This window comes from Gossypium hirsutum, chromosome D06 (assembly GCF_007990345.1).
Source record: "Gossypium hirsutum isolate 1008001.06 chromosome D06, Gossypium_hirsutum_v2.1, whole genome shotgun sequence".
NCBI lineage: Eukaryota > Viridiplantae > Streptophyta > Magnoliopsida > Malvales > Malvaceae > Gossypium > Gossypium hirsutum.
The window spans coordinates 56,865,616-56,926,563 of NC_053442.1; the positions used below are offsets into that span (position 1 = coordinate 56,865,616).

The following is a 60,948-nucleotide window of genomic DNA, read 5'->3' on the forward strand; positions in this document are numbered from 1 at the left end:
TGATAAATTAATCGTCCCTTATCGAATAATTGAAACCTCTGCTTTAGACTTTGAGTCTCCTTGATTCAGACAAAGCTTACGACATCAAGAAACACTTGTCCATGATTCTGGCAAATTCCATCAAGAGGAATATTCCTCAATTTGAAACCGTCTCCTTTAAGTTGCAATTCTTCAAACCCCCAGTTAGAGGTGCCACAAACCGACAGAAGTAGTTTCAACCATTGTTGGCAATCGAGATTGCTCACCACACCCATAGCTTAACAATGTGAGCATCAATGGTGACGTTTTAGGCATTGGACGTGGCCACTGCATGAGAAACAAAAGCCAGCTGGGAAAAGAAAAAAAAGAAAGCTTGCGTAGCCACCCCCACACACGTTATCGGCTTATTGTTGATTGTTGAAATCATCACTCGATCGGTTAGTGTGAACATTGGCATGTTCTTACATATATGAAACTGTCCATGTTTTAGTGTTTGAAGAAAGAAATCAACAAAAGCATATATTTTAGATATATTTTTTTGTAAAGTGATGATGGCCGGAATAAAGGGAACTATCCTGTTTTGAGGAATGAGGGAGGATTGAACATGTTTCTTCTAGGAACTGCAAATCAGCAAAATGCTTAGGTCATTACATGTCAATGGCTCCATGTTTTACTTTGGGCTATTTTTAACGTTTGTCTCTGTTTGTTTTGTAGTGAAAGTGTGAAACCATTTTTTTTTTTGTTATAACGTTTACCTTTGCTAATTTTTTTTCTTTGCAACTTTTAACTGTAAATTTTGCAGATACTCCTACAACAATTAATGAAAAATAGTCAAGATTATTTCTAAGAATTTGGCTAATAAATGAAGTCAACAGCTGCATTTATGTTCTTCAACTGGAAATAAAAAGGAAAAAGAAAAATGAAGAAGAATGAATGTCAGGAAATACATGACCCAAAAGAATAACTTCAATTTCAAAGTTCAAACCATGATATCATCAGGAACTTTGGGTAGAAAAGTTTTCATCTTTTCATCATTTTGGGTTCTTGTTTTTCACCCAATCAATCAATTTTCTTTTTGGCCTGAATCAATCAATCAAGTTTCATGAACCAAATTGCGAAGTTTTTTTTTATTTCTTTTTTTTCTATTTTTTCTAAATTTTGATGAAGAAAGTGAGTCTGAAATTCCGTGTCCAAATTTCCTTTTTCTAATCGAACCTCCAATAGACTAAAACTGGCCTCTTAAAGAGTGTAAGAAAAGCTGCGGAAGAAGACAAAATCCATGCAACAGAGTCTTCACTAGTATTTATTCTCTTTTTTGTTTCAACTTTCACTAAAACACCCACCTCTCTTTTTTTCTCTCTCGTCTCTTTCTCGTTGTTTATATTGTCTGATAATCTTAGGCACAATATGAAGAGAGTTGATGTTGATAGTTGTTGGCTTAAAGGGTGTTGTTCTTCATCTTCTTCCCTCGACGACAGTGGTGGAATCAGCGTTTATTCACCGTCACCATCGATGATGAGAGTTATGAGGCGATGCCACCATAAGGACGATAATCTGCAGCTGCCTGAAATAAGCTTGAAATCGCCAATCGTAAGGCCTTATGTTAGATCAAAAATGCCTCGTTTAAGATGGACACCTGATCTTCACCAATGCTTTGTGCATGCAGTTGAACGCTTAGGTGGAGAAGACAGTAAGCTACCTTGTAATATTTTATTAACCCTTTTTCCAACACCTTTCAGTTTTTCCTTATGGTTTTCAACTATATAGGGGCTACCCCAAAGATGGTTTTACAGATAATGGATGTGAAAGGACTAACAATCTCCCATGTTAAGAGCCATCTCCAGGTTTTGATCAAATACTACAAATATCTATATTGTTTGAAAAGAATTCTGGGTTTGTATTTTTCAATTTTTGGTTTGCCATGTATGAACAGATGTATAGGAGCACCAAGCATGAACAGATGATACAAGGTATACATGAGAAAACTAATATGTTACTAGTGCATGCTCTTTAATTTACTTCTATCCAACTTAAAGTGCATGGAATATAAAACTTTTCTAATACCAGTTGCCAATATCTTGAATTATTATGAAATATGCGTATGTATGGTTATGTAAGTTACAGAAGCAGCTACTGCATCAAGGAGAAACGAGAAGGTATCAGAACTGATGAACTGCCCACAAAATCAACAGTTTAAGGATCAAGTGAGACCCTATAACCTAGGCCTCGGAATTGAAGGGATGCCTTCATGTACCATCTTTCGGCAGCCACAATGGTATATATATCTATATGTATATGTATATGTATATCTATATCTATATCCAGTGTTGCTATATTTGCACTTAATTCTTAGAAGCCAAAAAAAAAGGGTGTCTTTGAATCTTTCCTCTGAAAATGTTTATATTGAGACCTTCCTCCATATATGCAGGAATGGAAACAAAGTGCGTAACCAGTTATCATACAGGGAATTAACAAATAAAGGATCCGAGAAAAGATCAAGTACTTCATATATAATCTTCAAGGATTTACTCAAAAGTTGCACCATCCCAGTAATGATCTCTCTCTCTTTCTCTTTCCTGCCTTTTGTTCATATATAGATTGATCTAATTGAAGGGTTTCGGTCCTACAGGAGAATCGTGAAAAGCTAAACGTGGGACAACATGGTGGTGCAGATTGGAAATGCAATCATCAAAGATTGGTTCACTTAGGGGATCATAGTCAAGCATCTGATTGTTCAATTCTTCGGTCGCTTAACTCAAAACTTTCCCAGAAAATGTCGAGGCATGGCAAAACTGAGGGCCTCAATGATGTCTCTTTAGAACTCACTCTTGCTTGAAACTATGCATATAAAAGAACGTAACATAACCAGTGTGGAATATCAAAAAGCTTCTGTCTTGTTACGCTGTTTTGTTGGCTAAATTTCTTAAGTCTACAATTCTACGTACTTATCCTTACCTGCGATAAGATCATTTGACTCCGATATTTATTCACTCGAATACTAACCATTGCACGAGACAAAGGCTTAACAGTGTAGCTACCTCCAATTATGACGAAGGTGACCAAAGGCCTAAATGCATAGGGTGATAAGCCAAGCTTGATTCACGTGTGCCAGTTGCACTGTGGGCTGTGGCTCGACCACACTGTAGAATCTTTTTTCTGTTTGTGGGTTAGGTTGATGATTGAAATTTCAAGTCTTTCTTGAGTCAATAGAAAGTTTGGTAGACAAAGCACTCGCAAAGTAATCACTGTCGGCTTTAACAAAGGAAATTTGTGCAATGTTACACTTTAAGAAAAGAATTTAGGTTAGAATTTTGAAGATAATATTATTAAAAAGTATGGTTAAGAATTTTAAAATAATTAATTAATCATTAATGATGTCATAATCATAAAAATAAGTCATGTTAAAATTAAGTGTCTCGAATCTTTATTTAAATAAAATACAGTGGTAAAATAAAATAAAAATATAATCCATATAGAACTACACTTTTTTTATTTTATTTTAGAATAATGTTTTTTAAACCTTTGATATTGATTAGAATGAGATGTTTCAATCTTATTACACTCCTATTAGAATATTACTTTACAAGCCTATAAATAGACATAGTCTACTCCTCTTGTAATGATTCGAATTCAGCATAGTAAATTTTCTTTTCCTCTTCCTTTGATTTTTTCTCAAAAGGGTTTCCACGTAAAAATCTGTGTGTTTTTTACAAGCCATTTCAAGTATCGGCAAATAACACATTTTTAAGATATAATGATAAATTTAGTCCAAACGTTTACTTATTTGTTAATTTTGACACATGTTCTTCTTTCGGGTCCTTTTGGTCCTCAACTTCTAAAATTTAATCAATTTTCTTTCTTTTGAATGGAAAAATTAACTAAACTGTTAAAATTTTACTCGCGTTGACGTGACAGCTCACATGCTATTTATCCATGTTAAAAAAATAAACTGTTAAAAAAGTTAATAAAAACCTTTAGAAAATTTATCTATGTTAGTAGTGAAGTATACATAAAATACCAAGTGAGCTGACATGTCAATATCATTAAATTTTTAGCATTTTGGTCAGTTTTTTTTATAAAAAAGAAACAATTTGACTAAATTTTAAAGGTTGAGCGCTACAATGACTCAAAAAAAGAATAAAGATCAAAATGACAAAATGAATAAATATTAGGAGCTAAATTTATTTTTATGTTTTTTTAAACAACCAAATGGGTGAATCACTCGTTGTCATAAAGAGATAACCATACAAGCAAGTGCGTTCTATCTTATACAAGCAAGTAAATTACAATATGGAATGGTCCTCGAAAGTGCCCGAAGGCTAAGAAAGGTCTCAAAGTAGACTGAGACTGATGTCAATAAACCTTGAACATCAACAAGGTAAAGACAGTGGTCTGAAAAATGAAAGATACAAAACAAAACACAAAAATTAGGGCTTATTGTTGTAGCCAATAGAGAGCAAATATATTACAATTACGAGTCTGTTTGATTGCCAGTAAAATGTTTTCCGTAAAATGATTTCTGGAAAATGTTTTACTTTTATGTAAAATGATTTACTGGAAAATATTTTCTGGTGTTTGATTGAATCTGTGTAAAATATTTTCTGCTGTTTGGCAGATTTTCTGAAAATATTTTTCGAAAAAGTTGTTTTTACATATTAATATATATTAATAATTTTTTATGTTTTAAATTATTTTTACATATATTGCAATGATTTATTTATAATAATACTCAATTATTAAGCTACAATATTAATCGTTATAAATTGAAAAAAACTAATATCAAATAAATTATTTGTAATTGTGTTAAAAAAACAAGTATTGAATAATTAAAAAAACAAGTTACTGAAAAATCGATAAACAGAAGCAGTTTTCTACCGGAAATGAAGGAAGGAATGAAGGAGGCGATAGAGAGGAGAGCACGAAAAATGTCTTATGGAAATTGAAAGGGTAAGACATTTTCCCTAAAATGTAACACATTTTCCCTTGTTTTGGAGTTCATTTTCCAAATAGAAAATGTTTTCCGTCAATCAAAAGGTGGAAAAGTTGGAAATGATTTTCCGGAAAATCAATTCCGTCAATCAAACAGACCCTACCTTTTGTATTAAGAACTAAGAACTAAAGTCATCAAAACTTGAGGCTTGTTGAACTGATAAGATTGCTAAAAAATACTTTGCCATTTTTTTGAAATAAAATTTTTGGGATTTTATTCAAATAGAAGCCTATAAAGACAAGCCCAACAAAACAAAACAGAAATTACAACCCAAAATAAATAAGACCAACCCAATGAACAGGCTAAACATAAGGGAAATTAGTTCTGATAGAAGAAAAGAAAACCGACAAAGCATTAAAAGAAACATAAATGATCTCAACCATCCAGGCAGATTGTTCAATTCCAAAGCATCTGAAAAGCAAAACCCTTCAGCAGCCTGTTAGAGTATTATCCCATCAATCTGCTTCAATAATATATTGGAATGTGTTCTTTCAAAAACCATTGCGCCTCTTCAGAATCTTGACACTCCTTTATCTAAAAAGACCTAAAAATTCCTCTTCCAACTATTTCCTTCCCATATTCCAGAATGGGGAACCAATATCAGATGTGGCTTGTACGATGTGGTTATCGTCGATTTACTTCAACAACATCGAGTGCATAGGCAAGAACATCACCCACAAGATAAGTTGTTTCATTTCTTTTAAGACCCTCTGCAGCCAAAGTATAAGCAGCACCGTTTATATGATTTTGTACATGGTGGAAAACACAGTTTTGGAAAATCACACATGACGCATCATTCCTCTCTATTTCTTTCTGATTATGAATCACGAACAAGCAATCTCCTTCGACTTATACATTTAGAAAACCCATTTGAGCTCCTGTCAAAACTGCCTAGAAGCAAGCCATCGTCTCTACTGCAAATGGTGAAGGTATGTTGGCATGCAAAATAGTTTTTGAACAAAAAATATTACCTATGTCGTTTCTAATAATAATCCCTGAACAGGATCTATTATCTTGCTTCCAAAATCCTGCATCAAAATTTATTTTGACAAAAGGGTTCTGAAGCACCTTCCACACACCAGCGGGTACGATTTGCTCTGTAATTTTGCTCTTTTCCCCTATATTTTCACCCAAATACTTTTCGATGAAATATATTGTCTCCCTTGCAGTCGCACTTTGCCCTTCATGTAGCAATTTGTTTCATGTAGTCTAGATTGCCCACAACCCATAGCAAAACAATCGACAAAGGTACATGAAACTATTTTCAAAAAAACTGTTTACCCATTCTGCCATTTGAGTCATATGCATCTACGTACATTGTGTGAACCTTAATTGTTGCCAGATCTCTTTCTTGTGCAAACACTCTTGAAAAACATGTTCAACTGTTTCCACACCATTGTGACAACGGTGACAGTTCGCAGAGTTCATCAACCTCCTGTAGTATAGGTTTGTATAAGTAGGCACATAGTTGTTCATAATCCTCCATGTTGTAATTTTTATTTTGGAGGGTAGATCAATATTCCAGAGCTTTTTGTATAAGTTAGAGTAGGGGTAGAAATTCCCATCAGTAGAAATTCCATAATAGTTATGTATCAACCATTTGTAAGTACTTCGAACCGTATATTCCCCCGTAGCTTCACCACTCCAAGCGCGAACATCCTTCTGTGGAACAAGGGGTAAATAAATGGCTAAAATCTGTCGAGTATCATCAACAACAAAGGTAGAATTGATTAAATCCTCCTTCCAATTATTTGTTTGCTAGTCTATTAAATCTGCCACTCTTTGAATAGAAAAATCTAGTATGGGATTTTGAATTCGTTGATTTTAATTTCCAGGTATCCATGCATCCGCCCTCACCGAGACCTCAATACTTGAAACAATTCTCCAGCATATTCCAGCCTCCAAAATGCCCTTGGCGGCCCATATGCTTCTCCAGGTATAAGAAGGTAGTTGTCTTAAACTTGACTCCATAAAGCTAGTATTTGGAAAATATTTTACTTTTAAAGTACGTGCTAATAATGAATCTGGATAACTAAGCAACCTCCATCCTTGTTTTGTAACACCCCTTACCCGAGACCGTCGCTGAAATCGAGTACGAGATGTCATCCAATTTAACTTACCAATTCGGAGCATAAAAATTTGCTTTTAAAATTAAATTCACTGTTCACAACAAAACTATCGACCTGCATGACTGTCACTAATTTAATTATAAATAGAGTTACGAGACTCAAAATTTAAATCCGTAAATTTTATCTAAAACTAGACTCATATTCCTACTTACCATAAAATTTTCAGAATTTTTTACTTAGCCAATTAGTACAGTTTATTCATTAAATTATCCCCTGTTTCACAGCTCGACAGGTCTGACCTCTTGGCACTAAAAATAAATTATCTAATTTCACAGAATTCATATAAGGTTATCGTTTGTTTATTTTGAAAATAGACTCAGTAAGAAATCTATAAATAAAAATTATGACCCATAATTCTTTCTGTACAATTTATAATGATTTTCCAAAGTCAGAACAGGGGACTTCAAAAACCATTCTGACCCTGTCTCACTAAAATTCAAATATCTCAAAATACAGAATTCCTTTGCCTACACCGTTTCTTTTATATAAAAAAAGACTTGATAATATTTAATTACATATATAATTCACTCTCTAATTCTATTTCTACTATTTATGGTGATTTTTCACATTCACATCACTGCTGCTGTCAAAGAAACTGCTTCTTTGTATTAGCTACCATTTACACATACATAACACCCAAAACATAATTTTTACTAACTATTTCAATAGCTAATCTTAGCCAAATCATTTGAACATGCCCAAAATGATTAAGACTCTATACATACCATAGTTTAAACATTTTGAAAAGCACATAATACCGAGATGATTATGATAGTGTGATACGAGCTCCGACGATCCCCAATTCGACCAAGTTCAAATCACTATAAAACAAAGGAAAATAAGAAAGGTGTAAGCTGCTAATAGCTTAGTAAGTTACATGTAAACAATAATTACTCATTTAATAATTAACACTTTTAACATATAACTAATCAAAACATTTCCTAGCAATTTCAATCACTTACACATGCACAATCTTACCAATTCACTTGCATATACATTTTCACACTTAACCTTTATCACTTATGCTCATTCTTTTCAAATGTACCTGCATACACACTTCATTTCATATTCACTTTAACTCATTATTAATCCCGCTGAACACTCGGAATATACACAGGTACGTAGAGATTTAGCACATAACTGCAACACTGATATGTAGCCGAAGCTACCACTGAAATGTAGCCTAAGCTACCACTGTTATGTAGCCGAAGCTACCACTGAAACGTAGCCGAAGCTACCACTGATCAATAACACTGGAAATGTCCACGGGCCTGCTCACACAAGCTGTCAGGTGTCTGCAACACATGCTAGATCACCCAGCACCCGGGACTCACTGTAACACTGTAACACTGATCTCTAGTGACATGTCACTTGTATCCACTTCTATTTCTAAGTTCAACCGGGAATTTACACAACACTTTATTTTCAACACTTTAACACTTGAATAATTCATGAATAATTTTCCTTCCACATTGAATATTAATTCACATATCAAATATAATTCACAATTTATAAAAATATAACTATTATTTACACGTAACTTACCTCGGATGCGAAACGACTATTTTTGTAATTTAGTCGATAACTTTCTCTTTTCCCCGATCACTTCCACTATTTCTTCTTTCTTGATCTATATTAACACAATTTAATACATTTTATCAATATTCCATTCAAATACAATTCATACACAACATTTTGGTAAATTTACATTTTTCCCCATAACTTTTCAAAAATTCCACTTTTGTCTCAAAGCTCGTAAAAATAAAATTCACTAAATTTTTAAATTTCAAACTTCACTAAATCATATTTCATGCTCATAACAGCCCTCAATTTCACAAAATCACAATTTTATGCACACTTTACCATCTTTCACAATTTAGCCCTTTTTCAACATTTTCATCAAAATTCATCTAGTAAAACTTGTAATTAACACTTCAAACATTCATTATCTAACATCACTAATCAATTTACAATTATATCATGAATGGGTCAATTTTTAAACTTTAATTTCATTTAAATTAAATAGTAGAAACATGAAATTCAAGCATCAATAAGCATAAAAATTCGAAAATAATTAAAAACGGGGCAAGAAATCACTTACAATTGAGCTTAGAAAAATCAAGAACCCTAGCTATGGTAACATGAAACTTTCGGCAGCAAGCTTCTGATTTTTAAGAAGATGGAATTTTGTCTTTTTCTCAATTTGGACAAAAATGCCCTTGACCCATTACTTAGATATTTTTCTAGAATTACCCTTTTGTGTCCATAACACTAATTTATGGTCTAATTGCCACATAAAAACTTCCAATTTCATGCAATAATTCAATGAAGTCATTTAATCACTAATTAGACACACTTTGCATTTTTCTCGATTTAGTCCTAAAAATTCAATTAGGCACTAAATCATTAAAATTTTCTATCCATATTTTCACACAATATTTCAATCAATCAGTAACTAATAAAAAATTATAAAATAAAACTATTTCACTTTGGATTTGTGGTTACGAAACCACTATTCCGATTAGGCCCTATTTCGGGCTATCACATGTTTAGCAAGTAGGGCTGAATTAAATTGAGATAAAGAGCAAAAACCTAGGCCACCATAACTTTTCAATTCACATAATCGATTCCATGTACACCAATGAGTACCAAGCTTATTACTACTTCAACGCCACCGTAGCTTGGAGGACTGATTTTATAAATACCTACTTGCCTCCTTGTGAGAGATATCGAATACTCGATCCAAAAATTTTTGCTCACATCCCGTCCTTAAGACTCTGTAAGCTTTTCTTTTACCACCACTGACAATGTTTGGTAGGCCTAGGTACTTCTCTAGTACTGTAGAAATCCGTATGTTCATCATTTGGGAAACCACTTTCTTACTCACGTTTGTAGTGTTTGAGCTAAAAAACGCTGTGGATTTCTCAAAATTGATGCACTGCCCAGAAATGTCTTCATACTCCCTTAGGATTCCTTTTAGAGCATTAGCACCATTATACGTAGCTCTCTCAAAGAGTAAGTAATCATCTACAAACATTAAGTGAGTAATCTGTGGCCTCCTTTTATAAACATTCGCACCCCTTATCAATCCTTCCTGATTTACAAGTTTCATTAGCGTCGAAAGCTCTTCTCCGCAAAATAAGAATAAATAGGGACTCAAAGGGTCACCTTATCTCAATCCCCTTTCCAGTTTAAAAATTCCACTAGCCTGCCCATTTAGAATAACAGAATAGGATATTAAGTTAATACATCTTATTATGAAATTTACCCAAGAATTCGCAAAACCCACTGATCTCATCATTAGCTCAATGAAAGGCCATTCTACTCGATCGTAGGCTTTACTCATATCAAGCTTCAAAGACATCTGCCATTTCTTTCCAATTCTTTCATTTTTAAACGCGTGAAATACCTCATAGGCTAGAAGAACATTATCCGTAATGAGGCGTCCTGGTACAAAGGCACTTTGTGCCTCATCCATACACAATTCCAACATCTTTTGAAAACGGTTTACTACTATTTTTGCAATAATCTTGTAAAGCATTGTACAAAGGCTAATTGGCCTAAAATCTTTCAATTTGGTGGGGTTGCAATCTTCTGAATCAAAACAGTATTCTTCTTACTAATGAATTCCATCTATGATCCTTTATTGAAACTATCCAAGTAAAAATTGTTGACATCTCCCCCAATAATGTGCCAGTGTTTCTGATAAAAGAGCACAGGGAAACCATCCTCCCCCGAAGCCTTTGTTGGGCCTATAAACTTAAGAGCCTCTTGCATCTCCTCCAATTTGAACTCTGCTGTCAACACGTTATTCATTTTAGCGGTAACATACTTATTAACACCAGATAGTAAATGGTTGTGTCATCAATACCCTTAGAGGAGAATAAACCATTAAAATAATTCCTGGTCACTCTCTTGATATCAGCAGAATCAGAAACAGTGTGCCCATCAGCATCTTGTAAGCTTCTAATTTTATTGAAACGGCACTTATTAGAAGCAAATTTATGGGAAAGAAATAAGTGTTTTTGTCACCTGATTTTAACCAATTGGCCCTAGCTTTATGCTCCCAAAAGCGTTCTTATTTTTTTGCTTCAAAGTTAAAATGCATTTTGACATTGATAATCTCAGCCAACACCTCATCAGTTCGATCCTCTTGATTTAATTCCTCAAGACGTTGACTCAACCTCTTTGTTAAGGCACATCATTTATACCAAATTGTATTTTCCCACTTTTGAAGGCCCATCATAACAAACCTTAATTTTTCTGGTAAAGGCCCAACATGCAATGTCCACAATCTTTGAATTTCGGCCTCACATGATTCCTCCATACACCACCAAGATTTAAACTTACAAGACTTTTGGCAACACATCGACTCTTTCTGATCAGTTCTAATTAGCAACAAGCAATGGTCGGAGAATGAGTGAGAAAGATGCCATAAGGAAAATTTTGGGAAAAGTTCCTCCCATTCAGTCGTAGCAACCCCTCTATCGAGTCGCTCTTTTATATTAGTTTCACGCCAGTTTCCATGTTCCCAAGTAAACCAAGGACCAATATACCCGATATCCTCTAAAGTACAATTCTCCAACACATTACGAAATTCTTCTATTCTTCGATCATCCTTTGGGATACCCCCTTTCTCTCATGAAAAAAGAATATCTCATTAAAATCTCCATTCACAAGCCAATAGAGTGTACAAAATCTACTTAGATTTTTCAGCTTATTCCACGTTCCTTTTCTACTGTGATTATATAAGGACCCATAAAAATCAGTCCATCTCCGTTTTGGGCTATCTAAATGTTCTTGAATCTCCACATCAATATAATTATTTGAGTAGCTTCGAAGTGTGACCGAACAACCCTCCCTCCATCCTAGACTTAAGCCATCCCTTGATCCATCAGCCTCTACATCGATTCCACATAAAAAACCACATTTCATACGCACATTCTTCATTCTAGTATCTGAGAGTTTTGTCTCCATAAAGAAGCTGAGGTGGGGAGGGTATAACTTCAACATGTGTTGAAGCCTTTGAACATTTTGTGGATTCCTCAAACCGTGAATATTCCAACATAACAGCTTCATTGTATTCGGTCGGCATGCCTCTAGGCAGCCGCCGATATCTATAAGGCTTGTAGTTTCTCACCATTAGTAGAATTATTGGATGTTGAATCTGATTTTTTTTAAAAAGAAATATGTAAATCTAGGTCGTTTCTTCCCTTCCCCAACTTGAATAGTGTCATCCTCCAAGACATGACTCATTGTTTGTAAACCCAACCCAATATTCAAATCTTCTTTCGGCAACTCATCCTTTAAGGAAAGTCCTTCTAAATCAAATCCCAAGATAAGATTAATTTGTTAATAGCTGTCTTTCCACCTTCTCTCCTAGAATCACTCCAAAGCTTTCTCCTTTCCTTATTTGCGCCAAACAATCTATCATCCCCATCTTCCCGAAACCAGATGCTACTATCCACTAACGCTCTCCTTGGTGGCATCTAGAGAGACATCCTATCCTACCGACATCTCTTCTCTCCCATTATTAAGCCGAACTGAGCAAAAGTTGTCTCCATGCCTTAAAATGCCATAAATAAAACAAAATAGGGATAGTTTCTCATACTTAAAGATGGCATAAGTAGAGTGATTAGGAGAGATTATTAGCTTCTTATTTCTTTTTAGCAACTTACGAATATTAATCTGGACTCTAATTCGCATAAATTTTCTCCCCAAACCAAAACTTTTCTTTGTATCATATTCAACAAATGAACCAATAAAATCCCCGAATTGCTTTGCCATTCTTTCAGAAAAAATCTCGAGTTTAAATCATGTACTTGAACCTAAAAATTATAGAAAATTAATGGGATTAACAAGGGATCTTCATCATCTCATAATCAGTGGAAAATTAGTAAATGGTTATTGAAAGACTATGGTGACCCATTTTCCACCCATTCAATATCCATTTTGTTGAAAAATTTTAAAAAAATTGCATTTATCCCCTAAGTCTGAGATTTGGAGCCCTTAAGAGGATGCCATAGATTCACCATTGTCATCCTCAGGGCCGAGAAATAAACCACGCTAGCAGTTAAACAACATCTCACCAGACAGAACTCATAGACAGATCCTTACTCACTCTACTCCCTATTATTATCCCATCTCACTTCTTCGTCATCTTCGATCCGTAGATTCTCCATACCCCTTTCCATAGAAGCCATTCACTCACACTAAGTCACGGTGAAAACTGTAACACTCTAAAACCAGAACAAGATAAAAAGTGAATCTAAAAAATTTTGAAAATAAAAAATAGAACAAAAAGCACATGTTAGAGAGACAGGCCAGAACGTGTCAATAGATAGACTTGTTTAGGTTTGGGAAAGATTTTAGACTTAAACTAAAACAGATTGCTAAAATAAAGTTAAGTTAACACTTAATATGGATAATTGTTTCAAAAACAATTAAAGTGTCATCCATATTTATTTTACGATATATGAAGATTAAATTTTTTAAAATTTGTGGTTTTTCCTCCCAATAATGTTACCTCCATGGTTCAAATTAGAGTTTTCTCCTTAAGAGTGCAATGTGCCGTATTATTACATCTAACATTTGTTGATTATTCATGATAAATTTTAGGGTAAACTACACCTTTAGCCACTAAACTATGTGTAAGTTTTCATTTTGTTCACTTAACTAAAAAAATTACAATTTGATCATTGAACTATTTAAAAGTTTTCATTTAAGTCATTGAACTATTCAAAAGTTTTTTTTATTTAAGTCACTAGGTTGTTAAGGTTTTTTTTTTTAGTTTCACTAGCGAGCTCCAAGTGACGATTCAACGACCAGTACAGTGGATTAATACCCATTAATAAGTAAAAGAACACACCATAAATCCAAGTTAATCTAACAGTCAATGTCAAAGATCAAAGAAAAAAGTTATTTGAATTTTGGTTCATAAATTCGTAATATCCAAAGTTATTTTATGAAGAAAAAAACTTAATTGTAAAAGAGAAAGGGAAAGAGAACTTTTAATTAATGCAAGCAATGTGAACAAAGAAAGTTATATAGCATCGGCTTTAACAATGTGATGACTTAAATAAAAACTTTTGAATAATTTAGAGATCGAATTATAAATTTTTTAGTTAAGTGATCAAAAGGAAAACTTACCCATATAGCCATATAGTATGTTGTTGGGAGTGTTGAAGTCCCGTGTTAGTAGTTTTGCCCCATTTTTCAATGTGATATTGAATATGTTTGTTGACTTATTTTTCTTCCATTAAATGAATCAATGTGTACTGAATTGTGCTTCAATATGTATATTGTTTGCTGCCTTATGCTAATTAAAAATTGTTTAATTTGTTCAATGTGCTAAAATGTCTCAATGTTTGCTACTTAATGTTGATTACAAATTGTTTAATTTTAACACATGTCTCAATGTTTGTTGCATTGTGTTGATTAGGAAATTTTTTTGTCTATTCAATGTGTTAAAATGAGTTTATGGTTGTTTGGTTTTTTGCCTTGTGCTGCTTACAAATTGTTTAACTTGTTGAATGTGTTCAAATGGCTCAATGTTTGATACCTTGTGTTGATTAGAAATTATTTAATTTGTTTAATGTGTTAAAAAATGTTAAATGAATCAATGTCTACACTGATTTGATGTTTAAAATGTCTAAACTAAAAAGAAGTTTTATTTTTCAAGAAATCAATTAAAAATAAAAACACATAATGAAAATAGTACTTACTATCATGTTAGCTTGAATGGAGAAGAGGGGTATGAGGTGGAGCAAAATGGGATACTTTTGTAGTTGATGTCAAGGGTTGGAAATGTACTTATAGATCATGTATCTTACAAGTCTTCCATGCCCACATGGTCTATGTGTTGTTTTGCATGGAAAGGAGAGGATTAAAGACTATGTATTTAAGGCTTACAATGAGTTATATAGTTATGCTCTCCTTACCATACCAAGTGTCAAGTTTTGGATAGACATCAAAATGGGCCCTGTTAACCATTAATTAAGAGAGAACTACTTGGTAGATCAAAGCTAAATAGGAGAAAAGAGGAAGGTGAAGGAAAGGGTGGTAGCAAGCTGTTGAAGAGGAATTAAGATGACATGCTCATTATACGGCCTCTCAACACACAATGCTAGATCCTGCCCTACTAGAAAACAACATATAAGTAATACCCCACTTATGTTGCTTCTTAACAACAATTACTTGCTTAAATTCAATTATGTTAACTATTCTTATCTTAACATATTTTCCATGATATGAGCCAAAACTACAATAGTAAATTTTGAAGCTACTCAATCCACACACCATGAAGAATTTGAGGTATTTCATTTATAAGGTTGTTTTGTAATAGTAATATATTGTTTATATAACTAATATCTCACTTATTTTAATTTTAGGACTATGTAGCTCATTTGCAAACATCTCATGCCCTTGCCTCTCACAATTTAACACCCTCTATAATAAACATAAGGAAAAGGTCAACTACTAAACCATCTAAACAAGCCACAACCGCTCAACACTCAGTTTCAACAACATAATCCTTACACAACTTTGTACCCCCTGTTGCAAACACAAGGAAGAAGGTAGCTACTAAGTCATCAAAACAAGCCACAACCTTTCAAAGTTTAGCCTCAATCTCAATATGTTGGATTTGGTGCCCTAAGTGTAGTATTTTCTAACAGATTGGTTAATAAAATTATTCATGAATTACATTAATACTTTGTATTATTGTCCTCACATGGTTTTTTTTGTACACAAAGCAAAATAGAAGCAAATGTTGCTCATTGGTTGTCCAAATGTTTAACTAATACTAAGTTGTATTATGTGGTCGGATTATAGTATAGAAAGACAACTTGTATTAGTAGACGAACCTAAACATGTCCTTAGTTTAATAAAAAATGAGAAAACCGATTGAAAGACTAATATTTCGTCTATCAAGTCCAATTGGGGAGAGTCTTGTCTTGGGCATCGAAGCAGATGACTCCTAGAAGATAGAGACATAGATGTCATTGATTGGACTGACAGTACATCGGACAAGACTTAAGTAAAATAAATATTGAATCTGTTTATGGATTTCTTCACTTGTAAAATTTATAGTATGACATATCTAAATCTTGAGTGGATGACAGACTATGTATGCGTGACTCATATACACTTTGATGTAAGTAAAAGCCTGAATTTAAATAGATACAGAAGCGAAAGCTGGTGCGTTAGGTGTATGAATTCTATAGTATGTAGCATCATTCTCAATAGTGAAATTCATAGCCCAAAACATGGGTAAATGATATCCTCTCATTGGCATTACATGGTTAATGAAAAGTAAACGTGGCCACGGGTCGTCCGTCTTTGTGAAGGATGACTTGATCACTATTTGATAGTGATTGACTTTTCATGAAAGAAGATGTAATGATTACCATAAGATAAAATAGGATCCTATTGGGAGAACAGATATTATCTCAAAGAAATCAAAGATATCCTATAAGGGTAACACACTAATGACAATGTCATTGGACAAACACTAAGTAGTTATTTTCGTAATGGTATATCATTAGGGAGAGCTCAATCACGATGCTATAGTGGAATGACTTCGTGACTAAATGAGTTTATAATTAATAGGTAAAAAGTTGAAACTTAGTTATAAATCATTTGAGCCTCAACTACATATGTCTAATCGGTCCCTCCGCTAACTTGTTGAAACCAGAAATGAATTGCATGTTTGAATAGAAATGAACGAAATGAATAGAAAAAGAGAATGGGAAACATTCAGGAATGATTATGGTTATCTCCGAAATGGAGAAATAGAATCATTTGGAAATGAATGTAAGTTTCCACAAATGGAAATGAAAATGGAAATGAAAATGAAAATGAAAATGAAAATGGAAAATTGCAATCCTATATGGATTACTTAAAAATGATCGAAAGAATAAGTTTATGTTTTTGGGTTGTTTTGAAGCCTAGAAAGGAAAATAAACCATTCGTTCATAGTTAAAATGTTAAGTCATGAAATATTGAACATATTTTCTCAAAATTTTACTAAGGGCAAAATCGTTAAAATTTTGCTAGAGGTAAAATAGGGATAAGAAAATTGTTTTACATTTAAATATTAAAGTTATTTTGGGAAATAGAAAATTTTAATTGGGTTGGATCACATTACAAAGTATTGGGTCAAAAATGCCTAAGAAGTACTTGTAATTAGACTCGATATGAGAGAGGCCCAAAACCCCTCATGTAACATGAAAGGGGCGACAACCCTAGTAGGAATACTAGGGTGTGTCATCTACCCCTTTTCTAATCTAAGTAGGAAGTTGTTTTTCTATTTGAAATAAACTTCTACAACTCTACAAGAGTTCTACATTCTCTTCATATAAATAGATGACACCGATAGAGCTATTTATACAATTTTGAGAGATTATTATTCAACCCAAAAATAGAGAAAGTTTATTCTCAACTATTACATATATTATTCCAGATAACAATTCTACCAATTTCTATTAAGAAGAGAGTTTTAGTTTTCACCCCAAAAGGAGAGAACTTTTTCTAGTTTTATGTTTCAATTCAATTGGTTTGAGCCCAAACTCGAATCAGATCGTGGTACGAGAATAGTGGAGAATATCATTTGGTTGAAAGTCGAAAAATATCAAGGATCCGCTTATCTAAAAACATAGGTACGATTTCAGTCTAAGGTTTATTACTATAAATATCACAAACCGGGTCAATTTTCAAAATTTTAAATTTTCGCTATGTAAGAAAATCGTTTTCAATTCAAGATTTTTCTAACACAATAAGCATAAGGAAAAATATTGTTGCATCTAGAAAAGGGAGAGCAACAATCGACCCAAGAGGAAAGACCATAATACAAGGATTGGGCATTTACACCAATGAAAAAACAAGACTCCAAATTTTGAATGTAAGTTGATATATCTATAAGTTTCATTCCTTAATCACATATGTACATCCGCACAATTAACTTATCGTAATTTGATATGTCAAATTAGGCTTTTTCAAGTACTTAATAACCTTGTTTTCAAGTAGTTTACGAGTCTTTTTAATATTTTTTATTGATTCTTAGATTTTAGTGTTAATGATAGCTTTTCTTATATTTTACATTTTTTGAGACCTAAATGGCAAAACTATGTCATTAGGAGTCCAATGATTGATTTGAGCATGTGTAGGGAGACAACAATGACCAAACCTTGAGGAAAATTGCATCTAACGTGGGTGTCACGACACTGATGCTAGGATATCACGGCATTGAGCCTTCATCACCTTAAGGGTGCAAGACTTCAACGAGACACCAACTTGGAGCAGTCTACTGAGGATGCCGCAACACTATGGGTGTTGTGTCGTGACATCGAGCTCGAGGTCGTGACTTTATGTTAGAAAAAATTCAGTTTGAAAACAGTTTCTTACACATCGAAAAATTAAAATTTTGAAAATCCACCTGATTTTTTTATATTTATAGTAATAATCCCTTAATCAAATTTGCACCTATATTTTTGGATAGACGGATCATTGTCGTTCTCGGCTTTCAACCAAATGACCTTCTCCATTATCCTCGTACCACGAACTACTTTCAGTGTGGCCTTCAACTATTCAAATCAAACATAGAATCAGAAACAATTTTCTTTGTTTAAGTGTGAAAATGAATAATCTCTTCTCAAATAGAAATCGACAAAAAATGTTATTTTGGAAATTAGATTTAATAGTTGAGAATAAATTCTCTCTATTTTCGAGAAGAGTAACAATATCTGAAAGTTGTGTTTTTAACCCTACCGGTGCCATCAATTTATAGGGAGAAGAAGTAGAACCCTTGTTGAATTGTAGAAGTTTATTTCAACTAGAAAAACGAACTCTTAGTCTAACAAGAAGTATAGATGGCAACAACCCAGTTAATAATACTAGGGTTTGTCATCCCCCTCATCAACATGAAGGGCTTTTGCGCCTATCTCATATCGGGTCTAATTACAAGTACTTCCTAGAATTTTAACCCAATACTTTATAATTCGATCCAACCTGATTTTTTTTATTTCCCAAAATAAACATCTCAATATTTTCCCATTGAATAATCTTCTAAACCCAATTCTAATTCCATTAAAATCATGATAATTTTATCGTAAAAGAATCTATGAGAAATTATATTTAATATTTCTTCATTCAACGGTTCACTATGACCAAATTAGTTCCATTTTTTAACTTCATTTAATTCGAAAAACATAAATTTATTTCCAAGTCATTTTCATTTTGGAGAAAACCACATTCATTTCTAAATGATTCCATATATCTATTTTCATTTTCATTTTCATTTTGGAGAAAACCATAATCATTTTCAAATGTTTCTCATTTTTCCATTTTCACCATTTCTATCAATTTATGTTTATTTGATTCAACATGCAATTCATTTCTGATTTCAACGAGCTAGCAGAGGGATCAATTAGACATATGCAATTAGAGCTTAAATGATTTATAATTAAGTTTCAGCTTTTCGCCTATTAATTATAAACTCATTTAGTCACGTAGTTATTCCACTATAGTACGTGACTAAGCTTTCCTTAATGGCATATCATTACAAAACCAACTCGATCAATGCTCGTCCAATAACCTTGTCATAAGTTTGTTACCCTCATAGGATATCCTTAATCTTTTTGGAATAATATCCATTCTCCCAATATGATCTTATTTTATCTCATAGTAACCATTACATCTTCCTTCATGAAAAGTCAATTACTATCAAATGATAATCAAGTCATTTATCTTACTACCTGTGGATACATTTACTTTTCATCAACCATGTAATGCCAATGAGAGGGATATCATTTCCCATGTCTCGGGCTATGATTTTCATTGTTATGAATGTCACTACATACTACAGAATTCGTATACCCAACGCACTAGCTTTCAGTTTCTTATCTATTCGAACACAGGCTTTTACTTACATCAAAGTATACTAATCACACATACATAGTCTATCATCTACTCAAGATTTAGTTATTCCACACTATGAATGTCACAAGTGAATAAATCCATAAACAAATTTTGGATACATTCTTCTTAGGTTTAGTCCGATGTATTGTAGTCCATTCAGTCACATCCATGTCTTTATCTTCTCGGAGTCATTCGCTTTGATTCCCAAGACAAAGCATCTCCCCAATTGGACTTGATAGACGACATATTAGTCTTTCAATCGGTTTGTTCATTTCCGATTAGATTAATGACATGTTTAGGTTTGTCTACTAATTCAAATTTGTCTTTTCGTATTGCAATCTGACCATGTAATGCTGCTTAGTATTAGTTTAAACATTAGACAACTAGTGAAAAATATTTGCTTCTATTTTGCTTTGCATACATGAGGACAATTATACAAAGTATATTAATGTAATGCATGGATTTGTTTTATTAACCAATTTATTTGAAAAAGTTATCACGTGTACATAGATGAAAATACTACACTTAGGGCACCAAATCCAACACTCCAAGCCCTTGAGGTCACAATTCCACTACTAATGGTTGCAAAAGTGACATGTGAAAGTAAAAGTGAATGTGTATGTGTATGTGTATGTGTAAATAAAGATAAAAGTGAACATGTGAATTAAGTATTAAATGTTATATGTGAATTAAGTGTTTATGTTATGTTTGTGAAATGAGAGAAAGATTTTGGTATGTGAACGTAAAAGTTAATTAGCAATAATATATTTTAAAGCGAGAACTATAAGTGATAAAGTTAATTCAAATGATTTTATGTTTTGGAAACGAATTAAAAGTATATGTATATTAGTGAAAGAAATTATATGAATAAATATTATTAAAATTAAATAAATTGAATTTATATAAAAATGGTAAGATTGAATTCAATTAGGTACTTACTAGCTTAACGTGTTTGTTTAAAACGTAGGTGAAAGAAAATAGATAGAAGGTACATGAAGTACTTCTTCACGAAGAATACATCAACTCTCAAAGTTTCAAGTCTCTTTTGGTATATATTTTGAACATGAAAATATGTAATATAAATCTCTCTTTCTTTCTTTTTTTCATTTCTACAAAATCAACAAATATGTAATATAAATTAATTTCCCTTTAAAAAAATAATTTTAATTTATTTGTAATTTTAGTTGGTCATCTAGCTTTAGTTTCATTTATAATTTTATCTTGATTATGAGATTGAAAAATATTTTGTGCTATATTAAAATTTTCAAAATTGTAATAAAAATTATTTTTTTTAGTATTTGTTAATTCACTTTGAAAAATTAATTGTTAAATTATTTGAGGAGTGCTTCGTCACCGAAGGCTACAAAAATATATTTGATTAATATACTTATAATTTTATCAATATCGGATGTAAGTGTATTGGTGAGAATAAAGTAAGACATCATACAATGTTATCTCTTTCTTTTTTTTTCTTTTCATTAATTTAATAAAATAAGATAATCCTTTTTTTGTTATACCAAAGTTTCTATTTTAAATTTTGCATAATATTATCACTAATTAATTTTAACAATTTTATTAAGATAACATCTTTTATTATTTTAATATTATTCATAAAAATTATAATTAAAAATAATATATTTTAATTAATACATATAACCACGCACGTAATAAAAAAATTAATTTTAACCATATAGGAAAAATAAATAAAAATTTAAGCTTAATTTGTATTTTATTTCATATTTCCTATTAATGACTTGGTAGATATTATTACTATTTTGATTAATAGAAAGACAATTTAAGTATCTAAATGGAAAAAAAAGAAGTTTAAATAGCAAGATAGTAGCTGGAGGGTCAAACTGAGTCTTAAACCTAAAAGAATATCAACTAATGAAAACTTACCACACATTTAGCATGTGCACTTATTAAAAATTAACTTTTATTTAAAATTTAAAATAAAATAATCACGTTTCTCTCTCTCCACCATTTAGGCTAGTTTAACAATTTTTTTGAAAAGTGCTGTGAAAAAGTACTTTTGAGAAATTTGAATCTTTGGTATTACTGTCAAAAAATGATTTTAAGAAATAAAATGTCCATTTTAGACATGATATTATAACGTAACAAATATGTATTTAAATAATGTTCAAATTAGTTAATATTATGATATTTTAGCAAAAATATAAAAACATAATTTATTATAACTTATTGTTAATATTTTAATATATAATATTAATTTTAAATATTTATAAGTAATTAATATTAATTATTTATTAAATTTAATTAGAATATATAAACTATATTTAAATATTTAAATATAATAATTAAATATTTGTAATTAGATATTAACGCAATTATATTATTTTAAAAATTATTTTTTATTTTTAATTAATGCTTTTAACACATTTTTATTATTTTATTTTAAAATGTATTTGAATATATAACTCATATTAGATATTAACATAACATAGAAAACATAAACCTAACAAATTAAAATATTACATATATTTGGATTAAAGTTTCAAAAAGGGATAATATTTATATACCAAATATAAATATTAAAAATTTTATAATAGCATTTACAAAGAAGAAAAAGTCTTCTAACGTCTATTTGGAAGAAGAAATAGTAAGGTTAAAAAAGTAAAATACTAGCCAAAAGCACTTTTGGGCTGAAAAAAGCTAAAAATTTCTACTTTTTCATATGTGAAAAAGCACTTAAAATAAGTTAAAAAATTTTCTACACTGACGTCTGTTCTTTATTGCTTGTTAGGAAAAAACACTTTTTAATGGAAAAGCTCATTTGAGAAACATTGGAGAACACAGCCTTAGTCTTCTTCTTTTTCTTCTTGATTTAAGTTTATATTAATTTGGGTTTAAAAATATTCCTTTAAGTTAGAGCTGATCATCTGTCGAGTAAACTTAAAATTTTAGGTCTGGGTTCGATCGGTCTGAAAAATAGACATAAAATTTTACTCAAATCTGAACTCGATCCAATCTGTCCTGCTGATTTTAAAATTTTTTATATTATTTTTTATATAAAAATAAATTTTAAAAATATAATACATCAAATACACTAAAAATATCAAAATAAATGTTTCCCAATAAATTGAAAATAAATTAAAAAAATTATACTTAAATAACACTAATATAGATGCAATTTAGCAAGCAAAATTAACAATAAAATAAGAATTATACAATATCCAAATAATAATAACAAAATAGTAGCAATATAATAACAAAACGACAGCAAAACAATGACAAAACAGTAGGAAAATAACAATAGCTTTTTAGAAAACAAACCTTATTTTTTTTGTCTAAACCCATCTTTCGAACTTATATTTTTGTTCAAATCCTCTAACTTTTTGAACAGACCAATGATTTCTCAATTTCACTTTTGATTTTATGTACCAATTTTTTTCCATGGGTGTAATGAATCTCTCTCTTCGTACAACTCTAGCAAAAGCTTCGTGTGGATGGCAATGACAGATTTAGTTAGTGTGAATATTTGGAAATTATAAAAATAAATTTAAAATTATATATCAACTTTGATTTAACGCGTAATTTGATATAATTATATATATGAAATTTTGATTATAGTTCAAATGCATACATGAAACTTTAATTTTAATTTAATAATATTCACTTCAAAAAATAAATACATTAATTTATTTTATATTAAATAAATATAATTATTTGTGTATGCTATATATAAACATAAAATGATATAGTATTAATAATTATGCTAATAATTTATGAGAATTGAATTAAATCAAAATTTAATGTATAAAACTATACAAAATTAAAGTTGATAAATAAAGTTTCACATCAAAACAACTTTCACATACAATTTTAAGATATTTTCCTAAAAAAAATGCATGGGTTTCAAATACATAGAGATTTTTGGCTTATGAGCAAATTCCAAACCCCATATTTAGGGGTTTCAAATTCCTACAAGTTTGGTCCTATCCCAAAGCAATATTGATAGTTCTAAATTTCAAACCTTTTTCTTGGATTTCTATTGATAGCTTTAAAGGAAAGTGTAGGTTGATATTCTTAAGATGATCTTGATTTTTCCATTCAAGGAAAGCCATTTCGTGAAAGGAAGAAAATCTGTTTGGTGATTGAGAAAACCTAAGAAATGACTAGAAAATAAAAAAGGATAAGATGAAGAAAGAAAAAAAAATAGAAAATAAAAAATTGAACTTTATCTTTTTTTAGTTTAATTATAAATTTATAATTAATTTTTTTCTTTTTAATATGACTTAATTTAAAATATACAATATGATTGATTAAGAAAAAAATTTAACAGAGCAAATGATTCAAGTATTTACAATAATAAAATATAAGTATCCTCCCATATATGTTGGGGTCTTGCTTCATATTTAAAAATGTTTGGATAAAAATATATAATTTTATAAAATAAAATTATAATAAGAAGTAAAATATTTTCAATCATTGTATCAAAATAAATGTTTCTATGTCTTAAAATTTTCATTTATCCTAAAGTTAGTGTTCAATCTATACTGTGATAGAAAAAGAGAATCTCAAGAATGCTTTTTACTGTGCAAATCCAAGTTGGGTGTTAGGCTTTTTATTTTAATAAATAGGATAAATGATAAATTTAAGGTTTAGAAACATTTATTTTGATCCAAGGGTTGAGAATATTTTAGTTTCATGGTTCCATTATAAAAACTTTTAGTATAGTTGTCACCTATAGACCAAAAAAAAAATTAGACATTTTTAAAATATAGGTCAAGCTCGACTTTTAATATTAAAAACTTGAGTTCGACTTTTATAATAATTTTTTTTATTTCATGTATTAAGTAATTTATATCACACAAAGTTAATTATGTTATACTATACTATAATATAATGAAATAATATTTAGTAGTCATGAGGTTAACAAGTGTCCTATAGGAATATAATAAAATATATAAGAAAAAGAGACGCATGTCAATTTTGTAAAACTGCATGTGTAATAGAAAAAGCACATTACTAGTGTACCAAATACTAAACCATATTAAAAAGATGTTGAGTTATTTGCATTTGAAAATTTAATAAAATAAAAGAAATATCCATATATATAATTACTAAAAATAATATGAATTGATTTAAATAATTAAGCTTAAGTTATCCATTTATTATAAATATAACTAAAATTTAATATTTATATTTTAATTAAGTGGAATTTAAACAACCATATATGGTAGCAATGATATGAAAGGTGAGGTATATATTTATAAAACAGTAGCCATAAGATGGAACATCTTTAGTTTTGGTTTCTGAAAGTGATGAGGACACTGGATTCCACTTCCAAATTTTATAATTGGATTAGTTGTTTATGGTGAGAATCCCATGTTTGCCTAAGACCCCGAACATAAAAACTAGGAGCAACGTGGGCTAAAACAAGTGAAAAATCTTTCAAAAGATTTAGGGTTCATGGTGAGACAGCTAGCATTTTGCGCCAGCTCATTAAACCTACTCCATTGCTAATCTTCAATTTCCTTAAATATCTTTAATTAATCCTACTTTGAACTTTTCAAACAGAAGTTGTTCTACTTATAGATCTTCTGAATACTAAAACCCTAATGGCTATAATAGATGCAATCAACTTCAAATTTAGGATAAAATATTTCATGCCCATACTCTGCCTGAATTTCCAAGAAGATACAAATACCAACTCCACTATATGTAGTTGGTTGATTCATAGCACTACTAAATTATTTTTAGTAAAATTGGAAGTTTATGTTTGCACAAGTTTCTTGTATACATAGTAATAATGTAATATTATTTGTCGGCTATGGTTGACTTCATACTACACAATTTGGACCCCTTTTCCTTCTTGACTTCAATGCCTATTTTATTATTTATTTATTTATTTTTATGTTTTTGCCCGCCAAATTTCACGTATTACTTTATCCCTTGGAAATGCAGTCTACAGCCTACTCTGTGTAGTATAAATATGTGACCATGGAGATCGAGGATGAAAACCAAGCAAAGTTTAATTGAGATTAGGCCTTACTTAGCCTTGTTACTTCTTGGAGACTCTATTCATCAAACAATGGCCGCCATTACCATTTCTGATAAAGCTTGGTACATGGCTATTCTTCTTTTATGCATTGTTGCTACTTTGAATCGTGGTGTTGTAGGAGGTGATGTTAATGATGAAGACGATAATTACTGCTCATATAGAAGTTGGCGAAGTTGTGGCAGCTTCTTTGGCAGAGGTGGTAAGTATTACGGTGGTGCTGGAGGGGGAGGTGGAGGTGGAGGAGGAGGCGGAGGAGGAGGTGCCTCTGGTAATGCTGTAGGACACGGAGAGGGGCATGGTGCAGGAGGAGGTAGTGGCAGTGGTGGAATGGGAGGAGGTGGTGGTGGAGGTGGTGAAGGTAGTGCTAGTGCTGGTGCTGGTGGTATTGGGTCAGGTCACGGAGAAGGCTTTGGAGCTGGAGGTAGTGTGCAAGGTATTGGTGGTGGAGGTGGAGAAGGTGGTGGAGGTGGCAGTAGTTCTGGTAGTTCTGGGGAAGGGTTTGGTCATGGTAGTGGTTTTGGAGCAGGCATAGGCGAAGGGGTGGGAGGTGGTAGTGGTGGTGGTGGAGGGGGAGGGGGAGGTGGGGGTGGTAAAGGTTCTAATGGAGGATATGGCCATGGTAATGGTTATGGTGAAGGTGGTGGTGGTGGTGGTGTCGGTGTTGGCAACGGAGGGGGCATTGGTGGTGGTGGGGGAGGAGGAGGTGGAGGTGGAGGTGGAGGTGGGGCTAAAGGAGGGTCTGGTCATGGTAGTGGATATGGTGCTGGTATGGGAGTTGGGACTAGTGGAGGTGGAGGTGGAGGTGAAGGTGGAGGAGGTGGCAATGGTTATGGTAGTTCTGGGGAAGGGTTTGGTTATGGTAGTGGTTTTGGAGCAGGTGCAGGCATAGAGGTGGGAGGTGGTGGTGGCGGTGGTGGTGGAGATGGAGGTGGGGGTGGTGGAAGCTCTAATGGAGGATATGGCAATGGTAATGGTTATGGTGCTGGTGGTGGCATTGGTATAACAGGCATTGGAGGGGGAGCTGGTGGTGGAGGAGGGGGGGGAGGAGGTGGTTCGAGTGGAGGTGGAGGCGGAGGTGGAAGTGGAGGAGGAGAAGGGATGGGCTTCGGAGGGGGTTCAAATGGTGATAAGAAAGGAATGAACATGGGATTTGGAATGGGGATGGGAATGGGCATTGGATTTGGTTTTGGCATGGGAACAGGCGGAGGTAAAGACTCAAATAATAATAATGGCCATCCCTAAACCAAACATACATCTAAATTCCCATCCCCGTATTGGTTGGGAGGTATCAACCTTGGGCCTTAAGTCACCACACCCTATTCTTTCTTTATTTTCTACTACGAATCAAGTACTGAGAGTGGAGATTCCTATGGCAATAAAAAATGTCGCTTTCTACTTTTTTTTGTCTATCAACTCTTTGGTGTTACATTCACCATTCCTTCTACTACTGTTCCTAGTTCCTGTATTAGGTATAAATTGTCAAAATCATCAAATCCACTTCTCAAGAAGATAACTACATAGGTTTGGAAAATTAAATTTATAATACGGGTAATGAACACAAGATTATACAAGCAGACACAGAGTGTCGTATGTTCTTACATTATTAATATACAAGGAACCACTGCTCCAACATATGATCCTGAGAAAATCGGATCACAACAACGTTGAATTACTTGGTTACACTCTTGGCCACTGTGGACTAACTACCTGCAACAGCCATTAAAAACAATCAGAATCTATCATATATGTTCAACTTAAAGATCTATAATTTTTAATGTAAGGATATTCCTGGTGCTTGCTATGAGTTATTTGTCCCTTTAAATATTGTCTTCACAGTTTTGTCCAAAAAGAATAGCATTGTCGAGGTATTGTTCGTTTCGAAGATTTGAAAACTGTCCTCACTGTTTTGTTCTACAGGGAAGGGTGATTCTTGCTTTAAAAATCCTTATTTCATCAATGTGGAATCATGTTTTCCCCTCAACAATAATCACCATTAAAACTTATTCAGCTACGTAGATCCTAATCGTTTGAAATCCCTCGGCAGCTCAAAGTCCTGGGTCATATCATCCATCTCAACAACAATTCACTCACCTCAAGTGTGCTAAAAACTAACCGCATTCGGCTAGCAACAACTGAAGGCTCTTCTGCACGTCCGGCCACTGCCATTTGCTCGAGCTGGAGAGTTTTCACAGGAAGCCTATAGCAAAAATAACAATCCATCTTTCAGTCGCTACTGTTTAAATATATCGAAACAGCAGATTCTAGGATAATCAAAGAAATAACAGCATTTCTTTCTTTTAAAACAATGCATAAAAGATCAAAGTCTAACATTTTAAAAAAATGGTGGTTAGGTTTTTTTTTTTTTCAATCAGCATTGCTAAAAGCATATCTCACCATGCCATTCCTCTTATGAAGTATGCATTCGCTATGAGAGCGCAAAAGCCTTTCCATTGATGCAAGACATCATCTGATACTGGTGGTGTAGATGACCATCGGACTATAGTTGGTTGTGGTGTACACAATATGGTAATGAATATAATGCTCAGCCATAAAATACACTCATTAACCTGCATAGTGAGAAAGAATGTTTTCCTTCAGCAAAAATATAGGGTCGGTTTAGTTTTTTCATGTACTTGGAGGGCTCTTAGAGGATTATATCACAAACCAATATAAAAAAATGTGTTGGATTAGGTGTCAGATGCAAATACTTATTCAGAAATGAAGAGTTGAAGCAACATAGGTTTATAGTGCTTCAGAGAAATGAATGTACCGCAGCTAAGTTATGGAATATCGCTTGTAAAACTAAAGGATCTCTAGAACAAAAGTAAGAGCTAAAATATGTAAGATCATCGCTGACCTCCTCTGCACAAATCTTGGATTTTACACTGGTGCTTCCGCCATAACTATGCATTACATCGATTTCGATACCGGATTCCTTCATGGCAATCAGTTCTTTCCGCAATCCTTCATCAGTGCAGCCCAATGCATATGCATTCACCCCAGCACTAATGAACTCCTGAGATACAACATCAGTCCAATAGTATTACATGAAGAAAGGCTAACATATATGGGTAAAATCGTTTGAACAAAGAGCAGATCAAGCAAGCAAACAAATCAATGAATATACTTTTAGGTTGTCACCTCCTCCACGATCGATGACATTCCTGTACCGCCTAAACAAGCTGATTGCTATATTTCGCGACGATTTATACTCATCTTCGGATGAAGCAGAACCATGTGATTGACACTACAGTTAAAAAAATCATAGTCCAAACATGAAAACACTCAATTTTATTTCTAAAAGACAAAGTAAAATGGAAGAGTTCAGGTTCAATAAAATCCTAACCAGCCATCTCTTTGGAGCAACTCGATGTGGTACAAGATAGGTTGTAAGCTTACTGGAATCTTTCCATGAAGGCAATGAACTATGAATATGAACTACATTATTAGAGTGAATCCCTGGTAAGCTATGGTGAATTGCAGGCTTTGAAACACAAGGTAGTTTAGAATGAAGAAGAGTATTGCCCAGAAATGTCAGGGTTTGGTTGATTGTTCCCGGAGGATTTCCCACCAACATCATGGAACCATCCTACGTTTATAGCCTTCAAAAGAGGAAATAAAACAAGAACAAATAAGATGATTGCAAATTAAGAGGAATTTTATAACTTGGAGAAAAAAAAAACCCATCTCATCATCGCTAAGCGATTATTTTCTTTCTTGATTAAAGCGCTTAGAAAAATTAAATTGAAACCAAAGAGAGGATACAGATGATCAAAGAAGTGTGTTTATTAAACTGAAAAGAAAAGAAAATCAATATATTACCTTGGAGGATTTTGTGTTGGAGAGAAGGGTTGAAATTAAGAATATTTGAAGAAAACGTAAAAAGGAAGAATCTTGGAAATGGGCTAAAGCTTAACCCCACTTGTTATTTGAATGGTTCCCAGAGATTCAGTTGTTTGAAGGAAATTTAAAACGAAATTTTAAAAGCATTTTACGTGAATTATTTGGAGTCCTCAAATACCAAGATTTTTATTGCCTAGAGATGCACGTCAAGACCCAGAACTTATTAATTTGTCGCAAGCAACCAAATATAGCGACGTTCCCCCTATCCGCCGTCGTTTTTTGGAATCATCATCATACTCATGCCTATCCCATGAATCTTTTCTTCAAACAAACATGTTTGTGCATAATCTGACTAGACCTCATTCTCAATGAGATTTAAGGGCTTCTTTGGACGAGTATTTATCACTATTGCGGTGTATAATATTTAATTTTACCGTCACTACTGTTTTTACACTAATTACAGATAAAATGCTTCGCCCATCAAAAAAAGACTTCCATCATTGATGAAAAGCTTGCTATCACTTGAATAAGACTGCATAAATTCCTTGATTTATTGCGGTTCTACCTGTTTAGACATTCCAAGTCACTTAGACAGAGTAAGAGATAAAACCTCGATAAAAGAAAATGCCAAGCCATTATGAAACTTTGCCAGGTTTCAATCTTTCCCTTTCTTAGTGATATATAAAATTCATTGTCATTATTCGAGAAATTGGAATTGAACAGAATACAAGCAATAAACAACAGCATGTTCATGTAATGTCATGTCAGTTAAAAGAGAAACAGGGCATTGGCATTTGATTGCAGATGAAACAACGCAGGAAAACTGAGGAGCTGAAAGCGCAAATTCCATCTTAGGATGGCTTGTAATATTTTGTGGGTACAAAAGGCATTTTTGTGACAACTCCATCATAGGCCTTTCCTCTTACCAAAATCTTAGCTTTGGTGCCTGCCTTGTGTAGTCCAGATTTCACATATCCCATTGCTATGTTCTTCTTCAGGCAGGGGCTAAATCCTCCGCTGGTGATTTCACCAATGTTGTTCCCTTTCTCGTCCTGAATCTCACTGTGAGATCTTGGAGGTGGGCCAGTGGAGGTGAAGCCGACTCTCCTGATCGACGGACCCTCTGCCAGTTGTTTCAGGATTACCTCAGCTCCTAAGAATCCACCTTCTGCTCTTCTCCTCTTCCCTATGGCCCATGTCAGTCCAGCTTCGACTGGTGAAATGTGTTGTTCCATGTCATTGCCATATAAACATAGGCCAGCTTCGAGTCGGAGACTGTCTCGAGCTCCAAGTCCTGTCAACCTTACCTTTCCTTCCGATTTCTCCAAGATTGCTTTGGCAAGATCCAGAGCATTTTCTGAAGGAACTGAGATTTCAAACCCATCCTCACCGGTGTACCTGAAAAATAGATAGATAAGAGACAACTTTATCAGTTATCCTCCATAGCATCCCAAGATATGATAACATTCAACCTGCCAACCAAACCAGTACTCTTGGAATATGAAGGAAACAAAATTGAAGATTACCCTGTCCGAGTGAGAAAACATGTTGCACCGTTGATATCCAATATTCGGAATTCCCCAAAATATAACTTACTCAAATCATCATTTGTCAGGTGTTGAAGAACAGGGGCAGCAAGAGGACCCTGTAATAGAAAAATATGTTTCAAAATTGTTCAAATGCTACAGGAAAGTCATTTCTGCACAAACCTGCAAATCTGTGCTAGTTGACCAAATTATTCAAGAATAAATGGAGAACATTTGTGTGGACTACAACTCAAGAAAGTATGAAAAGCATGCATGTTTGGCTCAACAATCACTGGCAAATTGCATGGAAGCAAAACAAATGAATCCGTAACTAGAATCAAATATGGAGACCTATAAATGGAAAGGGTGCAGTGATTAACCTGGAGAGCTAGAAGAGATCTCTCATCATGGATGTGCCATGAGACATCACCACCTTTGGCCTTGAATGCTTTCATATGCTCTTCAATGTGAGCCAGATCCTTATCCCTGCAACCTGCATTCACAACTAGGTATATGTGATCATCTTTCACTTTGGTAATCACAGAATCATCGATTGCCCCTCCTTTCTCATTTGTAAAAACAGTTAGAGTTCCAGTTCCGGGGGCAAGGCCAGCTACATCAGCAATGACGAGCTTTTCAAGGAATGAAACAGAGTCCTTTCCCTTAAGGCTCAGCCCACACATATGGGATACATCAAACATGCCACCATTCTCCCTGCAATTCACAGTTGAGTCCATGATCGAGTCCTTGTACTGAATGGGCATGCTCCATCCCGCGAATGGGACCATCTTCCCACCATGAGCAACATGGAAATCATAAAGAACAGTTTTCTTCAGATCTGCCACTGAAGCAAAGTACCGACGTGCTACAGCCTTCTTGTCAGCCTCTGAAAGACGACGAATAATCGATTGCCCAAGTTGCCAAAGACTTCCCCTCATCTTCTAAAGTTGAAATATCTGATGAAGAGTAAATTCTCAGAAACAAGACAATATTGTACTACTAAGAACAGCATTCACTTGCCACTACAAAGATTTTTAGGAGCATTCAAATTTAAAGGGGAGAAGTGATTTTTAACAGCATTGAGCCTATATGGGGTTAAACAACACATCCATTTATTGAAAATATTTATTGGCTTCTAAATCATAAGCATAATGCCATAATCTAACGAATCCATTCAATCTTAATGTTACAATCCAACACCATATTCCCAAGCAAAGCATCAAAGGCATTTCCTGACAGATGATAACCCAATACGATCTAAAATCAGCACTGAAGTATCCAATAGAGACATTTCACCAAATAATCCGACCATCCGACAATATACAATGAAAACCACGACATTATACCACAGTTTTTGAGATGCAAATGATCAAAACTGAAAAGGGTATTTAGCAAATCAAGAAAAGAAACCAATGCTATCAAGTTATCGAGATCCCAATCCCGTTTATCACAGAATCACAAAGACAACGTCAAGCTACCAATGCAGTCAGAGAAAAAGAATAAGAGAGTGAAAAGGCTTACACAGAACCCTTGTTTGCGTTCTTCAAAAAGAGAGCAAATCAGAGAGCACAAAAGAGCATTCCTCTGCCAACTCTGGGCCAAAAGATGATAGTAAAAAAGGATAGCCTTTTATATATGCGCCAAAGAAATTAGATAAAAAAATATTATTTTGGGTATTTAAAAAAAATTTGAGGAAAGTGGTTGGTAGCACAGGAGTGAGTGGAGGAGGGGGTTTCTCTGCCAAATCCAAAAAAAAAAACCAAATCTTCAGCGAGTGGTGCTTAGAGGGCTTTAGAGCTATTTCACCACTTCCCAAATCCTCGTCTCCTTTCTCTGCATGTCTTACTCAACTTCATCTAACGGCTGTCATGACAAGGAATCTAAGGCATGTTGCTGATTTTGTCCGGGGTTAAAATTGTCTGTCTCTGTTACAGTGCCAACAAGGTCTAATGTAACTGGTCTGTAATTGAACTGAGTTTAGAAACGAATACATTGGATTAGTGTCTCAGATAGGGGGGACCCATGTAGTTGAGAGATCACTATAGTATGGAGACACTAATCTACCACAAAAAAGGAATGAAATGGGGAGTTGGTGAGATCTGTGTTGGCGGGGTCAACTATTAGCTGTTAAAAAATGTTTTTAACCCAAGCCATTCTTGGTTGGTTGGTGGCTCAGATTTCTTTAAATCGAAAAATTCATGTGATTGTTTTACTAATCAACGGTTTCATTGAAATTGGTAAGCACTTTGTTTGTCCCTAAAGAAAATGTGTTCCTTTTTATAAAGAAGAGTTCACCTTCAACTATTTGGAAGAATGACTCCTTGCTTGTTTTCTCCATTTAACTAGAATGATATCAATAAAAAGCGAAGGAATGCTTTATTCTGGAGCAGATGATCGACCACCATAGGCCTTTTAACAGATACAATGGGAAAATGTTATGGCACACCAAGAAAATGCAAATATAAGAGCCCTGGAAATCTCAGTTGCTATTTATTCTACACCCAAGAAAATGTGTGCCATATCCAGGCTATAAATAGACTGTTGTTTATATGGTTTCCTTATACATCAAGCAGCAGTCTCCGTGGATCCTCCACGACATCTTTAATGCGACGCAAGAAGAATACTGCTTCCCTTCCATCAATCAGTCGATGGTCATATGTCAGTGCAATGTACATCATTGGCCTTGGAACAACTTCTCCACTGACAACCATTGGACGGCTAACTATGGAGTGCATTCCCAGAATAGCCGACTTACAAAGAAAAAACAAACTGTTAGTAAAAAGAGAACATGGAAGAAAGATATCGGATCTAGCATATTTACTTGTGAATGCAAAGCCATGAATGTCTGGTAAAAAATGCATTAAACATGGATAATCGGCTTATTTCCCAGAAAACAAAGCTTCACTTGTTATACATTACAAGTTCATCCGAATGAGACATGGGGGAGAGGAGGGGGAGGAGTAAATTGACTGTAAAGCATCTCACCTGAGGGGGATTAATAATTGGAGTACTTAAGAGGCTTCCATAAACTCCACCATTGGATATTGTGAATGAGCCCCCAGCCATCTCATCAATTGATAAAGACCCATCATTTGCCTTCTTAGCAAGGATGTTTATTCCTTTCTCGATTTCAGCAAAGTTCATTCTGTCAGCATTTCGGATTACTGGAACTACAAGGCCCTGGAAAAAAGTCAGTGAAAGCAACGCAATTTCAGATATAGATGGAGAACTGGAAACCAAAACACAGTTGAGGACTTTAGCACATTTATGATGAAAAAGGTGGTGCAGTGTGCAGGCAGAGAATATGGAAAGCAATGATAAATAGAAATAAGAGTATTCCTTAACATATCTTAATTTGCTAGACTAAGAAAACAAAAGAAAAACTAAATGACAAAATTTAGAGATCATAAGGAGCATCCACTCCCGAGATCTCAATGATGATACGACAATTGACAAAATCTCAATTATGCAACATCTTAAAGAATACCTCCACTCAGCAAAGTGGGAAGTTCAGATAAAGAGTGGCGAGCAAACAACCAATCGCATTTGCATTAGTACATACAGATGTAAATAACAGAAAATGGTGTACTTTGGAATCTAGCTACTATTTTTATCTGAAAACACAAGCACAAAATGGCATCAATTAGCAATGACACATCAAATTAGAATGGAAGTGAATGATCCCAAGGCATATATTACAACCTCAAGCAATCTAGCCCCAGTTTGACCTTTAAGGTGAATGCTAAGTAAACCATGAATCTACAAACTCAAAGTTCTTATTAGTTTGTATAGAATTCAACTTTCACAATAATCATTTCCTTAAAGAAGTATTTCTTTTACCACATTTAAGGCTTCAGATGCCCCAAAGAAGCTAGATATTATCTTCAGATGGAACTTTGAAGGAATAAATGGTGTCTGATAACTACATTGCCAAATCACTTTACATAGAGTGAGAGAAACTGACAGACCTTCGGAGTACCAACAGCAATACTGATATCAATGTAATCTCTATATATTATGTCATCCCCATCAATTACAGCATTGACAATTGGTTGATTCTGAAGAGCGCTAACAGCTGCCTGAAAGGAGATAAGACATTTTAAATGAAGATTGTATATTTATACACAGACACAAATGCACATGCATCTTTAGGTTTTGGTGAGTGTTACCTTTACAAATCCCGACATAAGTCCTAACTTTACTCCATGTTTCTTGAAAAAAGCATCCTTATAGTCAGAACGGAGCTGCATCAAACTGGTCCTGGAATTGTAGGTCAAAGGAGAGGGGAAAATATGCAAAACTAAGTCATTACCGGCTTAAAATTACATGAGAAACTTGTGAATGTATAATATCACAATAAGAGATGCGTATCCATTTTGAAACATGACCAAAAGATTAGTCTAAGCCAAACAGCATAGATTCTATGTCTTGGTGAATCATAAGGACTGAAAGAACAAAAAGTTAGCAACAGAGAAGAACAGCAATTCACATTCTACGACATTACTATAAGAAGGGGTGGCAGTTACATATCAACTTCATTGAATGTTGTCAACATTGCGAAAGTGTTTTGAGAGTCCTTCAAACGTGTTGCAACACGTTTTCTAAGTCTAGTCATAGGTACCTGAAATTACATAAATCACATGTTATATTAACAACAAAATTTCCTTTTGATGATATGTACCATAGACAGCAAAAAGAAACGGTTAGCAAACATTCTATGCTTATCTAAAGAAGTATATATGTAAAAAAAAAAAAAAAAAGAGCCCTATGATACTTACTCTTCTGTCCCTCTCTTTAGGAGGAAGTTGAGGTTCCTTGGCTGAAGGTTTGGGAGGAGGCAGAGAAGGTGCTGTAGGCTTTTCTTTGCTGGGTGGAGTTTCTGCTTTAGGCTTCTTCGTCTCTACTTTCTTTGCTTTTGCAGGACAGGGCTCAGAGGCTTCCTTGCTAGGCTTGTCTTCTGATGGAGCAACATGAGTTACACCGCCAGATTTTGAAATGACAGCTATCTTCGTACCTGGCTCCACAGTGTCACCTACTTTGGCTACCAGCTGAAAATAGATAACCATTAGTTTAAGATCATACCAAGTATTAAGTTTTCCGAAAACATGGACAAGCTTGTGATCTATCTGATATTTACCTGTTCAAGTACACCAGCTTCAGGACTACTCACATCAATCGTCACCTATTCATATCATATAAGGGGTAAAAGTCTTATTTATTCAGAATAGATAAGGAAAATAATGTTTGCAGTTAATGCAAACTGTGAAATGTCTTCTTTTTTTTTTGTTTGGGGGGGGTCATAACCAGGGTATTCACCACCGGCAGCAGTGACTAATCCCCTCACTATGGGTGCTCTCCGAAGAGGCAAACGGCTGGTCATGAAATGTGCTTCATTCCCATGAGCAGGGATTGAACCCCCGACCACATGGTTAAGGGATGAGGCGAGCAACCACCACAACACAGCTCATGGTTGCAGACTATGTAACGTCAAAACTAAGGGTATAGATGATTAGAAAAAATGTCACCTAGCTAAAAAGTACCTTATCAGTTTCTATTTGTGCAATTGGCTCATCTACTTCTACACGATCACCAGGATCTGCTCCCAAATCACAAAATATAAGATGAATTAGTGCTTTAACATGCATCATCCAAGATGCCTAAGTTTCATTTAAAAAACAATTTGTGCATAATTTGCATCCTTTGAAACAAAATATAGTGTCATGATGAAAAGAAAAATGAAAAAGGAAGTTCAATAGTAGCCACTTGCACAACATACGCTTCAAAAAACTTGCTAGAGTTCCATCAGTGATGGATTCCCCCATGAAAGGAACAACAGCATCAACAAGTTCACCTTCATAGCCAAGAAAGGGCATTTGAGTTTAGGATCAGAACATAAACTGATTTTTGAAAAGAAGAAAAAGAAAATCATGAAGGAATTACGAGAATACGTTACCACTATCAGCAGAAAATGACCTAGTGCGGACAAATATTGGAGGATATCTTTGAACAAATGAAATAACGTCCCTGTAAATTACAGAAAATTTTGGAGGAAAAATATGATAAGACTTGAAACAAAAGGACAAAATTTGATATGGTAGGAGATAATCAGTGTTTATTTTATTAATTTATTACAAGTTACTTCATGCATGCGTGTGTTTACTTCTAATATTTCATAGGGAAACTTCTTTCCAGTCAGTTTAAAATCTATGGAGAGGAAGCAAACTTCAACTTAAACTATCATAAACAAAAATGGAAATTGTTTCAACATACAAAACCCAGTGATAAATAGAGAAAGAAGATATGACAAACAAACCTTAGAGGCCTTGGGCCAAATGGAAACCCTGTAAACACATGAACCCATATAAATGAAAGGAGCATGGATACATATTTGGTTTTTCCTTTTACAAGGAAGAGGATGGATGTTGTTTAATTTCCAATTACCTAGAGAACCCACAATCCCTGCAACTTGTGATGTCCCTTTTCTAGAAACTAAAGTCTTTGCATAGGCCTATAAAAGCATAAACAAATACTAAATAAAGAAGAAGCCATAAATAGAAATGATTTGATAGCAGATTCAAGCATGGTAATGTGAAACAAATCATACAAATCAACAATGTTTGAATTGAAGCTTGACCTCATTTGAGGAAGAACTGTAACAACGTGAAGGTCGAGTAATTCGAAATGATTGGCCCAAAACCTGAAACCACCATTAAACACAAAATTTTAATAAAAATATAAGTACCGAATAGATATAAAAATAGAAAATCTCAGAGAATATTAGTAGTTGAATAAAGAGAGAAAGAAAGTAAATAAAAACTAACTGAAGAAGAAGAAACTCTTCGCCTTGAAACAGCCCACATAGCTTCCTTCTTTTATTATAACCCCTAAACAACAAAAAACAAAATTACAAGTAGCAATCAAATGGTGGATTTATTGTGTACAAAAAAGAACAATAAAAAGGGAAAGTGACCCAAAGTATGAAACCTGTGTTTAAGAATGTAGGAGAAAGGAAAAGGGTTTGGGTCAAAGCTTCTCGAAAAGTAAAGACTGAAGAGAGGGACGATACCCAGACCGAAAGAGAGCGGTACCGGTTTAAGAAGTATCATTTTAAGGCCACTTTATTCCATTGTTAATCCAACTGATATTTCCATTTTTAACTTGAATTTTTGTTAACTTTCCCCCATAGATCAATGATTAATAAGTTGTTTTCTTTTTTTGATAAAGCACTCCAAATGGCTCTTTCCTTCTCTTTTTTCTGTTCAATAAAAAATGGCCATTACTGGAGGTTGGAAATTCATTTCTTTAATGGAAAGACAATAATGATGAATCATTGGTCCTGAAACGAGTTAGATATTCAGATATAATACTACAAGTAGAACATGAACATGGGAGTGGGAGACCATGTTACATTTTTCCCCACATATATCTAAGTAAGAATTGTACATATTCAATCAAATCGGTAAAAGTTATTATTCTTTACTGAAAAAATAATAATTAACTCAGAGCAAGTAAAACAATTTGGTGTTTATATATAAGATATAACAACAATTTTAACACTCAAGTTTTAAGCATTTATTTAAATGGATTTTTACTCTTTTATTTAAAAATTTTTAAAATTAACAAGGCTAGTCTTTTATTGTATCAATATTGTTATTTTTAAAAACAAAATTTTAGAACTTTTTTTATGATTTTTACTTTTTAATATTTAATTTTTAAAAAGGCCTAATTGATTTGTTAAAAATTTATTACTAAGTTCTTTTTTATCCTTTAACCTTATTAGTTTCAAATTTTACTAATTTACTTCTAATAAAATAGTAGGGGTCAAATTGAATAAATGTATAAAGGTTGAGAGCTAAATTTATTATTATACATTATATATAAACACCAAATTTTAACGAAAAGGTTATTTTACTCACCCATCTAACATATTGGACTAATTTCATTATTTTTTAGTAGATGGGCTAAAATGCAATCCATGATATAGTACAAAATGTTTTGTGGTACTTTTACCCATATAAATCACACACACATATAAATATGTATTATATATTAGGGTAAACTACTTAGTTGTTCACCTAACTTTTTTCATTTTGGTCACTCAAATAAATCCTTTAAATTTCGTCACTACCGTTAGAGAAATTTTACATTTTAGTCACTCGACCATCAACTCCATCACAACATTTGAGTTAGCACACCACATCATCATTTTTCTACTATCGTCTATCACTATCACTATTCATCTTCTTTTTCCTTAACTGTCACACCTCGAAACATTAAATTAAGGTTGGAATAGTAATTTTGGGGATTTATTTGAAAAGTTTATAAATTGAGAGGGTTCTTGTAGAAATAAGAAGAAATGACAGACTGGTTGTGAAAAGGTTGTATTTCAACCTTGGTTTCGTTGAGTTTAAACTAGGAATATTTTTAGTGGAAGACATGATGATTATGAACATGTACACTTGGCTGTTGAGTTTGGGATCGGTGAAGGAAATGCGTGAGTAGTATATAAGGGAAAGATGTTATTTTCCGAGGGGTTCCTTCATTTTTCCGTTCTTCTTCATATTTTTCATTGGTCTGGTTTAATTAAGATGAGTTTATCTTCTTATAAACACATCTAATCACCTACTAAATGCATCTATCAATACCATAAAATATCTGAATGGTCCACGTGGTGGATGAATGGGCCCACATATCTTACTTTGAATACGTTCCAGAAATGCAGGAGATTCAATTCCAAGTTTAGCTAGTGATGGCTTAACAATCAATTTACCTTGAAAACAAGTAACACAAGAGAAATCCTTGAATTCAAGAATCTTCTAGTTCTTTAATGGGTGTCCAATTGAATTCTCAATTATTCTTCAAATCATAATAAATCCAGGATGGTCAAACTGGTCATGCCAAATGGTAAAAATATGTGGTTTTACAAACTTCTGGTTTGTAATAACATGTGTCTCAATTACACTAATATGTGTATAATATAAATCTGATGAAAAAACAGGTAGTCTTTCCAAAACATATTTCTTTCTACATTCAACATTCGTAATATATAGATATTCAATATTTTTCTCATTGATAGTCTTAATATGATATCCATTAAGACGAATATCTTTAAAACTCAATAAATTTCTTTGAGACTTAGTGAAAAATAAAACATTATCAATGACAAATTTTGTCCCCTTAGGTAATAATATAATAGCTCTTCTAGAGCTTTCAATAAGTTTTGAACTACCTAATATTGTATTAACATAGACATCACTTGTAACGCCCTAAAATTTTATAATTTAATTGTGAGAATCTGCAGTAATTAATTTTTGTATCTGTGGCTCTGTTTTCTGCTATTGTGTTAAGGTCTAGAGTTCGAGTTGCATCGTTAAAAGTTTTGTTATGTTTAAAACAACCCTTATCCATGTGTTATATAATTAAGGGCAATTTTGTGTAAATCTGTGTCAAGAATGAGCATGTTGGTTCAATGGTTAAGTATTTGAATGTATTCTATCTAGTCTTGAGTTCGAGTCCATTGTATGCATTAGAAAATTTTTGCTAAATGTTGGTATGAGGATGGTGGTTAGTTAATAAATATTTTTAGCGTCAATTTCTTCCCTTCCCTTTCTTCTTTTGTTTTTGTTTTCTTCCTTTTTCCTCCTTCTTTCTTTTTCTTTTTTTTTTCATCTTTCAAGTGAGTTCTTTTATTGCATTCGGTAAGTGATTGTCGAAGTATTAAGAGTCCTAAGTGATTCGAAGTGTTGTTAGAAGATTTTTGTGTAAGTTTTGTGAAGTTGTTGGCTTCCACTTACGTAGTTAAATTGGGATTTCTCCGACTACTGTATGTAAATTCGTTGTTAATTAGTCGTTAATCTTGTCTTTAGGAGTGAATTCGGAGGAGGGTAATCCTTCGCGTGCTGTCACAAATTAGTTCGGCTAATCATCAGTAAGCGTTCATTGTTGAAAGTTTCATAGTGTTGATTTATTTGACATAATTGATTGAGTATTAATGTTTGCATAATCTAGTCGTTTTAGTCAATTGATTGATTTCTAAATGGTTAATTAGGTTCCGACAAAGGGAGACCAGGTGCTTGCCGGAAACATTAATTTTACGAGTTTTGATTGTTGAAAATGGTGGCTGTCAACGCCACATGGCCAGGCACACAGGTGTATGTTCAGGTTGTGTAAGCCACACGACAGTGTGGGTGGTCATGTAACTCACTGTTCATCAATTTAGAGACACAGAGTAAGGCACGTAAGTGTATGTCCAGGCCGTATGTGGCCATATTAGTGCAGGGTTCACACAGGCAAAGGACACGGGCATGTGTCTAGGCTGTGTAACTCACTGTTTGTAACTTAAGACCACATGGTCAAGTACACGAGCATGTGTCCAAGCCGTCTGAGTTACACAGGTATGGACACGGCCGATTGTACAGGCCGTGTAACTCTCTGTTTATGTTTTAAAACTACACGGGTAGAGGACATGGATGTTGTCCATGCCGTGTGGCATATAAATAGGGCTGAAAACCTATTTTTGAGGTCGAGAGTGTTGCTTAAGACTAATATTATTTCTCCAGTGAATAAATGATCTGAATTTGATTGTACGAGAACTCTCTGATACTCTATAACTAACGTATGACTGCCATAATTGTACGTGTACTGTGATATTTATTCTAATATTAAATTATTTTATCATTTGTGAAACAATTTAGAATGATTGAATACATATTGTGGATATTTGTACTTTGCATTTGCATTTGCATGGGTTGGGATATTGTGAAGAATGAGGTAATCTGCTCTGAATTAGTGGCTAAGCCACCATGCGTACAATTATGATTTTGGTGCTTCGTCGCATTACAATCTAGCAGCTGCAAACGTGTCAAACAAACACTCTATAATGTGTAGGGTTGGCTGGGCATTGAATGCCCTTAACGGTGTGTTGGGATGGCCAAAGATGATGTGTAGTGGATGGGGATTAGGAATATCTACATCTGAATCTGGTTTGTTCTGTATATGAAATTGTTTTTGCATCTATAATTAATCTGTCTCGAATTTGAACTAGAAATACTTTTGTTACCAAATCGAACCTTTGAATTCAGAAACTATTTGATAAATGTGTTTTAGTTTAACAAACTTATTTTATGCACTGAGTTTACAACTCACTTTATTATTAATTGAACTTTAGGTGGTTCTCAGACTTGAACGGGTCAGTGCCGCGGGAGCTCGGTCAAGCTTTTATCTTTTTTCTAAATACTACTAGTAGGAGATTTGATATTCTAAGATATTATGATGTTTGGAAAGATTGTATACTCATTAATTGTTGTGTTGGATATTATGTGTTAAATGGTTTATTTTGACTGTGTTATAAATGTGGTGTTTTAGAATCATTGATGTAACTCTCTGGACTTGGTCTAGATGTCTAGGCGGAGTGTCGGGTGTTACATTTAATGGTATCAGAGTCAGGTTTGTCAACACTCAAACTGTGCTTGAGCTCATACTATGTGATAAAAATAGTTAGATGATAACTTATTTAATCTGGAAACTGAAACTTTAGCGAATGATTGAGCCTCTGACGCTAACCCTGTAGGTACTTCAATTATGTTATAATGATTATATTACCTGAACTGTTGTCTAGTTAAATGTTTTGATTTGATCTAGTGAAATGATCCTGTTGGATGTCTAAACTGATTTGCCCACTCTAACATTGTAGTTAGATTTTCATAATGAGTTCGCGCGGGAGTCGTGGACGTGGTACTTGAGGGCGTCGAGGATGCCAAAAAGAAGCTTGAGTAGAGTCATCCTCTATGGGTTGTATGCCCAACCTAGAGACCAGGAGACAGTTGGTACTCTCACTGCTGAGATAGAGTCTCAAACTTCGACGGCTAGGGCCGACACACTATCTCAGGCCATGATTAAGCATTGAAAAAGGTCGCAGTGACCTATCCTGGATTAGGAAGCCGAGGGCCAGTTACTGAATAACTCCGTTCGAATGAGGCTGAATTGTTTAGGGGCGTCATAAGAGTCACTCCTACTGTTGCTGAATATTAGCTCGAGATTACTGAGTGTATTACAACTGATCTTGACTGTAATCCCACTCAGAAATTGAGGGGTACTGCTCTCTACTTCGGGACAAAGCCTATCAATGGTGGCTAACAGTTGAGTAAGGTGCTCAGTACAAATAGGTTAACTGAGATTATTTCAAGAACACCTTCCAGAGTAAATATGTGGGGGCGAGTTATGTTGAGGCTCGCCGACGTAAGTTTATGGGCCTAGTGTAGGGCGACTGATTTGTGGCTGAATATGAAGTCAAGTTTTTACGACTGAGTAGGTATGCACGGACTTTGGTAGCGTCTGACTACGACAAGTGCGTGAGTTTTGAGGAAGGATTGATATATGATCTGCAGGTTCTGATAGCTCCTCAAAGGAAGTGGGTTTTTGTGATTCTAGTTAACAAATCAAAGATAGTGGAAGAAGTGAAGCCCACTGAGTGTGAGCGACATACCGTGAGAGGGACCAGAGTAAGATTAAGAGGGATTCGGGTCCCTCTAGTTCTGGACAACGCCCTAAGAAACAGACAAAATTTGACAGGCCCCCGAGGCCTAAGGCACCAGCTGTAGTGACTGAGATTCAACTGTGTAGTGATTTTGGGAAACGCCATCTGGGCAAATGCTGGAGGAAGTTAGAAGCGTGCCTCCATTATGGGTTAATAGAGCATCGGGTTAGGGATTGCCCCCGTCGACCAAATCAGGTGCCAGCTGCAGCATAGACTCCAACTCTGGGTTCTGTTCAGCCTCCGAGATTAGTTTCGCAACCATCTAGAGGTCGTGGTACTGGTAGAGGTGGTAATGGGTTTGGGAGAGGACAAAGAGCATTAGGTAGAAGTGCAGGTCAGGCTGAGGCTCGTCAGCAGACTCTGGTTTATGCGGCAAGACACAACGAGGATAACGATGATGCTGATGTCATTACAAGTACCTTCTTTATTCATTCTATTTCATACTATGCTCCCATTGATATTGACTCTACTCATTCGTATATAGCTAGTGTTGTTTCTACAAATTTAGGTTCGGTGGCTGAAAATACTGTTAGAGAGTTCTCTGTGATTTGTCCTTTGGGTTAGTCAGTTCGGTTGATAGAGTATACAGATGAGTACCCCTAGAGATCTAGGGTATGGTATTTTCAATTGACCTGATGGAATTACCCATTAATGAGTTTGATTTGATTTTGGGAATATATTGGCTCGTAGAATATCGGGTTAATCTGTCTCGAATTTGAACTAGAAATGCTTTTGCTACCAAATTGAACCTTTGAATTTGAAAACCATTTGATAAATGTCTTTTAGTTGAAAAAACTTATTTTATGCACTAAGTTCACAAACTCACTTTATAATTGATTGAATTTCAGGTGGTTCTTAGACTTGAACGGGTCGGCGCCACAGGAGCTCGGTCAAGCTTTTATCTTTATTCTAAATACTACTAATAGGAGATTTGATATTCTAAGATATTATGATGTTTGGAAAGATTGTATACTCACCTAATTACTGTGTTGGATATTATGTGTAAAATGGTTTATTCTGACTGTGTTATAAATGTGGTGTTTTAGTATCGTTGATGTAACTCTCTGGACTTGGTCTGGATGTCGAGGCCGGGTTTAGGGTGTTACATTACTTATTGTCAAATGAGAAAAATATTTTTTTTATCTTTGAGTATCGTGTGTGTTGTAGCACTATCTGCAAAACACATGTCTCCATTGATTTTGAATCCAACGAAATTTTATTGAATCTTCATATTCTTCATAAAAATAAACAAAATATAACATAAGAAACATTGCAAATATTTATTGAATATATATAACTTATTCTTTATGCAAGAAAATAAAACATAGTTAAAACAACATAAAAATGTCAAAATAATATCAACTTTTCTAATGATTCTCAAAGAAATCTTCCACATCTAGGTGAGTTATATCATTAAGGTCATGAAATTCATAATCCTTATAGGCATGGTCAGTTATAGTGTCATAGTGAATATCTTCATCTTTTGCCTCCATTTCATCATTTTGAGATATAAAATTTGTCTCAATATTATGTTTCTTCCTCTTAATGGATGCTTGATAAAGTTTCATTAAATGCTCAGACATACACAAGTACGTGACCAAAGCCCTTTTATACCACATCGGTAGGATAAATTCTCAACAATCTTTGAAGGATTATTTTGACCACCTCTTTCTTGTCCTTCACTGTTATTCCTTTTTTGGTGGTTAAAAGTATCATTGTTATGACCACCTGATAACAGTTACTAGTACATCCTCGACCACGTCCCCACTATGTCCAAAACCACAACCACAACCGCAACCTCTATATTTTCCATTTTCATAATTATTGTGTATTACTACATTCATTTCAGGGAATGATGCAAAATTAGTAGGACGAATTCCATAGTTTTTCATCAACAACTTATTTTTTTTAGCCACCAAAAGACATAAAATCAATTCAAAATACTTTTTAAAACCTTTTTCACAGTATTGCTACTGTAGGAGCACATTAGTAATATGAAAGGTTGAAAATATTTTCTCTAACAAGTCCTCCTCAGTTATGTTTTCTCCACATAATTTCAGTTGAGAACTAATTTTGAAAAGTTTCGAATTATATTATTTTACAGTCTTAAAATCCTGCAACAGTAAGTGTATCCAATCATAACGAGCTTTAGAGAGTACCACCGTTTTCTAATGATCAAATTGTTCTTTCAGATTATTCCACAACTCAAGAGGGTCTTTCATAGTGAGATATTCCACTTTTAATCCTTCGTGTAGATGATGACAGATGAAAATCGTTATTTTTTCCTTGTTTTGATTAGATGTTTCTTCAGCTTCTAATATAGTATTCCCTAGACTTTTAGCATCTAGGTGAATTTCAACATCTAACACCCATGACAAATAAATTTTGCCAAAGATGTTTAGGGCCACAAATTCAAGTTTGGTAAAATTTGACATTATAATCACTAAAAAAATTTAAAAAATGTAAAACAATAAACATTCTCAATAATAAAACAATCCAAATATATATACCAAATTTGGGAAATAATAATATGTCAAATATTGACATAGAAAAGAATAGTCGTAATAATAACTTAAAACAAATTGAAATAATTGAAATTTCTTTTAGTAACCTTAAAAAATATGTATATATAATTATCATTTTAATATGTATATAAAATTGATTTGCATGCTTTGAATATTTCTCTTTCTACAGAAGCATGATAAACAAATTAAAACAATGGTGAAAATATATATAGTTCAACTGGAGCTTTATGGGCAAGTTGTATATAGTCTTAATGATGTGAACTTCACTATGAACTTGTAGAGGCTCGTGCTGATAACGTATTATAGGTACAAGATTAAGAGAAAAAGAAAGATAAATAAATGGAAGGATGATTCAATTTTCACTTGGGATACAATAAGCTTGTACATGCCTTCTATTTATAAGGCTTTAAGTACCATAAGTTACAAAGCATTAATGACCAATATTAAGGTACTATAAATGATTTAGGGGTTACAAGATAATAAATTTAGGGGTTATAAACATTCATTCATTTTTAAGGGTTACAATAGGATAAATTTAAGGGGGTTATGGACATCCATGTATCAATGGATTTACAACACAAGTCTAATAAAATAAATTGTAAAGCCTTTTTTGGATGGGTAATGTGTTTATCTCTGATAAGATTAAAAACAGAGGTTGCGATAAGACTAGTTATTATAGCAGTGAGATGAGATACTGTAGCACTAAAATTAAAATCAATAGTGCAATATATTTGGATTCAAGTGAAACTGTAATAGAAAACGACTATTAAGGACATCATATTGAAATATATATAATAAATTATTTAAAAATATATTTAAACTAAATGATAAAATATTTATATTTATGTTAAATTATAATTAAAAATTAAATGTATAAAAGAATACTTATCTTTAATTATGATATATATTAAAATAAAAAATAATATAAATGGGCCCACAATGAGAGGTTTAGTTTATGGGCTTTTTTTATAAAATTAACCTAAAAAATTTAATTAATTACATAAATGACCAAATTTTTTTATTAAACACGTAAATGACCTAAAATCTACAGTGAAAGTTGGTGGAGCCAAAGAGTTTGGTGCCACCAACATGCCACCTTAGCATTCAGGATAAAAAAATTAATTTTTTGGTGAAGCCATGTAGAATGGCGTCACCTATATAAATATCAAGGAAATATTATAATTTCTGAAAAGATAGGGGACTTTAAAAAAATTTTCCATTTTCTGGTGGAGCCAAATAAGTTGGCGCCACTAGTTTCCAATGTGATTTTTTTTAAGTTTTGTAAAATTTTAAATATATTAAAAAATGTTAAGTATAATCAATTTTAAAATTTTAATATATTTAAAATTTTAATATACTTAATATATATTTTTAATAGGTAATGATTTTCTTAATATATTTAAATATTCTCATGCAAGAAAAGATGCATGAATAGTAAATATTCTCTATAATTTGTATTTTTGTAATCAGAGAATATATTCTCTAAAAAGTTTTAATCAAAGTCTCAAATGTAATGATGAAAGGAAAAATTTCCCGGTTCAAATGATGTAAAGAGATAATAGCCCTCTATAAAAGGCTATTAGATTCAGAATGAAAAACATGACTCGAAATACCCATTTCAGAAATCAAAACTCGTTTCTCCAAAGTTTCAAAGTTTCTCCAAATTTTTAAGTTTTCAAAATTTAAGTTTTAAAATTTTTATTACAAATTTCAAATTACGATTACAGGACTCTAAATACCCATTTCAAAAATCAAAACTTGTTTCTCCAAAGTTTCAAAGTTTCTCCAAATTTTTAAGTTTTCAAAATTTAAATTTTAAAATTTTTATTACAAATTTCAAATTACGATTATCTCATTCCAAACCTGATCCTCAGATCGTTGGGATAGTATGGTAACGGAGCCAAGGAAAAGCAGGTATTTTTAAGTTTTGAAAATATTTATTTTGTTTTCAATATTTTTGAGTTCTGGTTTAACTGTCTTCATTAATGTGCTATTATTTTGCTGAGAATTGATACACTGTCCAATTAGCCATGGGTTAGGCGTGTCAAGGACAAAGTATCCCTGTAGGCAACTTTAATAATCTGGAAATCCAGATAGTAGAACCCCCTTATAATAAATAAGAAGACCAAGAATGTTTCCTTTCCTTAGAAGAATCAATTCTTTTGCAAGCTTTGTTTCCAATTAATCTAAAAAATCTGACCAAACCTCAAATAACACTGTTAATGAATAAGAAGAACATTATGAAAATATTCCCCAAAGATTTGATAATTGGACTCTTCCAAGAGTTCCAACAAACCAAGTTTACAAGAAAATAACTTTTAAAAATTTAAATGCTTTTTGCAGTTACGTTATAAAAACAAAAGAAATGAGTTTACCTATTCAAAAAGAATATGAAACAATCCAATTATTAGATAGAGTCATCATTAATAAACTCAAAGAATAAAGATACAAATATGTCCATTTTGGACTAGTCCAGGTTGGTGTCAAACCTCTTAGTGTTGAAGCCACTAAAAATACCTCAATTTTAGTTGTCTTAATAGACCAAAGACACATCATGTTTAATGACTCATTATTAGGAACTATAGAAACAAGCCTATGTACAGGCTCGATACATTTTAATTGTTATCCAAATTTTATGGTTTCTTTAACTGACAAAAATATTTTACAATCTTTGACCCTCCAAATACATACCCATAACTATAAAATACTTCATGGTACGAAAGTATTAACATTAGTCTATAGATTCCATTTGAAAGCTATGTATTCTATTGTTAATACCGAGGCTTTACTCCAAAGCCCAAAAGAAGAAACCCTCTTAATAGAAACAGATACCACTAGATCTCATACCACAATCCCAAGAACAATACAATGGCATGAGATAAACCTTTCTGATAAGTGAAAACTTGAGGGTGCTACAGACCCTGTGGCACCAACTCCCATAAGAAACACTTCATTAAGTGAAATCTCTCAGCACCAAGATGGCACAGTTGAATTAAAATTCAACAGGCCATAAAGAATGTCTCTAAGATATTCCTTCGGAATAGGAAATACCAGCACAACTTTTAGGAGTTTAAATTTAGAAGAAGAGTCAAGTCCAGAAACGCAAACAGTAGATTTTAAGACAGCCAGAGCCTCTGTCTCTTCTATCCCAACAACATTTAGAACCAATTTACAAGAAATAGATAATTCCTCAAATATAGCTAAACCTATTTATGCCAGACAGGAAGAGAGTCCCTAAAATTCACCTAATATGTCACCAACATATTCATCAATGACTAATAATGCAAGACAAGGAGAAAATTAAGAAATATTTGTTTTAGAAAAAAATTTTGAGATAAACAAAAAATGGTGTAGAAAGCACTTTTATTCCAACAAAAATAAGCAAAAAATAGAAGATTACTTTAAAAATTATAATGATAAAAAAGAAAACATTCTTCAAGAATATTATAAATTTATGAATACCCATAAAATTCATATAAAATTCTTTGAATGGTTTGAAATTATTATTCAGAATCTGTTAATACAATAAAACATAATACTAGATGACAGACTAATAAAGGAGAAGTTGAATCTCGACATCCCCCTTTAATGGAGGTTCAATATCTTCACAAAAACACTGGAACAAAAGCAAATCCTTTAAGAATAAGAGCTCCTGATGTAGGAGAACAAATCTCATCAAAAGATATTAAAATGATAGTAGAACAAAATAATCATACAAATATCAATCTTTATACAATAGGAAAACAATTAGATTATATTGAGAATTTGGTGGAAAGTCAACCGATCAGGAAAGAACCAGTAAAAGAGATAACCGAAAAAAGTTCTAAAGAACCAATATTCACACCTTATGAGATTCCAAAACCTTTTCAAAAATCCCAAAATGATTTCTTAACAGAAATCCAAAATAGACTTGATACTTTGAAAAGTTACAAGTCTGAATTAATTGCCCCTGATACCCCAATACAAGCCCAACATTCAGTAAATACATTACACCAATCCTCTTAATCTAACTCTGACCAGTCAAATGAATAACAAATTAACAAGATATCTTGGAAAGAACCAAAAAGATTATATTATCCAAAAACCACTGCACCTGATCTTAACATAGAAGAAAAACCTATTTTTCAGAATAAACACAATGTTAATGCAATTTATGAATGGAATATAGATGGAATGTCTGAATACAATATTCTTAGTTTATTACAAAAAATGACAATGGTTTCAAATGTTTATAAAACCCAAAATCAAAATGGATTAATCAGTGATCATGCTATAGCTAATCTTTTAGTTACTAGATTTACTGGTCAATTAAAAGGATGGTGGGATCATGAACTCACTAAAACTCAACAGGAAGAAATTTTAAAAGTAATAAAAAAGGATGACTAAAGAAGAATTCTTTTAGATGAACAAGGAAGAGAAATCCAAGATGTAGTAGCAATTTTAATTTTCTCAATTTCTAAACACTTTATAGGAGGTTATTCTCATTTTAAAGATAGAAATTCAGAACTATTATCAAATTTAAAATGCAAAAAATTAACCGATTTTAAATGGTATAAAGATATCTTTATGGCTAGAGTTATACAAAGATAAGATAACCAACAACCATTTTGGAAAGAAAAGTTTCTAGCAGGACTTCCCATTTTATTAGGAAAAAAAGTTAGAAATCAAATAAGAGAAAATTACAGAGGTATTATTCCATATGAAAAGCTTACATATGGTGAACTAATTAGTTTCACCCAAAAAGAAGGATTAAAATTTTGTTAAGATTTAAAATTACAAAAACAACTTAAGAAAGAAAGATATCAATATAGAAAGGAATTAGGATCATTCTGCCACCAATTTGACATCAGGAATGAACCTTCTTCTTCAAAAACATGTTGCCCTGTAAAACCGAAAAATAGGAAAAAGAATATTTCAAAATATTATAAAAAAACCCAAATATAGAAAATACAGAAAAGGAAATAAACAACAAAAAACAAAAAATAAAATTGATAAAACAATAAAATGTTATAGATGTGGAAAACCAGGACCCATCTCAAAATATTGTAAAATTAAAAGAAAAATCAATAATTTAAATCTAGATGAAGAAATAGAACAAAAATTAAATGAGGTTCTATTAGAAACAACTTCTTTTGAAAATGATACATCTACGGAAACAGATAAATTACAAATAGACGAATTACATACAACATCCCAGTTTTCTGGTGATGAAAATAAACCCTCAATTAATATGTTAACCAAAGACCAAGAATTTATGATTGAAGTTATTGATAAAATTCAAGATCCAGAACTTAAAAGAGAATACCTTTTGAAATTAAAATCCTCATTAAAAGATAAACCAGAAAAAGAAAAAGAAATTATTTCTAGTCAATCACAAATGTATAATATACAAGATATAATATTTAATAAATATGAAAAAATAAAACCAAGACAAATTACAAATTCTGAATTATAGTTAGATATAAAACAAATTAAATTAGAACTTTCTCAACTTAAAATAGAACAACAAGAAATGAAAGAACAAATGTAGACCTTAAAACACGAAACCTCAGAAAAAAGTTCGTCAGAAACTGAACCTGAACTTGAAAAAAATACACGGGAATATATGATGGTTCTAAGTGAAGTATCTATTCAAAGATATTTAATAAAAATAAATATTGTCATAAACAATGAATTTCAATTAGAAACAATAGCCCTTTTTGATATAAGAGCGGACCAAAACTGGATTAGAGAAGGGACAAATGTATAAAATATCAAACATGTTTTTTAATGGTAAAAGATATTACCCAAGATGTCATATTAGGAACCCCATTCATATCCTTACTCAAACCTTATAAAGTAACAAATAATTCTATCTCCACCAAAGTTTTAAACACTAAAGTAGAATTTCCTTTTGTAGAAAAACCAAAAATAAGAAATCTCAACTTATTAAAATCTTTATCCATCAATAATGGGCAAATTAATAACTTAATTAATCATAAACAGAAGAAAATCTCTTTTCTAAAAGAAGAAATATGTTTTAAAAAATTGATTGAACAATTAGGAAAAAGAGAAGTACAAAAAAGGATAAATCAAATTAAAGAAGAAATAAAACCAACAATTTATTCTGACATTTCTAATGCCTTTTGGAATAGAAAAAAACATGAAGTAATATTACCATATGAAAACAATTTTGATGAAAGACAAATACCTACAAATGCAATACCCATACAAATGAACAAAGAAATGGAAGAATTTTGTAAAAAAGAAATACAAGACTTTCTTAATAAAAATTTAATTAGGAAAAGCAGTTCTCCTTGGAGTTGTTCAGCATTCTATGTAATAAAAAATGCAGAACTCGAAAGAGGAACGTCAAGATTAGTAATTAATTACAAACCTCTCAATCAAGCCTTAAAATGGATTAGATACCCAATACCAAATAAGAAAGATTTGCTACAGAAACTTTGTAATGCAAATATTTTCTCAAAATTTAACATGAAATCTGAATTTTGGCAAATCCAAATAAAAGAAGAAGAAATATATAAAACGGTATTTACTGTACCATTTGGACAATATGAATGGAATGTAATGCCTTTTGGGTTAAAAAAATGCTCCATCTGAGTTTCAAAGAATAATGAATTATATTTTTTACCAATATTCTCAATTCACAATAGTATACATCGATGATGTATTAGTGTTTTTAGAAAATTTAGAAAAACACTTCAAACATTTATCGATCTTTATAAAAGTCATAAAAAATAATGGTTTAATAGTTTCTAAATCCAAGATAAGTTTGTTCTAAACCAAAGTAAGGTTTTTAGGTCATTACATTACCCAAGGAACCATTACCCTAATAGAACGGTCTATAGAGTTTGTTAGCAAATTCCCAGTCCAAATCCTTGATAAAGTCCAATTACAAAAATTCTTAGGAAGCCTCAATTATGTCATAAACTTTTATCCAGGTCTTAGCAAATTATGTAAACCGTTATATGATAAGCTCAAAAAGAATCCACAACCTTGGACAAATAACCACACTGATATTATCACCCAAATCAAAAAACAAATCACTAAGCTTCCTTGTTTATATTTAGCCAATCCAAATGCCCCCAAGATTGTAGAAACATATGCTTCTGAAATAGGATATAGTGGGATCCTAAAACAAGTTAAAGGAAGAAAAGAGCAAATAGTCCAGTTTACTTCCAAACATTGGAATCCTACTCAGCAAAATTATAGTACTATTAAAAAAGAAATTTTATCAATTATTTTGTGCATTACAAAATTCCAAAGTGATTTATTAAATAAAAAATTTCTTTTACGAATCGATTGCAAATTAGCAAAAGAAGTTTTACAAAAAGATGTTCAAAATATTGCCTTCAAACAGATTTTTGCAATATGGCAGGCAATTTTGAGCATATTTGATTTTGATATTAAATACAGCAAAGGAGAAACTAATTCTTTGCTTGATTTTCTCACCAGAGAGTTTCTTCAAAAATGCCACCCAAACTCCGAGACAAAGGAAAAGGGAAAATAAGAGAGTCATCCAAAACCCAAATTTCCTGAAAATCAATTAAGTCATGGTATGAAATTTGCCATGAAGAAAAAAATGAGAAATCATCATCATCGTCAAAATCCTCCAAAAATACAATAATTCAAGATGCTAGATCCAAATGAAATTGATTCTCAAATCAAAAAATGGATTGAGTCACTTTCTCAATCCCCAGAAGTAGCATTGGCCTTTTCACAAATGAAAGAGGAAACTCCTCTCAAACAAATTGCTACTGAAGCAGCAAAGATTTCAAAAAATAAAGAGATTGTTTTACACAAACCAAAATCTCTCAAAAATGTTTTAAAAGAGACTTCTCTCCAAGATGTTTTTCCAAAAGAGATAGCAGTGTCTTCACAAACTGCTACACAAAAATCTTCACAATATTTTCCAAACAAATATTTTGAAAAAATTCTTGTTATGGAGGAAGAATTTTCAGAAAAACCTCCACATATACTTGCAAAAGAACTTTTCAATGGATGATATTTCAAACCATTGGATTCTCAAAAACCCCAACAATATTATGAAAACATACTGGATCAGTATTGTTCAAACATTACACAGACCCAAAAGATCCAAATTTTATTACCTATTCAATAGCCCAAATACTAAAAATTCTTCGACCAAGAGATTGGAGTGAAAACCCAAATTCTCCAAAGAATTTCCCAGCCAAATTTACCACCAAAATAGACCACTACCCATATTTTACATATTGGGATTACGAAATGGCATGGTACAATGCCTTCTTAATGAACAACCAACACATGAGACACTCTAGGCTCATATATTTCAAATACGACACCCAATTCAAATTCCCAAACTGGTTCCAAGAATGGTGGAATTGGTATGGACCATCATCCTTTGAGATACTACCAGAAAAAATTTAAAACTTATGGCCCAAATTCTTTGACAAATTTCAGCCTGAACCAGACCAAAAACACATTTACAAGACAATCCATTTTTTCTCAAAACTGTGCATTTCTTGGACTGTTTCATGGAATTATTCTTATGAGCAAGATCAATATACTGGAATTCCATTACTAGTTCGGAACTACAAGACTAAATGGTGGGAAAAATTTAATGATGAAAAATATGATTCAAAATATTTGGATAATTTTTTCAAAAAGAATCCAAGATTATGTAAGTCTGTAGCCCCGGATCAAACCACAGCAAAATTCCTTCAAGCAAAGTCGACAGCTAGTGCTATGTTAGCTCAAGCCAATACCAAAAAGGAATACAAAAAACTCATGGCTGAATTGCTCAGCTCATTGGATTCCGAATCTGAAGATGAGAAATCTTCAGCATCCTTAATCAAGACGGTGGATCTTGCAGATGATAACACTTCAGTGACCATCACCAGGACCAAGAAAAAATGATGCAAGAAAAGACAAGTGAACAGTAAATATTCTCTGACGAAATATTCCTGCAAGAAAAGACGAGTGAACAGGAAATATTCAATGATGAAAACAGTAAATATTCCCCTGCAAGAAAAGATGCATGAATAGTAAATATTCTCTGTAATTTGTATTTTTGTAATCAGAGAATATATTCTCTGAAAAGTTTTAATCAAAGTCTCAAATGTAATGCTGAAAGGAAAAATTTCCCGGTTCAAATGATGTAAAGAGATAATAGCCCTCTATAAAAGGCTATTAGATTCAGAATGAAAAACATGACTCGAAATACCCATTTCAAAAATCAAAACTCGTTTCTCCAAAGTTTCAAAGTTTCTCCAAATTTTTAAGTTTTCAAAATTTAAGTTTTAAAATTTTTATTACAAATTTCAAATTACGATTACAGGACTCTAAATACCCATTTCAAAAATCAAAACTTGTTTCTCCAAAGTTTCAAAGTTTCTCCAAATTTTTAAGTTTTCAAAATTTAAATTTTAAAATTTTTATTACAAATTTCAAATTACGATTATCATATATTTAAATTTTTTAATTTTTTAAAATTTTAAATATATTAAAAAATGTTAAGTATAACCAATTTTAAAATTTTAAAAATTTAATATATTTTTTAATAGGTAAAGAGAAAAAAAAATTTTAATATATTTAAAAATTTAAAAATTTTAAAAACTTAAAAAAATTTAAATATATTAAAATTTTAATATACTTAATATATTAAAATATATTAAAATTGTAAACATATTTAAAAAAATTAAGTATAACCAATTTTAAAATTTTAATATATTTTTAATAGGTAAAGACAAAAAAAAGGTTTTCTTAATATATTTAAATTTTTAAAAGGAAAAAACGGCTAGCAACTTAGGAAACGGGTGACGCCAATTTATTTGGTTCTACCAAAAAAGGAAAATTTTTTAAAGTCCCTCTATCTTCTAGAAATTACAATATTTTACTAATATTTATATAGTTAACGTCATTCTACATGAATCCACAAAAAAATTAATTTTTTTTATCCTGGTTGCTGACGTGGCATGTTGGTGGTGTCAGACTCTTTGGCTCCACCAACTTTCACTGTAAATTTTAGGTCATTACGTGTTTAATTAAAAAAATGAGTCATTTATGTAATTAATTAAATTTTTGAGTTAATTTTATAAAAAAGCTTGAATAATATTAAAGGTTAAAATATTTAGATAATTTTATTTAATTTTCAAAACACTGAATTTCAAAAACTGTATTCATTCAAGATTAGACATCAATACTTTGAGAAAGATATGAAACTTTATTAAAAGTATCGATATATTTTTTTTGTTCAATTTTCCTAAATTTTGAATCTCAAATAGGTATTGACAAAGGCGAATCTAGAGGGCTGGTAGGGACCCGACCCCCTAAAATGAAAATTTTTCTAATTTGGTCCTTTAAAATTTTTAAAATTTTAAATTAATAAAGATAAAATTATACTTTGCCCCCTAAAATTGATACAATTTTAATTTAATCCTTTAAAAATTATATTTTTATTATCGTAAAAATCACAATTTAATTTTAACCCCCTAAAAAATTTTTTTGGCTTCGCCTCTGAGTATCAATATTTGGATTGTGATATCGATACCTTATAGAAGGGATCGATACTTTTGATCTTGACAACAGTTTCACACGATAAAAAGCATTTGAAAAAAAAATTATCATTTTGAAAGTTAAAAATATTTTCTAAGCATCTAAAAGATAGATTTTAAAAGTTTCTCTCTTAAAAATATTTTGAAACAAATTGTCATTTGAAATTTATCAAGTTTTATTAAAGAATATTATATTTATTATATCAAAACATTTATCAAATAAAACTGAAGAATAAGATTGAGAATAGAATTTTGCTTATTCAAGAAGAGACTCCACTTTCATGAACCTCCGTTGATATTCTTTCCAAGCTCATTGTCCATCATCAACTGTAATAAATCAAAGTGTAGAAGTAAAGGTTTAATTACTAAACAAGAGTCTGAAAGTTTACAATTAAAACCAAAGTAAAAAAGAAAATTAAGAAAAAAAATGCAGAGAAACTAAAACCAATTCTGATTTCTATCTTCTCCCCTTTTTTTCTCCTTTCCTGCTATTCTACTAAGGGTAATATTTATACTAATGGATTAAAAAGAGTTGAAATAAAGCCTAAAAAGTAAAAAATTTCAACAAACGTGGAAAAGATAGAAGAGTGCTACAAATCAACTATATAAAATGAGGAATGGCAACTACAAAACTGGACCTTGTATTGAAATGAAAAGCAGAATTTTATGTCAACAAATTGATGCGTATAATGGCAGCTAGACTGTGTCTTCTTCTGATCTTTCTAATATGAAGATGTTCTCTTTATCATCTCTCCCTATCCTCATCGTATCATCTACATACCTGTAGTGTTCAACCCAACTCAAGGAACAACAATGTGAAGTTACAATATTAATACCACAAAACATCCACCAAAGCACTAGGAGAAATAGTAAAGGATACGTTATCTCCAGCCACCCATCCGGATTGAAGATAGCAAGCAGAACATCATAATTTTTCGAGAACACATTCAACAGCTATGCTTTCACCAAAACAAATTAAGCTTCAAGTTTGGGAAATTTTGAGTATTTCTCTGTGATGTACAACAGTTTACAGCTTACCTGATCAGGAGTGACTGTCGAGTTATCGTAACTTACATCAACTCTCTGCAGATTTTGAAACAAAAATACACTTGAATCATGATCCAGGTTTTGTATGTTGGTGGAATATATAAGGAAAAGGCAGAAAGAAAGAAGGTTTAACTGATTTGGATGCGATCTTGAAGGAAGCTTCAATTGTGAGCTTCCCATTTAACAATTTCAATCCTCTGGCATTGAACTTTATCACGTTAACTGCTTTGCTCTCCATTTTCCCATCACCAAATGCTAATGTTAGTAAAACACGAATCACATCACAAATCCAGCTTCATATAGAAAAAATGGCACACCAGTTTTTATTTCACTACTAGGATGAGAATCTGGATATTTAAATCATTCAGTTATGGTATAAGTCCCAGAAAAGGTTTAATTCATAATTTGGTACCTAAGTTTGGCATTTTTTTCTAAACTGGTACTTTTTTTTTTTTTGAGTTTAACTGGTAACTGTATTTGACAAAGTTATACATTTTGATACTTGAAGAAAACAGTGTGTTAACCTTTTAGTATTTAATTCGGGTTTTGGAGTTTATTTGATGAAAATTCATAATTAACTAATAATATTAGCAATTAGCTTTCATCAAATCAATCCTAAATCCTGAATTAAATCACATCAATTGTACTGCATTTGACAAATTAAACAAATTCACAATTAACACTAAATTTATTCTATTACCAAAATCATAAAACATTCACACCTAATAGTATTAGTAATTAAATTTCATCAAATCAACCCTAAAACATGAGTATTTAGAGTGCATAAGAAACTCAGGCACCAAATAATATATTAAACTTTCTTGAAATTTCTCAAGCAACTCAGTATTTAGAGTGCATAAGAAACTCTTAGATGTATACAATACCTTTTCAATATCAATGATCTGGAAAAACTCTCCCAAAGTGATGAAATCCCTCAACCCAAGCTTTGTTCTCTTGGAACCCAAGATTGTAATAGTACTATAAAGTAGCTTCCAGCAACCACCTACCTTCATCCCATTTATAGAAAAAAAAAAAAAAAACTCTAAAACCATATCCTTAACTTTATTTCAACAAGTAGAATATAAGTTCAAGTTCACCTTTTCTAGATTCAAGATAGGATCTGGAGTTGGATTGTGAGATTCTAGCAGCTTCACCAGAGCTTCAACGTCAGATTTCTTTGAGGATGGGACTCCAAAAATCCCTCTATTGATTCCTTGGAACACATATACAGAAAAAAAAAAATTATCTCAGGAGTTGTTCACCATGTTATCCTGAGGTAAATATAGAGGAGGACCATACCTTTGAGTTGCTGTAAGAGTTCAGTTTTGAGGTGAGAAAGTGTGTTAGGATCTTGTAATACATCATCCTCATCGCCGATTAAGTCAGCGTTAGGTTCAGCCACTTTAGTGATGAAACAGGGGTTGAATCTAGAGGTGATAGCCATTGGATATGTGGTTGAGATGGCCCTGCAGCAAGCTTTCATCTTTCCATTGATTCTGGATATGGAAGGAAGCAAAGGGGGAGCATGGAGTAGTGGAGGGTGGATAAGCTTGTTGGAAATGGGTGGTGCAAACAAGTTTTGTTTCCTTCGTGTTGTGGAAAGAAAATGAAGCCCAGAGCTATCGGAATCCTCGGGGGAAAACCCAAGCTCTGGCATCAACTTACTAACCTTAGCATCAACCTCATCCAAATCCACAGCCTGAGCCCTCCTCTGCAACAAATCAAACTCATCCAAAAGCATTCCCATCAACTCCAAATCCTCGGTAGCCCCTTCTATCGACTTCTGTACCCTCTCTAACCTGTCAGAAATCTCCATTTCTTCTTTAAAAGCACTCATAAACTCCTCCCTCACCGTCCTGCTCATCGAAACCCCAAATTCTTGGTTCAAAAATGCATTTTTCATGTTTGATTTGGCCTTTATAACGTTCCCCGAATCGGGTTCTTCTTGTCCCGTTATAATTCTCAACCGGGTCGTTTTCCCTGCTGCATTTACTCCAACCAGTCCAATTTTCTCGCCTTTTTTCACTTCCCAATTCACATCTTTCGAAACAGTTACTCCTTTATAGCTCTTGCTAATGTTTTCAAGCTTTACACCGGAGGAAATACCCGAAGCACCGGCATTGGATTGCTTGTTGAAACGTTTCCGATCAATTTCTTCTGTATTGGAGGAAAACAGTGATTCAATGTCGCTTTCTGGGTCCTTAACGGAGGTTTCAACGCTGAGAGTGGAAACTTGGGCAGTTATTTTAGTTGGTCTAAATTTAAAGGTTTTGGGGGAGACTAAAGAGGAGGAATTGGGAGTAAACGAGGGGCAAGGAGAGGTGAAGAATGTTGAACGAAGGTCAAAACGGTGGAGTTTTGTGGAGAGCACCATGTTTGGGCGGTGGGAAAGTGAAGGAAAGTATGGAAATGAAAGGAAAAAAGGACAAAGAACAGAGGTGTGAAGAAAGGCAACGGGGGAGTTTCTCAGCCAGTAGAGTAAAAGAGAAACTCTCAGCCCACCAGTTGAGATGAGATGAGCGGACGGATGATATACAGGTGAAAGAGGGAGATTTCTAACCTCTATACCTTGCTATTTGTGTTGCACATAATACACAAATAAATAAAGATAAGTATCTAATTTTTGTCTGTCACATATGTTGAAAAATATAAAAAGATGGATCAAACATAATATTTGAACTTAAAATTCGGTAAAAAATAAAAAAACCTTATTATTTACTTTAATCCATGCTTCAACTCTTCATTCAATTGATATTTTGTTTTCTTTGAATAAATAAATTTCACCGATTAATGGATTACTTAATTTGATTTTTACTGTTTCAATTCAACAAAGATAACTATGAAAATGTATGGTTTTTTCAATTAAAATGGAAACGAAAAGTAAAAGAAAAAGAAGACC

The 60,948-nt window shown here is 32.8% G+C and overlaps 6 protein-coding genes across 13 annotated transcripts; 2 read left to right on the plus strand and 4 right to left on the minus strand.

The window, feature by feature from the left end:
• Positions 1 to 1,286: 1,286 nt before the first annotated feature.
• LOC107900229 (myb family transcription factor MPH1) lies at positions 1,287 to 2,864 on the plus strand. 2 transcript variants are annotated; one of them, XM_016825918.2, is made up of 6 exons: positions 1,287 to 1,669; positions 1,747 to 1,823; positions 1,913 to 1,949; positions 2,104 to 2,254; positions 2,408 to 2,528; positions 2,609 to 2,864. In XM_016825918.2, the coding sequence occupies exons 1-6, from the start codon at positions 1,387 to 1,389 to the stop codon at positions 2,813 to 2,815; spliced, it is 876 nt and encodes a 291-aa protein (XP_016681407.1). In that variant the 5' UTR covers positions 1,287 to 1,386; the 3' UTR covers positions 2,816 to 2,864. The 2 variants fall into 2 exon arrangements, with proteins under 2 accessions (XP_016681407.1, XP_016681405.1); XM_016825916.2 differs by having other exon boundaries at positions 1,294 to 1,669; positions 2,098 to 2,254.
• Positions 2,865 to 26,068: 23,204 nt separating this feature from the next.
• LOC107899852 (glycine-rich cell wall structural protein 1) lies at positions 26,069 to 27,280 on the plus strand. Its single transcript, XM_041095607.1, has one exon. The coding sequence runs from the start codon at positions 26,069 to 26,071 to the stop codon at positions 27,278 to 27,280; it is 1,212 nt and encodes a 403-aa protein (XP_040951541.1).
• A 280-nt stretch (positions 27,281 to 27,560) lies between these two features.
• On the minus strand, positions 27,561 to 30,218 carry LOC107900588 (uncharacterized). 3 transcript variants are annotated; one of them, XM_016826242.2, is made up of 7 exons: positions 29,861 to 30,218; positions 29,385 to 29,640; positions 29,166 to 29,285; positions 28,896 to 29,054; positions 28,433 to 28,605; positions 28,130 to 28,235; positions 27,561 to 27,745 (listed from the first exon to the last, which is right to left on the minus strand). In XM_016826242.2, the coding sequence occupies exons 2-7, from the start codon at positions 29,616 to 29,618 to the stop codon at positions 27,716 to 27,718; spliced, it is 822 nt and encodes a 273-aa protein (XP_016681731.1). In that variant the 5' UTR covers positions 29,619 to 29,640; positions 29,861 to 30,218; the 3' UTR covers positions 27,561 to 27,715. The 3 variants fall into 3 exon arrangements, with proteins under 3 accessions (XP_016681731.1, XP_040951864.1, XP_016681733.1); XM_041095930.1 differs by having other exon boundaries at positions 28,152 to 28,235; positions 29,861 to 30,092; XM_016826244.2 differs by lacking the exon at positions 29,861 to 30,218 and having other exon boundaries at positions 29,180 to 29,285; positions 29,385 to 29,638.
• Positions 30,219 to 30,516: 298 nt separating this feature from the next.
• On the minus strand, positions 30,517 to 33,517 carry LOC107900587 (aminomethyltransferase, mitochondrial). Its single transcript, XM_016826241.2, has 4 exons — positions 32,929 to 33,517; positions 31,788 to 32,363; positions 31,408 to 31,526; positions 30,517 to 31,279 (listed from the first exon to the last, which is right to left on the minus strand). The coding sequence occupies exons 2-4, from the start codon at positions 32,343 to 32,345 to the stop codon at positions 30,733 to 30,735; spliced, it is 1,224 nt and encodes a 407-aa protein (XP_016681730.1). The 5' UTR covers positions 32,346 to 32,363; positions 32,929 to 33,517; the 3' UTR covers positions 30,517 to 30,732.
• Positions 33,518 to 33,760: 243 nt separating this feature from the next.
• Positions 33,761 to 38,795, minus strand: LOC107900586 (dihydrolipoyllysine-residue succinyltransferase component of 2-oxoglutarate dehydrogenase complex 2, mitochondrial). The gene is made up of 15 exons (XM_016826240.2): positions 38,392 to 38,795; positions 38,229 to 38,291; positions 38,042 to 38,104; positions 37,849 to 37,915; positions 37,721 to 37,748; positions 37,361 to 37,431; positions 37,184 to 37,258; positions 36,948 to 37,003; positions 36,545 to 36,589; positions 36,186 to 36,455; positions 35,934 to 36,028; positions 35,577 to 35,667; positions 35,376 to 35,486; positions 34,393 to 34,587; positions 33,761 to 34,157 (listed from the first exon to the last, which is right to left on the minus strand). The coding sequence occupies exons 2-15, from the start codon at positions 38,265 to 38,267 to the stop codon at positions 33,966 to 33,968; spliced, it is 1,398 nt and encodes a 465-aa protein (XP_016681729.1). The 5' UTR covers positions 38,268 to 38,291; positions 38,392 to 38,795; the 3' UTR covers positions 33,761 to 33,965.
• A 16,182-nt stretch (positions 38,796 to 54,977) lies between these two features.
• LOC107900585 (ABC transporter F family member 5) lies at positions 54,978 to 60,630 on the minus strand. Of its 5 annotated transcripts, XR_001684975.2 has the most exons (9): positions 59,349 to 60,629; positions 59,147 to 59,262; positions 58,934 to 59,056; positions 58,183 to 58,281; positions 58,041 to 58,085; positions 57,883 to 57,956; positions 57,641 to 57,783; positions 57,280 to 57,329; positions 54,978 to 55,412 (listed from the first exon to the last, which is right to left on the minus strand). XR_001684975.2 is itself a non-coding variant. In XM_016826239.2 (7 exons), the coding sequence occupies exons 1-7, from the start codon at positions 60,421 to 60,423 to the stop codon at positions 57,699 to 57,701; spliced, it is 1,617 nt and encodes a 538-aa protein (XP_016681728.1). In that variant the 5' UTR covers positions 60,424 to 60,630; the 3' UTR covers positions 57,346 to 57,698. The 5 variants fall into 5 exon arrangements, 3 of the variants coding, with proteins under 3 accessions (XP_016681728.1, XP_040951866.1, XP_040951865.1); XR_001684974.2 differs by having other exon boundaries at positions 54,978 to 57,329; XM_016826239.2 differs by lacking the exons at positions 54,978 to 55,412; positions 57,280 to 57,329 and having other exon boundaries at positions 57,346 to 57,783; positions 59,349 to 60,630.
• Between the last annotated feature and the right edge of the window lie 318 nt (positions 60,631 to 60,948).

Excerpts from the sequence above, each read along its gene's own strand:
- LOC107900588 (XM_016826242.2), bottom strand. The coding sequence starts at position 29,618 with ATGATGTTGGTGGGAAATCCTCCGGGAACAATCAACCAAACCCTGACA. Across the intron at positions 29,055-29,165 it reads GAGGAGGTGACAACCTAAAA|GAGTTCATTAGTGCTGGGGT; the intron begins GTATATTCATTG and ends GTTGTATCTCAG. Across the intron at positions 27,746-28,129 it reads TAGTTTTTAGCACACTTGAG|GTAGTTAGTCCACAGTGGCC; the intron begins GTGAGTGAATTG and ends TGGCTGTTGCAG.
- LOC107900587 (XM_016826241.2), bottom strand. The coding sequence starts at position 32,345 with ATGAGGGGAAGTCTTTGGCAACTTGGGCAATCGATTATTCGTCGTCTT. Across the intron at positions 31,527-31,787 it reads GATCTCTTCTAGCTCTCCAG|GGTCCTCTTGCTGCCCCTGT; the intron begins GTTAATCACTGC and ends TTTCTATTACAG. Across the intron at positions 31,280-31,407 it reads TGTTTTCTCACTCGGACAGG|GTACACCGGTGAGGATGGGT; the intron begins GTAATCTTCAAT and ends TCTATTTTTCAG.
- LOC107899852 (XM_041095607.1), top strand. The coding sequence starts at position 26,069 with ATGGCCGCCATTACCATTTCTGATAAAGCTTGGTACATGGCTATTCTT.
- LOC107900586 (XM_016826240.2), bottom strand. The coding sequence starts at position 38,267 with ATGTGGGCTGTTTCAAGGCGAAGAGTTTCTTCTTCTTCA. Across the intron at positions 38,105-38,228 it reads GAAGAGTTTCTTCTTCTTCA|GTTTTGGGCCAATCATTTCG; the intron begins GTTAGTTTTTAT and ends TGGTGGTTTCAG. Across the intron at positions 37,749-37,848 it reads AGGGATTGTGGGTTCTCTAG|GGTTTCCATTTGGCCCAAGG; the intron begins GTAATTGGAAAT and ends ATGTGTTTACAG.
- LOC107900229 (XM_016825916.2), top strand. The coding sequence starts at position 1,387 with ATGAAGAGAGTTGATGTTGATAGTTGTTGGCTTAAAGGGTGTTGTTCT. Across the intron at positions 1,824-1,912 it reads ATGTTAAGAGCCATCTCCAG|ATGTATAGGAGCACCAAGCA; the intron begins GTTTTGATCAAA and ends ATGTATGAACAG. Across the intron at positions 1,950-2,097 it reads GCATGAACAGATGATACAAG|TTACAGAAGCAGCTACTGCA; the intron begins GTATACATGAGA and ends TGGTTATGTAAG.
- LOC107900585 (XM_016826239.2), bottom strand. The coding sequence starts at position 60,423 with ATGGTGCTCTCCACAAAACTCCACCGTTTTGACCTTCGTTCAACATTC. Across the intron at positions 58,086-58,182 it reads TCAAGATCGCATCCAAATCA|AGAGTTGATGTAAGTTACGA; the intron begins GTTAAACCTTCT and ends CAAAATCTGCAG. Across the intron at positions 57,784-57,882 it reads GATGGGTGGCTGGAGATAAC|GTATGTAGATGATACGATGA; the intron begins GTATCCTTTACT and ends TGAACACTACAG.